The 72,089-nt window shown below is 44.0% G+C and overlaps 2 pseudogenes; both read left to right on the top strand.

Annotated features, from left to right (window-relative positions):
• Window positions 1-32,505: 32,505 nt before the first annotated feature.
• LOC138249520 (craniofacial development protein 2-like) lies at window positions 32,506-33,455 on the top strand (annotated as a pseudogene).
• A 3,969-nt stretch (window positions 33,456-37,424) lies between these two features.
• Window positions 37,425-38,537, top strand: LOC138249519 (uncharacterized; annotated as a pseudogene).
• The last annotated feature ends 33,552 nt before the right edge of the window (window positions 38,538-72,089 follow it).

Genomic DNA, 72,089 nt, shown 5'->3' with positions numbered 1-72,089 from the left:
CTTATCTTGGCCTTGTAAATATGGCCCTGCATTGTGTGCAGCTGGACCCGTGACTAAACGTGATGTTCCCGCAGCACAAAGGGCCTTGTAAATATGGCCCTACATTTACAACTATGTACAAGTAACAATGCATTCATATTGCAACAAATGATCTTTGCTTCTCAACCACCTTTGATGGGGCAACTCAGTCTCCATTTTTTTGAATGCATAGATGCATACATACTATGATGATATTATACCTCACATCACCAGGAGATTGCGATTGGGAGGGTCTGCATAAACTACATAAAGAAAGGCACAGAGAAGGTAATGCTAACGCACTGATATTACCTACTAATACTACAACTATCTTATTCTTGGTGAGAGGAAGAGACGCTGTCAGTATGGTTTCTTAGATAATCATCCCAAACACATACCAATAAGTACAATTCAGAAGAGCTGACTGAGCACCTGGCTAGCTCAAAATCTGGATCACATAATAAACATTCTTTGTAACGTAAATTTAACTTACCTCTGAGAGTCAGTACTGCTGTTAGAAACAAATGTGCATTGTGGAACACAAACACAACAAATAAATAACTATTACTCACCGAGCCCTGACACCTTGACGCCCACCAGGTCTAGCAGGTCCTGTTCGCTGTCAATTATGCATTAACTTCTGCTGGGTGCACTGGACCCCAGTGTGCCAAAAAACCAACTGGCACATCCTCCCCTACAGCAGCCGATGCTACAGAAGGGTGCTACTGATCCCAGGCCAGCTGCCTCTTGCCACCAATAAGGGGTAGTGGTGCTGCACAAAAAAGACAAGTGCTGCCACCACCAACTTAATGAAAATGGGGCAGGCTGCACCCCTTGGCGCTGCTAATGTCCACAAGGTAAGCGGCTAGCAGCCGCATTGGCCCCACCTCTCCCTCTTCTGCCCTCTGCTATGGCGCTGGGTGGGAAAAAGAAAAGGGAAGAAATAGAATGAAGGAAGAAGGAAAAAATATTCAGAAAGTAAAGAGTAAAGCAAAAAAAATAAAGTATTATAAAAAGTCACAAAAAACATCAAAAAAAATGACAGAAATGTAAAATGCACAAAGACACACTTATGAAAGGAAGGAAAATGAGGGATGGCTAACTTAGAAAAGGGCGGATTGAAAAGATTGAGGGTGGATTAAAATTAGGCTCAGCACCATGCCCAGAGAGACAGAGAAAAGAAAATGGTTGCACCCATTTGAACCACATGGTGCAGTCTGCATGATATTTGCAATGCGAGAACACAAATAACACACCCAAATGTGAAAAATGTAGCGCGAATGGGAGCCCCGAACAACTCCGCCCACTGGTGGAATTCCATGGAGGTTGTAGAGTTTTTGAACCACTTTGTGGAATTCCGCATAGTGGGAGTCCGCGAGCTCCGCCCACCTCTAATGCTAAAGAAGGACACAAAATGTGAAGTGGATTTTAATGTGTTTATTGAAGCAATCGCTTCAATATCGTATGAAAAGCATGTGCTGTGATAATTAGACAGCTATAACAAAGCAAGGTAACCAACATTAGAGTACAAAAGGTAAACAATCCCACCATGTTGTGTGTGTCAGAACAGTCTAGAGATTTCTACCAAAAACCTATGTCTAGATCTCAGAGCTAAGTGGTTGCAACCCTCTGTCTGGTCTGATCTAAAGGATTAGCTCCTGCCCCATACCTGAATCAAAGAGCGGGGTCTGCCAATTGGGTAGCTGGCAATCCTCTTGGGAAGCTGAGAAGTCTGCGTCAGCTTCAGCAAAGCTGTCTGTCGTGTAGTACGTGTCCCAGGAGGATCATGATCGGAATGCCCTCTACCCTCCTTGGGCCTATGTGTAGTTTATATAATGACCCATACATTGTTTGGCCAACAGTTCTGATGTTATGCTGTGTCTCGGAGATAGAAGCTGTCCCCTGGGCTGGCAACACATATTATTGTAGAAAATACTGTATGCACTAGCCTTGAACAAGGAGTACAGAATACAAGTGGTACAATGCTGAAAAAAGGTGCAGCATGAACTTTGCTTTCCTATAAGAAGCAGCTGATAAAATCTGAAAAAGCAATTACTGGAAGCAGTCTCGCTAAAATATAAATAAAATGTGTATAAAAGTAAACTAAGGCACAAGACGTGAAACTAAGCTAAGACAGGGGTGTCAAACACATGTAATAAAAAGGTCCTCACGACACTCTCAGAGAAAGTAAAATAAACAACCACCCTCAGAAGACAACACCTGACATTTAACCTCAGTCCTTCAATGCACTGCAAATGTGACAAGATAAGAACAAGATTTACAAGCCTGTTTACAGAAAGGGAGAACCCGGAAGGGTACTGTAAATAAGGTTTGAGCAAGGGAGGGTACGAACTCAGCCTAAAACAAATAAAGCTATCAAATGGAAAGCAACAAAATGTGAGTTACAAACCACAAAGCCAATGGTAAGCAACAGGCAGATGCATTCCTAGGTCAGCTTTCTGAATGTCCCCAAGAAGTCTTTAGCAAACCAGACAGCTGTGCTGTCCGGTAGGCTGTGACCTACAAAACATACGCAAATCATGCATGACAGGCAAGACACCTCCTCCTCATAGTTCAGGTTGTACAATTTGTGGGTGATTTTCCCCTGCAGTGTGCTTAGACTCTCAGACCAACTGTGCAAAAAGCATATACAAACTTACATGTCATTGGCAGTGAAGAGACCTCGTCCAGACTATCATGTACAGTTTGTGTATGTAGATTGTTGACAAGCAGTGCTCTGTCTGAGTGGTTGTAGGACTTGGTTTGGCTGAGTATTGGCTTGGGAGATGGAAACCAAACCTTGCAGCTCTCAAACCAATCGCAAGGCCTCACGTCACACTTATAGCGTGATTGACAGTGCACAGCCAAACAACGCCAATCAGACAGTACATGTGTCTTCAGACCTTGCAATGTGGAGACTTCAACAGTGAGGGCCTGAAGGTGTTAGAGGGTAAGTAGAATAGAAAAAATTGCTGACTATTTGTGGGTGAAAACGTGTTTGTGCATGAATGTGTGTGGGTGAGATGGAGTCTGCATGAATGAAGTGTGCATCTGTATGTGTGATACTCTCTGTGCAGATACTGCATAGCTGCAAAAAATGCACTTTCAATTTACCTTCTGCCAGCACTCCCATCACTTTCAGCGATCGCTAGCCCTTACTGACCTCCCATCTCCTTTTCAGCCTGAGCTGATTGCCAGCTCTCTGATACTGGTCCCCTGTCACCAGGTCCATGCATTCCCCACCTCAGTCAGAGCTAGTTCCCCTGGGGCAGCTTTGTTGCATCTTTCATCCTCCTTTAGAAGTCTCTAAGCATTACCACTTTCTGCAGCTACCCTTCTCCCATTACCAGCTCACACATATCCACCACACATCCACCACCTCGTCGATGTCAGCTTCCATGCAATGCAACCTTCACCCGTACCAGCCCATGATGCTACACTGTCATAACTATAAAAGTTTGCCATTTAGTGTTTGTACCAGAAATACTGTACAACAGCTTCAAGAAACAGTAGTCCATAAGGCAAAGAGCAGTTTTAGTGGTTGCATAATTGAACACTATGTAGCTTCTCATTTGCTGGAGGGAGGCAGGATCTAGTAAAAAATGATGATGATATGCACATGAAACAATAAAAAGATTTCTAGCTTACGCATCGAGAATTTTTTATTCTATTAAGGACACGGAGGCGAGGATTATGCTATCTCTTTCTTTACTGACTTAAAATAGCAGCCAATCAAATACAAGTAAACAAAAAACTATACCTCGCATGATGCTTCACATATCATCACATGGCCCAATCACTAAGCATGACCTTTGTCCATAAGTCTCTTGACCCTCGACGTCACTTCCTCTTTCTTTGGTCAAAACAGATAGTTCAAATTGAATAGAAACTTCTCACGTCAATCACGAAAATCAGGAGTCAGGAACGTCCACTCCCACCGGATAACAAGAACTTGAAGAGTCCAACACAAAGGGAAACAGTCCCAGGAAGTAGCTATGCACAAAACTTTTCATGAAGCCATGAGAATTCAGGATTTTTTCTGATCAGAACCTATAAATAATAAAACAGGTAGGTAATATCCAAAATGGATTGAATATGTTTCAATAAAATTGATATCTCTATAAATAACATTAAACTGGGTGGGTAAAAATAACAATAAATCATTCATTTCAGCACTAATTTTTTACTGAATAACATGTTGTTCCTAAGGGTGGGATAATCCTCGCCTCCGTGTCCTTAATAGAATTGAAAATTCTTGCCGCGTAAGGTAGTTTTTTATTTTTATTCTATGTCAGGACCGGAGGCTCTGATTATGCTAGTTTAAAGCTGCTCCATTACCACAGAGGCTACATCCAACAAAGGTTTGTGATAAAATTTACGAAAAGTATTTTCTGAAGACCAATCAGCCGCCTTCAAAATGTCTTCTAAGCGGGAACCCAGAGCATATGATTTAGAGGCCATAGCTCCTCTAGCAGAATGAGCTCCAAAAAGGTTGGTATTTATACCCGCTTCATTCATTAACCATCTCATCCATCTAGCTATAGTAGCTGAAGTAACTGGTTTGAAAGGTTTTTGCAAAGAAATTAACAATTGCCCTTTAACATCTTGTCTAAATTCTTCTGTAACAATTTCATACTCCTTTAAACATTGAACTACACATAATTTAGAATTGTCAGGATACATTGGATAAGATACTGACCTGTAATTCGTTTTAGTCGTTCTTGTCACGAAAAGCTAACCCCATCCGGGGAATAAACCCTACCAGCTAAGTCTAGAGCTCTGACATCCGACACTCTTTTACAAGAAATGAGACATAAAAGCATGGTCAATTTAGCCGAAAGCTGCTTGCGAGACAAATACCTGTTGGCAGGCCAAGAATCCAATAATTTAAAAATAACATTAACATCCCATAACACTGAATATCTAGCCTGAGGAGGTTTAGCGAGACGTATACCCCTGAACATTTTACAAATTAGAGGATGTTCTCCGACGGGTTTACCTTCCAAATGGGAGTGCCCCGCTGAAATGGCTGTTCTAAAATTATTGACTGTCCGGTATGCTAAACCTGAACTTGCTAGTTCTGCTAGGAAGTTAACAATCAACTCAATATGTGCTTCCACCGGATTGGCACCTCTTCCATCACACCAACTATTCCATCTGCGCCAAGCTGAGGCATATCTTGTATGTGTACTACCGGCCCAGGACTGTTTACTGTAGTCCGCAGCTTGTTGCGAAATGTCTGGGGTACTCCATCTTGACCTGAAATCAACCAGGCTAACTTTCCTGATGAGATAATTGGATGTTGAAGGCTCTCCGGACTCAAGAGAAGATTCCGACGAGGAGGGATGAGAAGAGGAGAGGCACAAGCTAAATGAAGAGCTATGGGGAACCAAGGTTGTGCTCTCCAAAAGGGTGTCACCAGAACAATCTCTGTCTTCTGTCTCCGAACCTGAGATAACACCCTGGCAATCATCAGAAATGGCGGAAAGGCATAACCCCGAAACTGAGACCAATCTTGGAGAAATGCATCCGTCTTCATTGCACACAGGTCTGGGCGCCAACTGTAAAATTTTGGTATCTGAAAGTTTAGCCGAGAGGCAAACAGATCCACTTCGCAACTGCCCCATTCCTTGACTATCTGGGAAAAAATCATTGGATCCAGTTTCCAGTCGCTGGAATCTGTCAGGTATCTGGAATTCAAGTCTGCTATAATGTTTTGATCCCCTGGAAGATATTCCGCTATCACCACTAGGAGCTGTGTCAGACAATAATGCCAAAAATCCTTGGCAATCTCTGCCAGAATTCTGGATTTCGTGCCCCCCAATTTGTTGACATACCTCACTGCTGAGACATTTTCCATCCGTAATAGTATGCAACAGTCTGTCTTCTGAGGGGATAGGCTCTTTATAGCAAAGGAACCCGCCAGAAGTTCCAGGCAATTGATATGTAAAGTTTGTTCCCAGTCTGACCATCTGCCTCCTGTTACTAGAGAGCCGCAGCGGGCTCCCCACCCCCAGCGGCTGGCATCGGATTCTATCACCACCTCTGGGTGAGACCCGAAAATCGCTCTGCCATTCCAGGCTTCCATATGATGAAGCCACCATTGAATCTCCGATCTTACCTCTGCAGTCAACGGAATCTATTCCGAGTAACTCAGACCCTGTTGGAGATGTCTGATTTTGAGTCTCTGTAGAGCACGGTAATGTAAGGGAGCCGGGAAGATTGCCTGAATAGCCGATGCTAACAAACCTATATATTCCTTAAAGAGACGGTCGGACTGGTCAGAATCGATCTCAATTCTCTCTTGATGTTGCAGATTTTTTGCGAGGGAAGAAGAAGTTGACATAGGACTAGTCTATCCGAAAACCCAGGAAATCTATCACCTGAGTCGGTTTCAACAATGACTTCTGCCCATTGATAAGGAAACCTAAATCTTGCAGAAGGCTGATGGTCCAGTTCAAATGAGACAGGAGGACTTGAGGAGACTGAGCCATCAATAAGATATCGTCTAGATATATAATCAATCGGACTCCCTTGGCTCGTAGCCATTCCATCACAGGCCTCAGTAGCTTTGTAAAGCACCAGAGGGCTGATGACAGTCAAAACGGGAGAGCAAGGAACTCCAGGCACTGGCCTTTCCACTGAAATTGAAGAAATCTCCTGTGAGGAGGAAAAATTGGAATCGACTGATAGGCATCCTTTAAGTCCAGACGAACCATCCAATCTCCTTCTAACAGAATATCTCTTAATATGTGAATGCCCTCCATCTTGAAATGCCTGTACAGAATCCATTGATTGAAATCTTTTAGGTTCAAAACTAAACGATGTCCTCCCCCTTTCTTGTCTACTACAAAAATAGGGCTGAGAAAACCGTATGGGTGAGGAGAGGAAAACTGTACGGCCCCTTTGTCTAATAAAGCCTGAACCTCTTTGTCTATAAAATCTTGATTGGCTAGGCAAAAACACATCTGGGGAGGTGGATTGAGTAGTTTGGGGGTACTGTTAAACTCTAGGCGAAATCCCATGACCATTTGGAGGATCCACGGATCTCCGGTGATCCTTTTCCAACTTCCCAAAAACAATGCCACTCTGCCCCCAAGTGTGACTTGAGAAAAATGAATAATGCTCACCTGTGAAACTTGTGTCTTGTATGGCTCCTTGTTGACCTCTACGAGAGCCTCTGCGGAAGCGAGGACGCCCTCCTCTGGGACGAGTGGGGTAGAAGGTGGTGTCCTGTTCACCATTCCAACCACCTCTGCCTCTGGGGTAATAGTTCTGAGGACTATTGAATGTTCCTCTGCCGGGCATATGTCCTCCGTAAAGACCGGCCCTGACAAAAGTGCCCCGTCTAAATACTTTTTTGAGAGACACTTGGGCTTTGTCTAAAGATGAAAAAGTGGAACAGAACTTGGCCAAATCCTTAATAAAGGAGGACCCAAAAAGAAGTCCATCAGCAGAACGACCCGCTTCCGAAGTTGCTTTGGGTCAATGCGCATCAGAATAGATTTCCTGCGCTCGGAAGAAATAGCGCAATTAGTGTTTCCTAGCTGGCAAATGGCTCTTTGGGCCCAACCGATGAGGACGTCAGTGTCTACAGGAGATCCTGATTCTTTAGACAGACACACCATCACGAGGATCTTAGTCAGAGGGCCAGAAAGGTCCAAAAGTTTGTCCTGACAATTACGCCATGATCTATCTAAACCTTTTTTAGGGTCCTTCGCAAACTTCCTCATAAACGTAACCATAGTAGGATCTATTTCTGGGGTGTCAGAAACCTTACCCTCGAAATCTGGCCTGGGACACTCGGCTCTTAGTCGAGACCGGACTTCTTTATCAAAACTTTTTCTAAGGTTAGATTGAGCATATGTGCCACCTCAGGAGGGGGAACCCAGTTAGAAGCTCTAGGGTGCATGATTTCTGTGGGATCAAAGTCCAACACCTGACAAGTCGGAACCGCTTTTTTAGCTCTCTTTCTGGAAGTCGGAGTATCTGAGTCTTCTGAATCCTCAGAAGACGAATCTTTAGTAGAGGATGAAGGGGAGAAACAGCCTTCCTTTCTTGAACTATAGTTATGTTCCCCACTACGCTTCTTGCAAAGTTTTTCGAAGGCGTCGGCGTGAAACTCACTAAGATCCGCTCGAGTCTCCTCTAGATTTTTTGCTTTAGCCTTCGCTTTTTTACCTTCGGGTTGAGGTTGTTGTCCTTGCACCCAACCCTGGGAACGTGCGTCATCAAAAAGTTGCCCTGAAAGGGGACCCAAGGCTCTCACCAGGGCATCATTCACTGATTGCTGGACCCTAGTATCAAGGGCTTCCACTAAATTAACTTCCAGCTGATTGCCCAATTCTTCTGAGTAATATTCTGTCTCTTGGCCATCTCACTGAGCTATGACCAAATTATTAATAGACAATCATTTTGAATAATATATGATTAAAATGTAAGAATAGATAACTTTTTAACAATTATCTTTAGATATCTTTAAATATCTTTAGAAAAGTCAGGGGGAGTGCAAAAACCCCAAATCAGGCAAGAAAACAAGTACCCAAATAAAGTGTGGAGGGAGCTGCCTGATAGCACTCTCCTCAGAAGCCTTATCACTATTTTACAACCCTTGCTATTATTTCTATAGCGGGGCGTCTGGGAGCACAAAAGCAGGTTAGGGAAAAACTGCAGGGAACACGCGCGCTAAGCCTCGACGAGCCGATCGATTCAAAGGACCAGAAAGGATCGGCTCGTTCCGAGGCACGTGTGCGCGCACACACACAGAAAAAATGAAAGAGAGACTGCGTGTAGCACGCAGCTCTGCTCCTGCTCCACCATAAAATACGGGAAAACAAAGAATCGGCAAAGCCGATCAAACACACACGCGGCGCAAGGCGCGTTTAAATAAACAGTAAAAGCGCGCTGAATCGCGACGCTTGAAAAACAACTAAACACTTTAAATATAATGCATTTAAACACATGAAAAAACTGAGATAAAATTTGAGAATACTTATCTGCTGCGAAGCAGCAAAGAAAGAGGAAATGACGTTGAGGGTCAAGAGACTTATGGACCAAGGTCATACTTAGTGATTGGGCCATGTGATGATATGTGAAGCATCATGGGATATATAGTTTTTTGTTTACTTGTATTTGATTGGCTGCTATTTTAAATCAGTAAAGAAAGAGATAGCATTATCGGAGCCTCCGGTCTTGACATAGAATTTATATTTTTTATCATTCTTTTAAGTAACAGAGTAAAGCATTTTCTTGAATTAGGGGGTCAGGCGCAGGAGAAATCTCCTGGAATAAGATGAGTTTATAGGGCAGTCCTGAATACTGAAAAAAACAAGCATTGACAACGCCAATAAATTTCGCCTATGCGGGATCTATTGGCTTTTTTCAATGTTTTTAGACTTGCTGGTGAATGTTTGGGGATGGCTTCGGTGGAGGATGTTTCTGCATGCCTAGGATTTTTCTGAATGGTTTGTAACTGTTTGTACGCATGCATGTGTCTTTGTGGTGTATGTGAGCATCTGCCATGTGTGTGGCCCTTTGAGTAGCTGTTAATGTTTGGGGTGTATTTCTTTGCGGGTGTGGATGTTTTAAGTGGTATGTGTATTTGTGAGGGTGCATTTGTGTTGTGTATCTGTGTGCATTTGTGTTAGTGTGTTTTTGCCTGGCTGTGTAAAGTGAAACAACCGCGCACCAGACGGGCGATGTAAAGCTTCTGCTGCCCTCCTTGAGATTAAAGAATGGAATTCTTCATCTGTTAATTGGTATAGCAGTGCACAATGGTGGAGTCAACCAAAAGTTTTTGGGCGCTCTTAAGTATATATAATCTTTCCTTAATTACTGGAAGGTTTCCATGCTTTCACTCCCACCAAAAAAGCATTATCTGATAGAAAAAATGTTTCAGCGGCCACTCTCTTTCTACAGCGAGATGACTGATGCTGCACTGACATGCAGCAGAAATGCTGATAAAGTGTAAAGGAAATAAGGATGAGCTGGAAGGGACATGAAGAGGTAGAGAGGTCTTGCACTCACTCCAATGGAGTGTGAGACTGAAAATAAAACAAGTATTCTCTATATAAAGTCAAAGGCCCAGATGTCAATAATGCTCCTATAAGAGAGAGGCAGGGTGTCACAGAAACCCAAGCATTATTCTTTATAGAGATGCAGTACGATAGTAGACGGTGAACGCAAGGATACATAAGGGGACTAATAGGGAACGGCGACAATTCAGTCTCTGGGATCGGGCGCGACTCTCACCTGGTCCTCCTCCCTCACATCGGTAAAAGCTGGGCAAAGCTTAGAAGCATGCCGCCACTGCAAAGCGGAAAAGAGAGCAGACTGGCTCTGCAGTATTTACATGCGGGTAACAACTCAAGAGCCCTACAGTGCTGTGTCTGGCACAGCATACAATACACTTTCAATCTGCACAAGGATTGACTTCGACATAAACAATGGACTAACGTTTTGAAAACGCAGAAGCCCACAGCAAGCGGTTTGCAAAGGCAACGCACCCTGTGCACTGCCAAGTAACTGCAAATAAAGCTATGTTGAACCAATCTAAGGTGGCGTCCAATAATGCACAGAAGAGAACTGATAAAGGTTGTGATAAAATATTGTACTCGCATTAAAATCTACCCGATCTGTGTAGCACATTTCAACCTTCATGGGAGCCTTCAGCCCGCTTTATAACAAGGTTATCTTAAACTGGTAAAATAAACTAAAAGAAGAAACAGGGAGAGGGGGTGTGTAACATAATACAAAGGGTGTTTGGCAAACAACTAGAAGAGGGAGGTGATAGGGAGCAGGGGAAAGACCGAAAATCCACTCATATGGAGTGCAGGCATAAAGTTTTTGGAAAGTACCTCGAAAGTACGCTGCTGGTAGAAGGACACTGGTTGCCAGCCAGTGATCACCAACCGGAAAGGGTACCTGGTCCAAGCTCCAGGGAACAGCTGAAGCCAACGAACGAACGAAGAGAGGAAGTGCATCCTGATGAGGTGAGAAGCTGCTGCTGACCAATGAGAAGCAAGAAAGCAAGAGTGGCCGGAGAATTCTGCCAATATTAAGTAATGGGAATGCTGTGACAGGCTGTCAACCCGTTTTAAGATTTTTGTTTTCAAATACAAAAGATTTCGCTACAGTGCAAGTGCCATGCAGATGAAACCTAAAAATGATGGCACTGACATCATCAAAAGGTATTCCATTGTAGAGAGCCAGGGAGGCAGAAGGATCCATATTCAGTGGCTGCAAAGTGAGGTTTGTGTAACGAATGTAGTTTTTATTGGCAGATCATGCACATTTTTAAAGCTGAATAGGGCCTCAGGATTTAAATACTTGCCTATGAAAGTTGTAAAAACTGAGTTCTCTATTCAGCGGAGACCTATTTAACCTGTGCTGGGAAAATTGAACAGAATACAGCCTCAATAGAGGACAAAATGAATTCTTGAATTCACATTTGAGTTGAAGGTCACTCCGAGGTTAATGGTGACTAGAATGATCAGAGAGTTTGAAACGGGGTCAAGTGGGGTACCATGAGAATGGGTTGGGTAGGAGTTCTAAAGGGACTGTAGCATTTGTTAGTAACTCTTTTTAAATTTGAGAAATCAGACCTTCAAGAATGAGAGGGACTGGGAAGAAGAAAGAGTCAAGGATGAGATCGGGGTCCTTGAAAACATCTGGTTTCACCAGGAGGATGGTATATTACATAGTGTGTACTTAAAAATGTGATTGAATTGTGAACGATGTATTCAACGGAGAAAAGGGGTTGGTTTAACTGTGTGCATTTGTGGTGCTGTGATGATAGCTTTGTTAATGGGGAGTGGAACACATCTACCATTGTGAACAGTGCAGGATGTATAATTGAGTGTGACCAGGGCAGTGGGGAGGGGAGCAGGAGAGGTGATGCGCTTAGTGTCTATAGAGATTTTTATATTGGCAGTGAAGTAGATGGGTTTGTAGTCAAAGGGCCCATTTTAATGGACTTCTTCATTCATTCTGATTGAGTGGTTCAAACCGAGACAGGGATGGTGTTGGGTAAATGGCTTATGGTGCTAAGTATTCTATGAGGGGGTGGACGTAAGAAACTTATTTGTGCATGGGAATGTGCAACCTCGAAAGGCAATGTGATTTGTATGTATGTTTCAAACAATCAGGTGAGAGAGTTTCTTAAATTATTTCAGAAGCTGTGGGGAATGTATTGTTCATCGGAGCTCCAGTGGGAGTGACAGCAGATGTAACTACATGAAGCAGAGTTTGTAGTAGTGGATATGGGGGAAGGTTTGTCAATGTTTCATGCAGTGAAACACAGCAAGCCACCATACTGTGCTGTGTGAAAAGGAAAGGGAAATAAATGTACTGTTTTTAACATTATATGGTGCATCCTGTCCTTTTCTAGCCCTTGCACACTTTTGGCTGCCTAGCATCATTGCAGGCAACCTTGAGTAATGCTGCAAAGGTGCCTATGTTGTAAACAGGATTGTTTTTGTGCAGAAAAGGACACCTTTTCACACAAAACAATCATGAGAGGCATTTTCCTCTTTCTGAAAAAAAACCGAGGCGAAATAAAGATATTTCTCCTTGTTATGCCTCACCTGGGAGGCATAGTATTTTGACACATTTCCAGATCTACCACTAATGGTTAATCCGGGAATGCGCCAAAATCCATGGATGGATGTGTGGGAACACCTGTGCTCCAAGCATGGAATGTCACCCTGGGGCAAAGTAACGCAAGGCAGTGATTTACGCTGCCTTGTGTTACTCTAGATTGATAAAGCCATGCTGCGCCACCGTAGCTTAATAAATCTCACTTAGGTTTTGTGTTGCCCTTGCACCCCCTTGCATCATTCTCACTGCTCCAACCCTCATGCACTTTACCTTATCATAGCTGGTTTCCTCTTCAGTTTTACCACAAAGAGTGCTCCTGTCCTGCAGTGACCATGGCCGTTTGCTCCTTACACTCTCCAAAATAGGGCAATCTCAGGGCGAGGTCTTGCCATTCAGGGCGCTTGTGTTGCATTATGTACCATGACCATGGCGCTCTAATGCACAATTCTCAGTTATATATACAAATAGCATAGATGCACAGAATATTAAGCTTATGTCAATGGGTGCCACCTTACAACTACTGCTAGTAAAAAAAGGGTGTGTCTTTCCTTTAGGTTCCTCAGGATGTTTCACAGAGTCATTTGCAAGAGTCCCCATTCAGTGGGTAAGCCAGCTACCTCCAAACCACACTGGAAAGCCTGTGCGTGTGCTGCAATGAGGTTTACATAGGCCAGACCCCAAGAGGGAGGCCTGGTGTTCAAAGGAGGATGAGCGCTCATGAGATTACATAAAAGCATCATAGAACCTGCCTTAACTCTCACGAGACAGTTTGGTAGCCCCACGAGACTTCCCACTAAATGATATGCCGCTTTTCTGTGTGCTCAAGTCTACTATTATATTGTGTTTTCTGGAGTTAGGTTTTGTTGGTAGCTGACTTTAGTCGAAGCCAGTGCTTAATTTGTAAATAATTGAGTACCAGGGCCCAAAGCTCTGCTCTGAAGCCCAGAGGGGTGCAATTAAATGGCAGCCTGCCTGAATACCAACGCTATGTAGACTTCAATTCAATTCAGGCCTCTTTAATCCACCGCCAGACCCTCACTTCCCCTTTATCTCACTCATATTATGTTCCTGCTTCCTCCCTCTTCCTCTGTCTTTCCTCGATGTGTGTTTTCCCTTTTCTTGCTCTCAGTAAATGTTCCATGCAGAAAAATAAGTGCCAGTCCCCAAAATTAAGTATTGGTTGCCCCACCAGATCAATTTAGGCACTGGTCGAAGCATGGCTCCCTGCAGACTTGTTATGAAAGTCAGTGGTTAGCAAACATGACAATTCCCCACACCATATGCCTTAATGTCACTATGTGTATACCTTAACCACAGTGATCAGCCCTGCCCTTCCTGAATGTCTTCCAGGCCGATACCAGGCTCTGCATTCCTGGAGACAAGGTCTTGATTGGGAGCCAAGCAGTATTTATTGTCCCTGCAAACAGCTGTAGGTCTTAGTTCACACCTTCAACTTCTTTCAGTCGAGCACCTGTTTCACAGTGGCAAAAGTAATTTAACGGGGGCGTGGCAAAGATGGCAGCGTGAGCGGACGCGTTTGTCCGTGCTCCGCCGCCTAGGCCTCCGACATCTCCTTGCGACCCCAGTTGGGGAGCTTTTGGGCTGCCCGGAGATCGCGCCCGGCACCTGCGGACTGCAGGGTGCCCTAGGGGGCCCGGGACGCCTGCGGCGGCGCCGAGAAGAAGAGCGGAGCCGCGTGGCTGGTGCCGGCTCCTGCGGCAGGCGGGCGCAGCTTGCGGCGGTTTGGGCTGCGAGCCGGGCCCCGGGCCTGGTGGCCAGACGGCCGTGAGGGGTGGCTCGGCGGCGGCCCAGGAGGGCGCTGCGCTGCTGGTGTTCGGCGGGGGCTGCACTGTGGTCCGGATGTGGCGTTGAGCGCCAGAGCCCTGAGGTCTGCTGGGGCCTGGGCCCCTTGGTCGAGGAGACGAGTGGGCCGGTGTAATGTTGGGTGGCCTGAACCGGGCGTGGAGAGGCCCTTGACGACGCGGGGGTCCTGGGACCACTGATCGCGGTGCAGGTGGCCCGCAGTGGGCCTAGTTGGAGACGAGGCACGTGGAGTGGTGGAAAGGTGACGTGCATTGCCTGTGAGTGGAGAGGTCAGTGGTGGCTGGTGACTTCGGTGGGCCTCGGGTGGCCCGACCCCTGGGCGTACATGTGAGGAGACTTCGATTGAGTTGGACGCACGATGCAGTTTGGGAGCTGGAGTGATGGCGGCCGCTAAAGGCAAGCGGGAACAGACTGTCAGAGACATGCTCACCAGGGCTCGCCCAGTGCCTGGAGGGGCTCCTGAGAGGCCCCCGGCTGCGAGGTCTCCGGAGGCAGGGGTGAGGTAGAGGAGGATGAGGGTCTCCGGTTACGAGGGGCTTTCTTGCCTCCCTGTTCGACTCGCTCCGGAGTGATCTGCAAGAGCTCCGAAGGGACATCTCCCACAAGGTGAAAGAGGTGAGAGCAGAGGTCACCTCCCTGGGCGAGCGAGTGGCACAGGTTGAGGATGGTGAGATCTCCCGTGGAGAGGAGGTGGCGGATCTCTAACAAGAATGCATTCGCTTGAGGGAGCAACAGGATCTCCTTTAGCTTGCGGTGGAGGACTTAGAGAACCGGTCACGCAGGCATAACATCCGTATTAGAGGAGTGCCGTCGGGGGCTGAGAAGGAGGACATCAGAGAATTTGTGGTGGAGCTGTTCCATTCAGTTCTGGGCCTGGAGGAGTCCCGAGAGATTACACTTGATAGAGTGCATCGGGTGGGTCGGGCTCGAGGTGATGGAGATCGCCCTCCGGATATCCTGGCATGCGTCCATAATTATGGGCTCAAGGACACTATACTGCAACGGGCACGCAATCTGCTGCAAATCCAATTTAGAGGGCACCAGCTCCAATTATTCCAGGACCTTTCGGCACGGACTTTGCAGCGGCGGCATGAATTCAAGCCTATTACGGAACACTTGCGAGCACAGGATGTGTCATACTCTTGGGGTCACAAGTTCCACCTTATCTTCCGCTGGGAGGCGCAGCTCCGCCAAGTGAAGTCCGTATCGGAGGCGAACCGGATCCTAGGCCTGGTGGAGGGTGGCCAGGACCCGGGTGCGAAGCTGGGCCCGAGCGGTGAGGACCGTCCGAGCTGGAGGAGAAAGGAGAAAAGGAGGAAGCGACAGCGACCTACCGCATCGGAGCAACTGTCGGAGCGGCAGTCGGCAGTGAGCAACGTGGCAGCTGGGACCAATACTTAAGAGTGGGGCGCCTGAGGGCGGCTGGTCAGCATCGGGTCGCTTATTCGCAGGCCTACGGGCTGTCGAGGAGGGGCCTGGGCGGCGGGGTGGATGGACTTGGCTGGTGAATTTGAGGGGGTTTCACGGCCCAGCTGAGACTTTTTCCTCTTTGGAGATGAGTGCAAGAGGACTTTTTTGTTGTGAGCACCTGTTGTGCGCATTTGTTGTCTGTTGCTTCCTTGGGAGTCCGGTTTATGAGTGTTACTGGCGGACCGGCCCTGTGCTCTCCTCCCCTGAGCAACTCTCTCCCTGTGATGATATGATAGTTAAATGTTTAAGTTTGAATGTTCGTGGGCTTAACAACCCAACCAAGCGGTTAGCGATTCTGTCAGGTCTAGAGAAATCAGGGAGCCACATTTGGCATGCGCTCAAGATGGTTCCCTAGGCAGCTTTGGTCCTCAGCAACTACGAAACATGCGGGGGTGGCAATATTGCTCTCGAGGACTTTTGCTGGGGAGGTAGTTGGGAAGGTAGATGAAGTCCCAGGTAGGTTCCTGGCTATTAGAATAAGGCTTGGGGCTTTCTCTTTCACCATTGCTTCCCTTTATGCTCCGAATTCCCAGCAGGAGGCTTTCCTGAGACAGTCAATTTCCCCTATACTTAGTTCACCAGAAAGCGCCATTCTGATAGGGGGAGACTTTAATCTGGTGATGGACAATGAGCTTGACCGCTCGGGCCAACGCTTTGGGCAGACTGGGGCATTGTCGGAGATGGGACGTCAATGGTTACCTGAGTGTGGGTTGGAGGATGTATGGAGGAAGTCGCATCCCACACTCCGAGATTATTCCTTCTAATCAGCCGCGACCAAGACTTACGCACGGCTCGATCTTTTCTTGGCCTCACATGAGTTTATGTCCCGGGTCAGAGAGGCTACGATCGAGCCCAGGGCCTTGACTGATCATGCCCCTATTTCTGTTGAATTGGCCATGGAGGGAGGTCACGTTGGTACTCCGAGCTGGCGCTTTAAGGACTCCTTGCTTCAGAGTGAGATAGTGGTGGAGTCGCTTTGGCGTGCGATTGCGGATTATACTGTCCTTAATGACGACGGCAGCACTTCCATGGAGACTGTCTGTGAGGCGTTGAAGGCAGTAGTGCGGGGCGAGGTGATGGCATTGTCTGCAAGGGATAATAGAGCGAGGAGAGAGGTGAGGGAGAAGTTAGAGCAGAGAATAGCTGTCCTGGAGCGTTCTCATGAATCTACTGGCGCGCCTAGAATCTGGCGAGATTTAGAGAAGGCAAGGCAGCAGCTGAAGCGACTGGACTGGGATAGGGCGGTTACGCAGTAGTACGACTTAAGCACAAATACTTTATTGGGAGCAGTAGATGCGGAAAGCTATTGGCGCACAGGTTGCGAGCGCAGCGTGCGGCGTCAGTGGTCAAGTTGATTCGTTCCCCTTCCCATGAGGTGGCCTGCACGAGTGATCAGATTGCTGAGACTTTTGTGGGGGTTTACCGGGGTTTATACGCGGCGGATGAGCAGGACGATGCGGCCCTGGACTCTCATTTAGAGGGCATAGCAATCACTCCTCTTGGTGGGAGAGAGGCGGCGTTACTAGACCAGCAGATAAGGCCAGAAGAAGTTATATCGGCGATTTCCTGCCTAAAGAGTGGGAAGTCCCCTGGCCCTGACGGGTTTACGGCGTTGTGGAGCAACTAGTTGAGTTTAGCCAAGTTTCGGGATTTAAAATGAACATGCAGAAGTCTCAGGTCCTTAGTCTGTTTTTGAGCTCTGATCATGAGGAGGACTTAAGAGCTCGATATTCTTTTATTTGGTCGTCCTCGCGTCTTTCCTACCTTGGGGTTGAGTTAGCGACGTCTGCCGCAAAAACGGCTAGCCTGAACTACACAAAGCTGGTACGCAATATACAGCGGGATCTGGAGTTGTGGGGGAGACATAAGCTGTCTTGGTTGGGTAGGGTGGCTGCAGTCAAGATGAAAGTTCTGCCGTGAATACTGTATATATTTCAGGTGCTCCCATTGACCCCACCTTCCCGGACGATTGCCACCCTACCATCGGCGGTCCTGAGATTTATATGGGCGGGTCAACCGGCGCGTCTATCACGGCAGGTTTTATACCGCCCCAAGAGCAGTGGGGGACTGGCGATTCCGTGTCTTCTCAGATATTTTCAGGCAGCACAGCTGCGCTTTCTTGTGGAGTGGAGTCGCCCACTCACATTGGTGTCCTATGGATCAGGTGGTGGCAGGCTCTCACATATGGAAGGAGCCTTGGCTCCGTCGCAGGCATAGGGCTGGGGTTCTTTATACGTCCCCGATTACCGGAACAACGCTATGCGTATGGGATACAGTGGCTTGCCGTTTAGGGCTGACTTATTTCCTGTCCCCGATGACCCCCATAGGTGCGAACCCTGACTTCGAGCCTGGACTCCGTCTGGAAGGCCTGAGACGTTGGTACGAGGGGGGTTGTAAGAGGGTGGGAAGCCTTTTCGATGAACAAGGGGGGTTGTCCTTTGACCGGAGGAGAGAGGCTTATGGCCTAGTGGAGGCGGATAGGCAGATGTATTATCAGGTTCGGCACTGGGCTCTCTTGCCAGCTAACAGTGCTCTAATAGATAGGCCTCTTACGCCATTTGAGAAATGGCTGTTCCTGAAGAAGGATGATAGGAGAATTATCTCAGAACTCTATCGCCTTCTGCAAGGGGAAAGCCACCCGCCTAAGTCAAAGGGTCAGTTGAGATGGGAGAGGGACCTGGAGAGAGAATTCTCAGATGAGGAATGGGACAGTATATTCTATAGAATACACCACACAGCATATATTGCAGCAGGGACAGAGACATCATATAAAGTCGCCTCTTACTGGTACTACACTCCAGCACGGTTGCATGCATGGGATCATGATAAGTCGGACCTTTGCTGGAGAGAGTGTGGAGCTTCAGGCACACTGGTGCATCTGCTCCGGCATTGCCCCAAGTTACATCGTTACTGGGAAAACATTCTAGATGATATTGATGCAGCGTTCCAGGTTAAGATCCCGAGATTCCCATCGTACATTTTATTGGGGCTGCCCAATCCTCTCACTTTTCCTTTAAGATCTCTAAAAGGGAGGCAGATGGCCCTAGGACTTAATGCAGCGCTGCAGCTGATTCTAGCTCTCTGGGGTACAGATAGGGTCCCGACGCATGTCTCATGGCTCCAGAAGCTGTGGTTTATCCTTGCTATGGAGAAACTTACATTAGCCTCCCAGCAGCGGGCAGGAGATCTGGGCGCCTTGTGGAAGCCGTTTCTTCGGCTTCTTTCTGCAGAATTTACTGAGCTGACATGCCCGACCTACCTGAAAGTTTTGAGGCTGATTTGAATTCTTGGTTGGAGGGCTATGGGGGAGGTTGCTGGAGGGGGAGTGGGCTTGGACGATGCAAGGGGTAGAGGAGGAGAGAGACAGAAGGATGACATGGATTCTCGGAGGGAAGCATTGTTGATGTGTTTTTATTTATATGTTTATGTGGTTCTCATCTGCGGGACTGATACCCTGGATGACTATTGGAGATTGCCAGTGGGCGCATGGCTCAGCAAGGAGAGGCCTGACTGGGTGGTTCCCCTGAGCTTGGTTCTGGGATTTACGAGAGGGACCTTTGTATGAAGATACGACATGGCTTCTGTGCTGATATATTTCATCTTGTGTCCCGCGATGAGTGGTGTTTTGTATGTTTATATTTCTATAAAACAATAAACAGATTTGATCTTAAAAGTAATTTAACATCACTTCGTGGGTGGCCACTTCATACAAAGTCTCTGGCTTCAAACATTGAGGCATATTTACAAGCTTCTACCTCTACCAGAGCGTCACTTTTTATGATTCTCCGATGGTGCTGTGCACTGCGTGCTATTTACAATGCAGCATTAAGCCACTTTGTATGGCTTAACACCACCTTGTAAATAAGGCCCCTTCACACGCAGCACTTTACACAGAAGGGGTGTGCAATGGTCGTTGCTGTGTGTACTCCACAGCAACACTCATTGAGTTTTGATGCTGCCACAGATTTAGGAGATTTCATCAATCTGAGGAAGTGCCAAAATCTAACACCACCCTGGTGTTAGCAAGGCGCAATGAGGTAAATGCTTTCATTTCTCCCTGGTTTTTGCTCTTTCTATGTGTGCTGCATTGTTCAGCACACAAAGAAAGAGCACTCGCCTATTTAAGATTGCTTTTGTGCAAAAAAGCATTCCTTACTGCACAAAAACAATCTCCCCCACAATGCAGCCATCCTTACACCATTACCATCGTGGGAAACACAGGGATGCGCTGTATTCTTTTAAATACGGCGCATCCCTGTATTTTAAAAGTGTTGCAGTGCGGCACTGCCAATTTCGGTACAGCTGGCACACTGCGCCGCTTATAGTAAATATGCCCCATTGTGTCTTAAAACATTGGGGCATATTTACAAGCCACTTGCGCCTCCTTGCACCACATTAACATCATTTTTTTAATGCAAATGTAGCATTAGGTAGGCATTTCCAACACACCATATTTACAAAGTGGCTCAATGCTTCCATTGTGCCAGTTTGTAACCCCTTGTGCCACATTATGCCTGCGTGAGGCATAATATATGCAAGGGGTGTGTTCTGGCACTGGGAGGCCCAAAAAAAATGGTGCAGTGAAATTTAGAAGATTTCACTGCCTTATTTTGTGCGTAATTTTTAATGCTTGCTCAGAGCAGGTGTTAAAATGACGCACCAATTATGTTCAATGGGTCCCTATGGTTTGCTGCACTAGAGTCAACATTTTTGAGGGATAGTGTAGCAAAGCGTCACAATCACGTCAAAAACTTTAACTCTATTGTGCTAACGACAGCCATGGTGCTCCCTATTGTAGATACGACGCAACCATGTTGTCGTTAGGTGCCGGTATGGGGGCGCAAGAAAAGTGATGCATCATCTATGATGGCTACTTTCATGTAAATATATAACATTGTGCCTTAAAAATTAGCCCACCACCCCAAAGAAAATGTGGAATCTGGCACTTGATTACATTTTCTCTAAGTGCGCTTTGTTTCCCTGCACCGTGTACGCCTGCATTTTTAAGCATCTCTCCTCTATCGTTATACATGAAAGGTTCAGCAGGACGTGCAGTGAAACCACGTGACCCACACTGAAAGCAAAGCCAGTGCCCCTGAACGGTGGCATAAAGGCTATAATTTAAATCCAAGCCTAGCAAGATATTTTCTTTTGCCTAGTTTTCAATTGCCAGCAAGCTGCCAGGGAGGAAGGCAGCGTCTCCTATTGATTCCATCTGCCGGCTGCTGGAGGGAACACATTTGTTACAGCTCATAACCTATCTAAGTGGGTTAATTCATTTGTTCTGCAGCTCACCCGACACTCGGTGAAATCACGCTCTATTTGCAATAACTATTCCTGATTTACAAAGCTAGGACGTAATTTGGGAGTCGCCAGTACCTTTGGCTTGTCCTTTGCCATCTCTGGCCTCAGAAGCTGCAGAGATGGACCAGAAATCATAATTAAAAGGAAGATACATATTTTAGAGTGTCTGTTCAACTTCTGCAGTTCCACTCCTTTGACCCTGGTCCTTTCAATAAAGTTTACATTTCTTTTGCATGTGTTAGTCTCGCTCTCTTTCGAGGTGCTGATTTTAATGAAAATGTTAACATTTCGCTGAGTATAGCAAGTTTTCAGCAAAGCTGATGCTATGCAGATTAAACACACAGGGACATTCAGGCGCGTAGCTCTCAATAATGCAGTAGGTACAGTGACACCAAGGACTAGGGTTGCAGACGCCCACTGCACCCTAAATAGTGGCTGGTTTATTGTTGCGGGGGACGCGCAATCTCCTTGCTTGCATTAGGTCCCGCAGCACACTTGCCATGCCACTGGGGACACCTGTAGACTTCTTATCAGAGAAGGGAAAACGTGCCAGTCTGCTGCAGCACGTCTTCGACTTCTTGGGGATTTTCTGTGTTTAAGTAAAATAAATGGAAGGGGCGCTGATATATGAAAGGCATTGGCATTTAAAAAGTGAAAAAGAACTCCATGTCATGTATTTAATATTTTATTCATCATAAGGCCTTTAATTCAAAGCTGTAACCCCAAACACAATGAAACATTGAGCAGAAAGAACTGTACACATTTTTATAGCAAAGACATTCTTTCTGTAGCACGGATTCACCCCACTGGGCCATAAAACAAGTATTGAAAGGACGTTTGAGATGAAACCTAAAGAAATTGTAATTGTGAATGAGCAAATATTGAATTTAGCCCAAGTTAGCCCAGGCACCCGTTTGACATTTTTAGCCAATGTAAAATACGTTTTTTATTTTATTTTTTGTGGTAGGCCTCTATCCGTCCCCTCCCCTACCACGATTAGAAGCAGGAACTCCCTAACCCTGTGCGACTCTATTACTGTAGCAGAAAAAATATATATGATTATAGTAAACGTCTTTGCAGGTAAAAATATGTTTTCTTTTCTTCTATGTTTTTTGTAGCCCTGCCGTTTGTCAGCTAAAGATGGGGGCAAGAATTGTTTTCTGTAGAAGGTGGAATCCAGAGCAGTCTTGTATAATATTGAAACATTTACACTGGTAGTTAAGGCCAAACGAGAACCGCGTTCCATGGACACTCGTCTGAAGTGCATTGGTGCCCTCTAACAAGTACCCGGGTATAAGATGCAATAGATGCAGAAAACAGAGTTAATTATAAACTGGTGTGCACGCAATCATTCAGTTTCAAAGATGAATCTTTCAATAAGTGAAATGTCTTTATTTCGTTTCATTTGTCCGAGGAACTTCTTCAGGGAGGTGAACAATGCAAACACATACAAGCTATATATTTTATTTAAATTAAAAGACAAATGCTCACTTCTTTTTATTTACATCTAAAAACAGGTATATTGAATATGAAAATGGGCACCATCAAAATTCTGGCACATTGAAAATGGAAACATCAATGTGCTCTTAATACCAAATATGGTCAAAGCAGTGAGGCCCGTTGTTTTATACTGGTGTGCATCAAGTAAAATGATCTGATTGGTGTTGTTTTTCACTGCTTTTATCATATATGTTATTGATTAGCCAAGAATAGTTTATGATGTTTCCATTTTCGATGTGCCAAAATGTAATACACCTGATAAAATCGCAAATACAAGTATATGTAGTTGTCTTAGATCAGTGACACAAAGTTGTAGGTTTGTGCTAGTATTTTTTATGGTGGCTCACGAATACTTGTGCCCATTTGGGATAACCTCTGCTCTCTTACTTCTCCAATTCCAATAAATCAGATGTGATTTTCCTTTATAAGTCCTTCTAAAGATTTTGCAAGACAGAGGATGACTGTGCAACATCAGTTGCAGCACAGGGAATAGTGAGGTGCCCTCGATCACATTTCAACTGCCTGAAATTTTTTAATTCTTTGATCATAGGATTGGTGTAAAAATGGGGTAATGAATGAATGAATGAATTGTAGACTTACACAGCACAACGTTCATCCTGCATGGCATTTTGGAGCTAAAGGGTACTAACGGTAACACTAGGCAACAGAGATATGTGACCAGACTTTAGCAGAATAAAAAGGTTTTATAAACTATCTTGAAAGCATTGTTTGATGGAATACCTTTAAATCTAATGTTAAAGCTATTCAATAGCTGTTGTCCACGTATCCTCAGTGATCTGCCTCCAATCCCAGATTTCTGACATCTTGGGATGACAAACATCAGAGTATTTTTTTTTCCAAAGGTTTAATTTAGGCCTGTAATGTAAACAATAAGTAGCCAGAGGGGTAACTTTCAGATCATAAAAAACCCAACGCATAAAACTAATATAGAGATTGCTGAGTGGATTACTCTGTCTCATAATGGATATCCTGGCCACTTTATACAAGTGCATTATATCCTATGCCACTTTAATGTCATATTTGTGAAAGAGTGACGTATACAATGTAAAGATGTATACAATTCTTTCCAGGGGTGTGACGAGACTCCAATAATTGCAGTGATGTAACAATATTATGTGAAAGAGATTCCTTGTTTATAGATTTTTAGTTGTTTTTTTGTATGCTTTAAGACCACTTTCTGCACATTGTAATCAAGCCCAAAGTCTTAAATTCAATTTTCTAATTGGTATGGAAGCTCCTACGTGCTGCTGAAATACAGCCCCTTTTCCTGAGTTCAAAATAACTCTTAATGCATAGTTTCCAATCAGTTGCAATTGTTTTAGAGTTGAATCTAGGATCCCTGTATACAAAAGGTTACAACAATTAATTTTTGAATGAATACACGAGGTGTTAACCAGTTTATGTAGACTTGGTTGAAAGAATCCCAAAACTATTCTTAAAAATCTTTAATTAGTAAAAACAGGAGAAACTGAGTGCATTTATCTGAGGATGAAAGAATAATTGGGAGTCCAAGGGCATCTCTAGGGAATTTATAGTTTGTTTAAGAAAGGTTGTCTGACCAAGCTCATTTGGGCAGAGATCTTTGACATATCTTTCTGGTCTTCAGTTTACTAATATGAACTTGATCTTATTAGCATTCAACTTAAGAACATTTGATACATCCAAATCTATGTAGCTAGCTGGCACCTTGCAGTAGCTTTGCCAGGTCTGTAGGACCTTTCTTGAGATGAATTATTACTTGTGTGTTGTGAGCATACAAAAGCCCAGCACAGCCATGTGCCCTAATCAGGTCCATCAGTTGAATGTTGACATTAGAAAGGGTAGGCGATAAGGTCGAGCCATGGGGTACCCCACATTTGTTCCTGGTGAATGATGAGGGGACAGGAGAACTATCATAGCCCAGTACTTCAAAAAGGACTTGAACCATAATGACACCTGATCTGATATCCGGCAGCCTTTGGTGTGGGACAAAAGAGTATTGTGATCCACTGTGTCGAAGGCTGCGGAGAGTAACGCCACTGTGTCTCCCTTATCAGGTATTGAATGGATTTCCTCTATGGCAAGGAAAGTTTCCGTGCCTCTGTATGTTATAAATCCACATTTCCATGGGCTTAAAAGATTTTTAACTTCTAGATAGGCTACCAGTTGTCTAGACACTAATGCCCATATCAATACTTTTTGATGCAAAACTGCGTTTGTACAGTTTTGCGTCAAAAAGTATAGTGCCGGCTTGCACCATTCCAGGACGCCAGCCAGGGACTATATTAATGGAATGGTGCAATCTGGCGCAAAGGGTGGGCTAGCGTAAAAATAAAATGATGGTAGCCCGGTGTGGGTATGGGGGAAGGAGGTTTTGCACCAAAAAATAATGTTAGGCTGGTTAGAGTAAAAAAAGATGACTCTAACCAGCCTAGCGTCATTTCTTGGCACAAAACCATCCATACCACATGACTCCTGCCTTATAAAAGACAGGAGTCATGCCCACCACCCCAATTGCCAGCACAGGAGACAAGGGTCCCCTAGGCATGGCCATTGCACCTAGTGCCATGTGGGGGGTGGCATTTCAGGGCCCCCAATGGCACCTTAAAAACAAATCTAAAATACTTACCTATACTTACCTGGTATGGGCTCCCCCATCCCCTGGTGTCCCTCTAGTGTAGGTGGGGGTGATCCTGGGGTTTGGGGAGGGCGCCTGTGGGCTCTTTCCATGGTGTTTGACCATGGAAATGGGTCCACATGTCCCCTAATGCCTGCCCAGACCCAGGTGTTAAATAATGATGCTAAGCAGGCTTAGCACCATTATTTAGGCCCGCCTCCCTCCCGTGCACCATTTTTTGCACTGGAGGATAAATAAGGCGCTATGGCCTTAGAGTAATTTTTGGGACGAAAGGTAGGTTCATGTTTGCAGGGGTTAAAACGGAATGGCAGTTACAAATTAATTTGGGAATACACAAATCCTCTGGAGAGCCTGATTTAGTTCTTAGCAGCAAGGTTTCTTCTTTGGCCAACTCAGGGATGTCAAACTCAGACCACTGTGCAGAAGTTATGAAGTTATTTGAAAAACAGTCTGAGGAGAAAAGCTACGGGGTGAAAAAAACAAATAAAGAGAGATGAATACAATTCTTTTCAGGGGTTTGATGAGACTCCAATAATTGCAGTGATGTAACAAGATTATGCGAAAGAGATTCCTTGCTCCTAGATTTTTATTTGTTGTTTTGTATGCTTTAAGACCACTTTCTGCATAGAAAGCTCGCCATTTATGTTCACATTGGTGGAGTGTTAGCTGTCTGTTTTTCAAAGACAGTGAAGATTAGAGTCCGGGCCTGACCACTAATGGGGCTGATAGGTTTCTACAAAGATTTCCAGTGCCAGTTTACTGGGTGAGATTTAATTGAGTTTGGCAATTTCGTAGGTTTTTGACTGCCATAAGCACCACAGTCTTCTGCCAAGTTTGTAATATATTATTTCACAGGAAATCAGTTTCGAGGCCTCTAATCCTTTGAAAGTATGAAGGAAGCTTTTGGATTTGAGGATTTTACATCACCATGATTCCTATGCTGCGTTAGAGGCACCCTTAGGAACATAGGCCCATATTTATGAAAAGTTTTGAAAATCCTAAAGCATCGCTAGCTTAACTCCATATTTATATTTTGGCGCTAGACCTGTCTAGTGTCAAAATATTGGAGTTAGCGCCATTTTTAGGGAGCACCAACCCACCCTGCGCCTCATTGCGATAATGAGATGCAAGATAGGCGTTCCTGTCCTAAAAATGACGCCATCCCCCTACCATGATATTTACCTCCTGACGCTGCAATGACGCTCACCTAGATAGAAGATCCAGAAAATGATGCTAAGCCCATTTAGAGTCAGAATTTAATGCCTGGTCAAACCAGGCGTAAAAGTGCAGTCAGGCACATTTTCAAAGTGAAACACCATGGATTTCACCATGGTGTCCCTATTTTGGGCACATAGATACCCACACCAAGCCCAGCATCACCCCCACCCACACCACAGGTACACTACTGGAGGAGGGAGCCCATCCCAGGTAAGTTTAGGTAAGTATATGTGTTTTACTGTTAAGTGCCACTGGGGGCCACTTACATATGGCACCTTGCTGGCACTGGGTCTGTTGGGGTGGTCCTGGGAACACTGGTCCCCAGTGGCGGGTATTGGTTTTGTAGCAATGACTCCTGTCTATACTTAGACAGGAGTCATTTTTTGGCTGCTTGTGTGTCAAACAATGACGCTAGGCTGATAGGCGGCATATATTTTGCTGCTAACCTGCCTAGTGCCATTTTTTCTACCACCATCCAGCCCCGGCTAGTATAATTTTTCATGACACTAGCCATTCCTTAGCACCAATGTGTGCCATTTAATAAATATGGCGCACAGATGGCTCTAAGGAATGGCGTTAGCTTGTGCTAAAAATATTTACGCACAACTGCGCAAGCACAGCCAGAGGGGTAACTTTCAGATCATAAAAAACCCAGCTAGCACAGTTGTGCGTCATTTTTCATAAATATGGGCTATATTTTCTACAAATGTCTTTTCAGCCTTCCTTTTTTAATTGTATGTATTTACCTTGTTAAACACTTTACTATAACAAAAAACTAGAACCTGCACTTACAGCGTTATTGCAGATGATATCAGTGTGGGTATATGGCCCTCATGTTGTCAGCATGGTGGCGCCGAAGTGGATACTCACCACATTGGAGAATCAGCGCCGCAACATTGTTATCCCCACTGTTCATTAGGTACAGGATGGATGAATGCATGGGTGGGTGGATGCATTTGGATGACCTTCCAGTGCTACCTTTCCATTATCTGTGGACTACCTCCTTCTAGGTCCTCATTATGAGTAGCCTCTTAATTCCAATGAGGTCTGGAACAAAAGAATTCTACTTTCACAAGGAGACTTATGGGGTCATTCTGGACCCGCCGGACCCGGTTTTCTGACCGCGGCTTTACCACCGCGGTCAGAATGGGCAGGGAAGCACCGCCAGCCTGTTGGCGGTGCTTCCGTCATTCGCGGCCCTGGCGGTCTTTGACCGCCAGGGTCGGAATGACCCCCTTAATATGCTGAATACAGCTGAAATCTCTGCTTGAAAGTCGGGGGGAAATGAAGAATTACCCCAGATATTCCTCATTTCTTAGTGGGCCCAAATACATAATGGCCTGGATATTCCACACCTGAGGAGTTACTGATATACCTGGTGGGAAATCCCTGGCCCATTTTCTGGCCCACTCATTATAAGGGTCTGGCCCTCTCATTACAAGGGCTTGAGGGCCTTCTCTTGCACTCCAGATACAACAATAACTGCTAATCCTGAAATGACAGTTAACATCTGACCCAATCATAAGGTCAGCAATTTTCTGGGTGCTGAAAACACACAGCATTTTTCTGGATCCCTGGAAACCTTTATATGGACCTTGAGATCTTCTGATCTCTGTGGCAGATGTAGGCTTTATATATACACCAGTTGAATTTGAACTTACAAAGGAGTTATGCAAATGTTTTCAGATTTGGGGAGGGATCTATCGCCTAGCAAAAAACAACGAAGTCCAGATAATGACATTGTTTGAGGTGGCCACATGATTACCGCAGTGATAAGATGCCTGGTTTGGCAAAAGATGCATTCATTCCTCACTGTGAAAACGGCTATTTTTCCTCATTCATGATTTACCTAGATAGGTTGTGCATCAGCATTAATGAACAGAGAGTATTATGCTTTCCACAGCATTTGTGTTTTTATTTCCCATTACGCTTTTTGAACAAATGAGCATGTTTTTTCTTTCTGCACTCTTCATCAAGGTAACAGAATCCTGTAATAGTGCCATAGAAAACGGCCGCCGAAAACTTCAAAGGCATTTGCCTTGCATCATTGTAGCATATTATTTTCAGTCAGTTTGATAAAAAGTATCAATATCTGGAGTGTTTAGACTGGTGTGTTAGGCCGTGTATCCATTAAAATTGTGTTTTATTGGGGCATTTTCAGTACGTCATCTTGACGGACTTACACACACTGTCATGGTTGTGGTTAAAAATCCACCAACTGTTTGCTTCTTCTCCAGAGTATTCTCTACCACAGTGCTCTGTATTCTTAATGATTTGATGCAGAATTCCTTCAGAACTTGGAAACTTCTGGCAGTAAATTTGGGCACCATGAATGTCCACCAAAGATGAAATTGTCTTTCCGTGTCTACATTAAGGGGCATATTTATACCCTGTTTGCACTGGATTTGTGTCATTTTTTTACGCAAATCCGGGGCAAACTTAACTCCATATTTATATTTTGGTGCTAGACATGTCTAGCGCCAAAATATTGGAGTTAAATTCATTTTTTGCCAGCGGAAAACTACCCTGCGTCAATGAGATGCAAGGTAGGAGTTCCCGGGCAAAAAATGGCCCTAAGGCCCTAGCGCCTTATTTATCCTCTCATGCTAAAATCCACGCACTATTTTTTAACGCCTGGGTCAGGGCAGGCATTAGGGGAGCTTTGGGGCCTATTTCACACCATGGAATAAGCCCACAGGTGCCCTCCCCTAGCCCCAGCGACACCCCCACCCATACCAGAGGGACAGCGGAGGATGGGGGACCCCATCCCAGGTAAGTATAGGTAAGTACAGAAAAGAATATTATTTATTTTTTTAAAGTGCCATTGGGGACCCTGAAATGCGCCCTCCTACATGGCACTGGGTGCAATGGCCATGCATGCCCAGGGGACCCTGGTCCCCTGTGCTGGCCATTGGGGTGGTGGGCATGACTCCTGTCTTTTCTAAGACAGGAGTCATGTGGTATGGATGGTTTTGCGTCAGAAAATGATGCTAGGCAGGTTAAAGTCATTTTTTTTTACTCTAACCTGCCTAACGTCATTTTTTGGCGAAAACCCCCTTCTCCATACCATCAGCCCTACCCGGCTAACGTCATTTAAACGCTAGCTTACCCTTTGCACCGGCTTGCACCATTCCATAAATATGGCGCCCGGCTGGTGCACAGAAATGGTGCAAGCTGGTGCTAAACTTTTTGGTGCAAAACTGCGTTGGTGTAGTTTTTCACCAAAAAGTATAAATCAGGGCCTAAGTGTCATTAACATGCTGAGCATTATTTCCCAATCAAGAACACAAAAAAGTGATGAATAGAAAGCTTGAATTAGGCTCAGCCACTGGCATGTACTCGGGCTGCTTCCCAGTCCTCTTTTCCCATTATATTGGACACACATACTTCAGGATGGGTGTTACTAACATGATCTAAATTACATAAAGGAAGCTGTAGATGTCATAGGGCAAGGAGTATCGGTCCACAGGTTGGGGGTTAATACAAGTCACCTCTATATGGTATTTCCTGAGTCTAAATTCATAGGATCTCCCAAGTTGAGGCTGTGGGGATGGCAGAGGGGCTCTGGATGTAAAGATTCCATTTGTGTGAAGCTTCAAGCAAGTCTCTGATAACATTCAGTTACAGTCCACCGCATCTGTTGTATCACAAACGAGAACAGGCATGTAAGTGGATACCAAAGCTCCCTCTGCTTGACTCTAAGGGGCACCTTTAGTGATGCTCTAGTGGCGCAATGCCCTGCAGCATATTTACAAGGTGCCGTTAAGCCACTTTTTGTGGCTTAACGCCCCCTTGTAAATACGCCCCCTCTACATGCAACACTTACCGTGAATGGGGTGTGCAATGGGTGTTGCTGTGAGTGTTCCACCGCAACACCCATTGCAATTTTACACTTCCCCAGATTTACGAGAAATTGTAAAGCTGAGGCAGCACCAAAAACTAATGTCACCCCAGGGGTGGTATTAGAGTGGTGCAATGAGGATAAATACTTTTTTTTCTCCTCGTTTTTGCTTTTCCTGTGTGTGCTGCGTTCTACAGCACACATAGAAAGAGCATAGAAAGAGCAAAACACCATTAATGATTGTTTATGTGGAGGAAGGCTTCCCTTCCAGCACATAAACAATCATTAAATAATGACGATTTGCTACTTCTATGTGTGCTACATTCTGCAGCTCACATAGAAGTAACAAATTGCCATTACTGATTATTTATGTGCAGGAAGGGACACCTTCCTGCACATAAACAATCATTCCCTGCAATTCAGGCACCTTTGCACTAAGGTGCAAAGATGCCTGTGTTGGTGCTAGACAGCTAAATTTAGCACCAGCGCTAGGGAAAACACAGGGGTGCACCATATTGCCATAAATACTGTGCAACCCTGCGTTTCTGAAGTGACGCAGTGATGCCAAATTTGGTGCAGCATCGCGCTGCAACACTTTGCAGTGAATGAGGCCCAATGTGTCTAGTCAGAGAGCTCTCGGTTTGACAAGCGATACATTCTGGAAACCAGTTCAGGTTATGAGAGCGGAACAGTTTATAGTGCCTTCCCTAACCAACACTATCCCAATTCCCCAAGTTCAGATACATTCCCATTCACAGGTGTCTGACCTCTATGAACCAGTTCCCATATCTGTGCAAAAATGCACGATTGGCCCTCAAGTGTGTAAACTATCCTTTCACACAGAGCAACACCTGAAAGCTCAAGTAGCCATTTCTCTACTGTGAGTACAGAACTGTGGCACCAGAGTCGAAGTATACAGGTCTTAGCTAGCTCAAGGATAGTCGCCAACTATCAGTGTGTATGGTTTGACATTCAAATAATGTTGTCTACTACATGCAGTATCGCAAAATGTGCAGGTGGGATAATGCCAGTTTCATCCACTATCAACAGTTTTATCTATATCGCTCTGCAGTATGGCTTCCTCACAGTACAGTACATGTAGATCATTTAGTAGGTTGCAGTCCATCCTAAAACACCTCCAGCAAGTGCAGTGCGAGCATAACGTCTGGGAACCAATACCAGTATTGTAAGATTTTGAAATAAGGGAATTTCATTGTGCCTGTTATTACCACCCTATTATGCTATCTATCTCTCTCACCACCCTATCATTTCAGTAAGTCAGCCAATGCAGCCTTGATACACACTTTGTAAGTTTTGTGAAAACCCCAGTGCTGAATACACTATAAAGTTTGGATATAACCCTGCAAAAGGAACCCCAAACTATAAGGAAATGTCTGACAGGTTAAGACTGTAATATTAGGAGACATGGTCCCGGGCGACTTTGGAGACAACATGTGAGCTGTCTATAGTTTCATATCTTCACATCCTCCTTTCTGAAGTACGGCCTTTAATAGGTCAATGGTTTTGAGGCATCCATCTGGATCAGGTGGTTCAGGATAAGTATCCCCTTATGCGACCAAGAAGGCCATTGTATCAGTGTGCTGCCTAGCTGGATTCCTAGGTATGCCACAGGGTGCTAAACAATGCAACAGTAGTTTTCATTCCAGTCATTCATGTGTCATATTCCAAGCAGTGAACATCATTGTTATGGTTGAATTGACCCAAGATGTATGGGCGGTACCTTTTGAATCAACTGGCAACTCTGATTCTGGACAATTCAACAATGCTTGCCCTATTATTAGGCATTGTGGTGCTTCTTGAAGCAAGACTAAAAAATAAGGAGAGTTGTGACACATGGTGCAGCAGACAGTATTCTGTGAAGTTGGTAAGGTGCAGCACATCTGCTGTGGCTTATGTCCATCATTTCGAGGCTTTAAGCCTAGGTTTCTTCCTGGCCCAGATGTAAGATTTGAGGTCAGAGTCTATTCATCAATCATGTCTCATTTATCATCAAAGGCTAGCTACAGAAATGTCAACCAAAAGACCAAAAGATATTCTGGCTTTGGGAAGAAAGGAATCTCTTTCACTGAGAGCTATGACACCTTGTGGTGAAAGCCAAAGATCCCTGAAAGCAACAAAGCAAATGTACCTATTTTCAACCAAGACCATTATATTCAGGGCATGGAATGTGAGGACCATGTACGAGACAGGAAATACAGCCCAAGCAGCAGTGGAGATGAAAAAATACAATCTTGCCCTGCTTGGCATCAGTGAGAACAGATGAACACAGTCCGGACAGAAAAGACCGTCTCCAAGAGGAATGCTGCTGATTCTGGACACAAGGAAAGGAATACCCCACACACTCAGTGAGTAGCTCTAATGCTACCACCAGCAGCCAAAAGAGCTGGGGAGTGCAGAATCTGCACAGAGACCTTTCACAAAAAGAAAATGAGGATCAACATGCATGTTATCCAGTACTATGCACCTACAAATGACAGCAATAAAGAGGAAAAATAACAGTTTTACAGTAGACTCCAGACCACCCTCAAGAAATGCCACCAGAGAGACATCACAATAATGATGGGTGACCTCACTGACATGAATGGAAGCAACAACACTGGGTACAAAGAAGTCATGGGCAAACACAGCCCTGGCAACATAACTGAGAACAGTGAAAGACCTGGAGATCTCTGCAACCAGAACAGTCTGGTTATAGACGGTAGGGCATTCTCTTACAAAATAATCCACAAGGCAAAGTGGGTGTCACCAGCCCATTCAACAGGGAATCAGATCTACCATGTATGCATTGCCAAGACATTCCAGAGGTCCCTGCAGAGTGTGAAAGTGATAACAAGAGCAGACGTGATGTCAGACCATCACCTTGTATAGGCCAGGCTAAAATTAATGCTGAAGAAAGCATGGATGGAACTGACAAACCAACACCAGTGATATAACACCATCCTCCTGAAAGATGCACAGAAACGGAGTGAATACTCAGTAAACCTCAGTACAGAGTTTCAGGCCCTGCAAGAACTAGAGTGTTAGAAATGGGGTCTCTAGTTGGCAGTCGGTTTGCACCCTGTCCAAGTAGGGACCCTCACTCTAGTCAGGATAAGGGAGATACCCAGCTCAGATAACCCCTGCTCACCCCCTTGGTAGCTTGGCACAAGCGGTCAGGCTTATCTGAGAAGCAATGTGTAAAACATTTGCACATAACACACAGTAATACAGTGAAAACACTGCAAAAGGATACCACAACAATTTTAACAAAATAGCCAATATGTGTAAAACAAGAGGAAAACAAGAAAAATCCAACATACAGTTGTAAAGATATGAATTTTGCAAGAATTAACTTAAAAATACAGTTACTTGAAGTCGATACCTCCGCCTGTGGCTATCACAGCGTCATGAACAACAAATCCAACAGTTCAGGCCAGCCGCATCGTCGCAGGCCAGCTACGGTGTCGTGAAGACCCGCAAACAGTACCTTGGAAATGCAGGGCGTCGTGATCCTCGCAATGAGATCTGGAGTGCGACGTCGCAGGCTTCGGTTCTGGAGGCCTGTGCGGGGTTCGTCATGCCCTGGAAGTCACACGCGTTGTAGATCGAAATCCGGGCTGATGACAAAGTCAGGAGTGCTGGCGTGGATGGCATCGGAGCTGCAGTGCAAAGCGGGACGATGCGACGTGCGGTGCCCACAGTTCATGGTGCAAGCAATGGCTCGGTGACAGTCTCCTGCAGCATCGGTGAGACCAGGGCTGTGGTGTGAAGCGGGGGTGTGACATGCGGTGTCTCCAGGTCACAGTGCAGGCAGCAGCATCGTCATCGCTGAAGCTCTGTCATCGGTAGGCCCAAGCTGGTGGTGCGGCACAGGGTGGGCCCCGTGCGGCACCCATGTCGCATTGCAGACAGGGGCATCTGTTGATGACCCTGGAATAAATGGCGCTGGTGTTGGTGGACCGGGTCTGCTGTGCGGGATGGGACTGTGCTTTGTGTGCCTCGAGAGCGGTGTCCACAGGCCACACTGCAGGCAGCGGCATCGGTGTCAGTGTGGAATGGTATCGTCGGGGATGCCAAGGCTGCGGTTGAGCAAGGCTATGCAGAGTGTGGTCCACAGGTCATGATGCAAGCAGCAGCTGGGTGACGGCGTCATGTGGTGGCATTGGTGAGACCAGGGTTGTGGTGCGAGGTGGGGCACAGCTCTATGTGGCATCATCAGGTCACGGTGCAGGCAGTGGCGTCGCTAACAGCGTTGGGGTGGGTTTTCTTCTGTTGCAGCACAAAACACACAGTTCCCAGTGCTGTATGCAGAAGAAGCTGAAGTCTTTGATATCCCTGAGACTTCCAACAGGAGGCAAGCTCTACTCCAAGCCCTTGGAGAAACTTCACAAGCAGGATACACAGCAAAGTTCAGTCTTTGTCCTCTTTAAGGCAGAAGCAGCAACTGCAGGCCAAACCAGCAAAGCACACACAGCAAAGGGGCAGTACTCCTTCTCCAGCTCTTCTCCTTCGCAGAGGTTCCTCTTGATCCAGAAGTGTTCTAAAGGTCTGGGGTTTTGGGTCCACTACTTACACCCCTTTCTGCCTTTGAAGTAGGGAAACCTCAAAGAAAAGTCTCTGTTGTTGACAAGATCCTGCCTTGCCCGGGATTGGCTCCAGACATGCACCAGGGGGTCAGAGACTGCATTGTGTGAGGGCAGGCACACCCCTTTCAGGTGTAAGTGACCACCTATCCCTCCACTCTAGCCCAGATGGCCCATCAGGATATGCAGGCTCCCTTTGTGTCACTGTCTGAAGTGGAATACACAAGCAGGCAGACACACAGAGTGGTTTAAGCAAGAAAACACCCACTTTCTAAAAGTAGCATTTTCAACTGACAATATCAAAAACAACTTTACAAAAAGATGAGTTTTTAAATTGTGAGTTAAAGGACCCAAACTCTAAATCTCTATCTGCTCCCAAAGGGAAACTGCACTTAAAAGTTATTTAAAGGCAGCCCCCCTGTTAACCTATGAGAGAGATAGGCCTTTCAACAGTGAAAAACAAATTTGGCAGTATTTCACTGTTGGGACATGTAAAACACACTAGTATATGTCCTACCTTCTAAATACACTGCACCCTGCCCATGGGGCTACACAGAGCCTACCTTAGGGGTGACTTACATGTAGTAAAAGGAAAGGGTTGGGCCTGGCAAGTGGGTACACTTGCCAGATTGAATTGGCAGTGCAAGACTGAACACACTGACACTGAAGTGGGAGGTATGAGGCATGTTTACAGGGCTACTTATGTGGGTGGCACAATCAGTGCTGCAGGTCCACTAGTAGCATTTAATTTAGAGGCCCTGAGCACACTTGGTGCACTTTAGTAGGGACTTACCAGTAAATCAAATATGCCAATCAGGGATAAACCAATCACCAATACAATTTACACAGAGAGCATATGCACATTAGCACTGGTTAGCAGTGGTAAAGTGCCCAGAGTCCTAAAGCCAACTAAAACAGGTCAGAAACAAATAGGAGGAAGGAGGCAAAAAGTTTGGGGATGACCCTGCAAAAAGGGCCAGGTCCAAATAGTAAGTCAGTGGGAGAAGATCAAAGAAACAGTGACATCAAATCGGCAGGTAAAACTGGGACCTAGGAAACAACAGCATAAAGAATGGATCTCCACTGAGACTTCCTGCTAAATCTAAGAGAGAAAGAAAACAGAGAGCTGCAGTTAACACCAGCCAAACAAGAACAGAAAAAGAGAAAGCTCAGGATGAATGCACCAAAACCAATAGGGAAGCAAAGAGTAACTTAATAACAGAAAAGGGAAGATTCATCAGTGACCTTGTCACAGACGCCCAGGGAGTAGCAAGCCATGGAAACCTGAAAAAATTATATGACATAACAAGGAAACTCTCCAAAAGAAACAGCAAGCCAAAAAAACCTGTTAAAGACAAAGCTGGTAAGACAATCATGGGTAACGAAGGCCAACTAAGAAGATGGGTTGAGCACGTTGAAGAACTGCCGAACCAGCCCATGCCATAGTCTTCACCGGACATACAGCTAAATGACAAGGACTTTCCAATTGACAGCAGCAGACCAACCAATGAAGAAATATGGCAAGCCATCAAACATCTGAGAAATGGGAAGGCAGCAGGACCTGCCAACATTCCTGCAGAGGCACTGCAGGCATACATTGAAACATCAGTAGACATGCTCTTCCCCATGTTTGGAAGAATCTGTGAAGAGAAAAAGGTGCCATCAGATTGGAAGGAGGGACATCGCATCAAAGCCCCAAGAAGGGTGACCTTAGTAACTGTGCAGACTGCAGAGGGATAACTCTTCTATCAACCCCAAGCAAAGTGTTCAACAGACTCATCCAGAACAGAATGAAGGAACAAGTCAGTCCTCATTTGCGAGACCAGGAAGCTAGGTTGTGCAAAGATAGCAACACAAAAGGATGATGGACAGCATGGCAGTTCGGGCTGGACTGCTCCCATGGGGAGCAGGGTCAAGACTGATTTGCAAATGGCTGGATCCGAACTGGAATGGCATGGGTAGCAGAAGAATGATGGATTTAGGCCCAGATCTCTGTACTGGGGTGAATGTTTGACTTTGTTCGGCATTCCGTCCATCACTTGTTCTTTTTGCATTTCTCGCCCTAAGTGGTAAAGGTATGCTCAGACATGGGTCACTGGAGTCAAGCTAGTCTGGCTGATGAAGGGTGGTACCCTGAGTTGGTCTAAGGATGCTTGTTTCCAGTCCAGGGAAGACCTGGCTTGGCAGTTCGGGCTGGACTGTTCCCATGGGAAACAGGGTCAAGACTGGTTTGTACATGGCTAGGTCCAAACTGGAATGGCATAGGTAGGAAATAAAGGATGGATTTGGGCCCAGATCTCTGTAATGGGGGTGAACGTTTGACACTGTTCAGCATTTAGTCCATCACTTGTTCTTTTTGCATTTTTACAAAGATAGATTTTATACAGACCAATTTGCAAGACTGCATTCATTATCAGTGAGCGAGCAGTTGATGGAATGGAACTTCCCCTTCTGTGAGCAGTTCATGGAATGGAACTTCCCCTTCTATGTCAACTTCATCGACTATGAGGAGGCATTCAACAGCCTGGACAGAGAGACCCTTTGGAAACTCTTCCACCACTACAGTGTGCCAGATAAACTTGTACAAATCATCAGGACTCTTAGGAGGCAATGACCTGCAAGATAGCATAAGGAATACAACTCACAGAAGTCTTTCAAATGACGACCGGGGTCTGCCAGGGTTGTTTGCTCTTGTTTTTTTTTTTTTTGGGGCTCGCCATAGACTGGATCATGAAGACATCCACACCAAGGAAAAGAAATGGTATCCAGTGGATACTTTGGATGCAGCTCGATGACCTGGAGTTTGCAGACAACCCGGCCCTACTTTCCCATACCCTTCTGCAGATGCAAGAGAAGACCGACAATGTGGCACCAACATCAGCACAATTTGGCTCAAGATCCACAGGGGAAAAACCAAGATCCTGAAGGCTAGCACGGCCAGCACAACTGCAGTTACTCTTGCAGGCGATGCACTGGAAGGCCTTCACCTACCTGGGCAGTGTCATACACAAGAAGAGAGGCACAGACACTGACGTCAAGGTAAGACTCGGCATAGCAAGGGCTGCCTTCATTCAGCTAAGGAGACCTGGATGGCCAAGGACCTAATGCTGCAAACCAAGATCAAGTTGTTAATACCAGTGCAAATTCAGTCCTTCTGTATGGAGCGGAAACTTGGAGGACAGTCCAAACTTTTAGCAACACCTGTCTGAGGAAAATCCTCCAAATCTGCTGGTCAAACAACATCAGCAACAACCACCTATGGCAGCAGATTTTCCAACTCAGTGCTCATAAAGAAATTATGAAAAGATGATAGGGCTGGATTGATAACATCCTCTGCAAGGCCTCATCAAATACCACATGTCAAGCCTGGACCTGGAACTATCAAGGGAAAAGGAAAGAAGGAAGGCCAAGAAACACCTGGCACCAAGTCCTTGAGCCGGATTACAAGGAAATGGACTACACCTGGAGTCAGATTGAAAGAAAAGCCCAGGAAAGAGATGGCTGTAGAGTCCTGGTTGATGGCCCATATCCCAGGAGGGGGTAGTAGGCATACATAAGTAAGCTACCACTATTTTGAATTCTGCCCCACATCAACAGTTTGAGATGATCCCATGTTTAGAATGCTTTCTTGGTTCTGGTCAGTAAGGGCAATAGATTTCTTCCACCATTCCTTCTAGCCCCCTATTAACACACACACACCCAAGTAATTTAGCCACTTGGGAAAACCATCTCATCTTAGACTAGCTCTGGTTGCGTAGCTCTGGTTGTGTAGCATGACATGGATAGAATTTTGCATTTCTTCCAGTTTAGTTTGTGTCCTTAGTACTAAGAACAGGACTCTATCAAGGACATCAATGACAGTAAAAGTTTGCTGGTCTTCTAAGGTTGATTATAACATCATCCCATGTGAGAAGGCCTTAATCTAACCTGATCCCCAAATGTCTTCAGGTTGTCATAAGATTGCAGCTAGAAGTTACAACACTAGGAGGAATAAAAGTAGGCATAATGGGCATCCTTGGCTGATGCCACAGGTGGCCCTTATTTGTCATGACAGAAAGCCTCCATAGTTGATCCTCGCTCAGGGAGATTCATATAACCTTCATTGTTTACTTTAAATTCTTGCCCTTTCTTTCTCCTTCCAATGTTTGAAAGAGGTAGCCCACTCTACCCATTAAAAGCCCTTGTCAGCATCAAGCGAAATGGTGTTGGGCTCAACTCAATTGTTCTTTGATTGCCAAAGCAGGTGTGAACAGGTTTGCAAATGGCTCCTGGATGATCACCCAGGAACACATCTGACTTGTGAACTCATAATGGTATGACACTTCAGATATGTGTCACTGAGATTTTTGCCAGTATTTTTACATTCATGTTAATTAAAGCAATTGGTCATTAACTGGCACATCTAAGGGAGTCTTTTGCCGTCTTTATTTATGAGGGATATGGTGTTTACATTGGAGAGCAAAAGACCCTTACTTTTCAGCTTTCTTCAAGCTCCCATTGAATATGGGTGCTAAAAGAGATTTTGAATGTTTAGGAAAATTTGGCCACAATCAAATTTCCTCAGGGGATGTGCAAGCAGGAGCAATGAGATGGACTCCTTTACCTTCTATAAGAAGATCTCCTTCTCTCATAAAGCTCATCCTTCCTTGGGCAGGACAGTGAGCTTAAGGTTCGTACAAAGGTGTTTTCAGATGCCAGAGTGGCTGTACCCTCCAGAATCTGCAATTTCTTATACTAGGCAACAAATATTCTAGTGATGTTGAGGGAATTAGTTTTGAGGTGTCACTGATTCCGGCTACAGACATTTAGGATTCTCTTTGTCACAGTATAATCACAAGCAGTCTACCAGCTTTCTAACTGAATTCATAATGGCTTTATTTAGTTTGACAAGGGCACATTCTACAACCTGTGTGAGAAGCAGTAATGTCTTTGTTAGATTGTTGAGTCAGGGTCTTGACTGGGTGCTCTACTGCCTGATGTTCTTCTGTGGCCTTATGCTTGAAAACTGTTTAATACCTCATCATGAGCCCTCAGCAGGTGGCTTTTCCCGCTGCCCACAAGATCTGCGATGATGAGTTAGATCCCTGGTTCTCCTCTATGTGTGTCTGAATATGGCATTGAATAGTATTTTTGTCATTTGGGTGTCTGTAGGCAGTGGCACGCACCCACCGTTGAGTGGGTGGAGGCGAGGAAAGGTCTGGATCTAAATTGAGTTCTACCAGAAAATGATCCATAGTGCCCTCTTCAAATATTTGACAGTCCAGTGCTTCTGATAATCATCATCCTTACAAGAAGAAATAATATAGGTGGACAGACGTGGCATAGAGGCAAGAGAAAAAAGTATTTTCTCTATACATCAGTGTAACAGTCACCTATTGTCCAACAAGCTATGGTTTCCCATCAGGTACTCAATACTGCCGTATTTATTATATTTTTCAAGATGGACATACTTATCCTGTAGCAGTTCATTCTGTTTAAAATATTTGTGCATGACATTTAACAAGGGATCTTTGGGGATTTGGGTTAAAAGTAGGTATTAATGCGACAGGTGTTCTGTGAGGCAATTCGAGGGAGGTTTGAGTACAGAGACAAAACTTCCAATCCTGAGAGACAGGAAGTCTATATCTTACTACTAACTGTAGTATCTTGACAGGTCACATGTTGTGTCAGTAGTACTTTTGTAAGGGGGATAATAAGGGAGAAGGGGCTGCAGGGGGGGAAGTGGAGGATGATCTGGGTAGCTCATGAGAGTAGGCTTTAACCTAAACTGGGTCTAACACCCTCTAACACACAGGCCAAGATATCTAGTTGAATGTTGCCAGATGAAGGGAAGGACAAATTGTCTTCCAAAATAATACTAACTATGAGTATGTGGCCACACGGCAATGGGAGAGGTAGGTTCATATGCTGAAATTGAGCAAGGTACCCAGGACTGGTTCCTGCAAGGGTGTGCCATGGAGTAGAAAAAAGGGACTTTGGTCCTGGTAACCATTATTGTTTCTGTTGATGCGGTGGGAGAGATCTTTATATCAAACATCTCATGACAGGTTGTGTAGCTTAGTGACAGTCCTATCCAGTAATACCTAATGTCTTCCCACAGGGTGTATGAGAGAATACTTTGGAGATACGGATAAGAAATTCACAATTGAGTAATGGAGGAGAGTGATCTTGGTGGACGAATCTATTCAGTTCATTTGACTAAGCTTCAGAGGGAACCAGGACTTGTCTCTGTCCCTGGATAATGATCTGGTACCAAGTATTCAGTGGTCATCATATAAAAGAGAGGATCATGATCACAGAATCTAATATGGCATACTTAGGCCCATATTTATACTTTTCACACCATTCCAACGCGCCAGGTGGGCGCCTTATTTATGGATTGACGTTAGCCGGCGCTGCGGCCTGGTTAGAGTAAAACAACATTACTCTAACTGGGTAACGCAGGCGTAGGGAAGAATGGGGGTTGTGCGTCACAAAATGGTGCAAGTCAGGTTAGAGTAAAAAATCATGGCTCTACCCGGACTTGCACCATTTTTTGACGCACAACCCCCATTGAAATGACTCCTGTCTTAGGAAAGACAGGAGTCATGCCCCCCTGCCCAGTGGCCATGCCCAGGGGACTTCTTTCCCCTGGGCATGGTCATTGGGCACAGTGGCATGTAGGGGGGCCCCAGTTAGGCCCCCCCATGCCACTTTAAAAAATTTTGTTTTACTTACCTCTACTTACCTGTACTTACCTGGAATGGGTCCTCCCATCCATGGGTGTCCTCCAGGGGTGGGCGAGGGTGGAAGGGGGTGTCCCTGGGGGCAGGGAAGGGCACCTGCGGACTGCTTCCATGGTCAGAGACTATTGAAATGAGCTCACAGGTCCCTTAACGCCTGCCCTCACCCAGGCGTTAAAAAAAGGCGCAAATCAGGCTGTGCGACATTTTTTAAGGCCCGCCCCTTTCTGTGCGTCAAAATGACGCAGGAGTATAAATAAGGCGCTCATGCCTTAAAGTCATTTTTTGGACGGGAACGCATACCTTGCATGTCATTAACGCAAGGCGGTTTCACGCATCCAGAAAATGACGCACACTGCTGAATTTTGACGTTTGCGGGTCGGGCGTCAAAATATAAATATGGTGTTAGGTTTTGAAGAACCAGAACCTTATGGGCCTGGCGGCGCAGGGTACGCCTGAAATCTCCTTGGAGTCACCTGCCTCAACTAACAGAGACACGGGACACTCTGTCAGGCGTAAAAGATCAGATTTTATTAGCTGCAGCTAGTACAGTTGTCCAAGAAGTACACAAGGTATGTTCTCAGGAGACTGCCACTTTACTTTGTGGCGCACAATCTTATATACCGTATAAAAACCATTTATTAACTACATACACTCCCAGAACACATAGAAAGGAGCCAGTAAGAATAATGTGAAGATAGAACAGAGCCAATAGAAATGTCGGAAAACAAGACAGAACAAAGTATCAAGTGACTTAAGGTTGCCTCCCCTCCAGCTGTGTTTGTCACCCCTCCCTTGAACTAATTCATTAACCGATCCACAACGAAGTTGCATGTGGTGCGATAAGTTTGTGTGCGTTTGGAGGACAGTTGTGAAATGAGAGAATACTAGCAAAGGACAGCGAAGGCCAGACGATAAGATAAGATCGGCGGAGAATAGTGTGAGCCTACAGATAGTTGAAACAAGGATTAGAAAACCAGACAGGGATTAGTGTACTCGGTCAGACCTTAATACCAGTCTTGTAAAGATAGAGGCAGAAGGCTGTTTTGAACACCATGTTGCAGAATAAGCAGAAAAGGCAGAATGGACTTCGTTCGCTGTGCTGCCTGAGTGAAGGCAACATAAAATGGCGGCGGGCCACAAAATGGCGGGTCGATACGATCGTATTAAAAATCGAATTTCCTCAGACCCTCCTTTTGCCAGAACTCAGGCAAGATACACAAACTCATGTTAATCTGAGTCGATGTCTATGGCCATGAGGTCATCAAGCTGTTGCTGTACCATCATTTTGATATTCTCTGCTCTTTGTGACTTGGGTTTGGGAATACATGCAGTAGCACATAGGTTGCAGACGGCAGGACCGCAGTGCATACAAAGACAACAAGAGAATATAAAAGCTAAAATTACTCCAAAGAATGTCAATACCTTCCAACCCCATTTGGACAGTAATCCCCAAAACCACTCTGAAAAGGACCAATCTCCTTCGTCCTGATGAATCGACTCGGAGATTATGTGTAACTTAGAGATAGCTTGGTATACTGTCGGAGCGTCATTAGGTATGAAAATACAGCAACTTGATCCGATCAATTTGCATACTCCACCACGGTCCGCAAGAACAAAGTCTAAGGCAACACGGTTCTGCAAGGTCATAAGACGATCAGCCTGTAGTTCAGCTGTAATGTTACTTAAAGCTCCTACAGTGATGTCTATGGTGGTTTCTACGACACAAACCAATTGCCTTATATTTCTGCTGTTGGCCATTGGACCCCAGAAGGGAAGAAATCCTTTGAGGAAATCTCCTCCCTCTTGTCCTGCTGTGTCTTTCGAATCCACAATCCCTCTGCCATATCTATTTTTATGATGGTTCGCAGGAGCGGTGTATGTAGGGGGAAGAAGAAAGGCTATATAACAAGTACCAGAGAAATCAGCTGGCAACCATGTATAAGCCCTATCGTGGCAAACGAAGTATGTACCTTGAGATGGTACTAACGGCAGTGAATTCAGGGCTGAATAAACATATGTATGGGAACATAAACTTTCTCTTTGTCCGGTGTTTGGAGTTCTACCATTTATTTGCAGACAGAAATTTCCTTGTTGGGGTATGACCCGTATCGGAGGAGATTTTCCTTGCTTAACCTTATCATTGAGGCTGGAAATGTAATTAGTTATGTTCCAATTGGTATATGCTTTTCTTTCATCTATGGAAGCTTCACTTTTTTCCATGATTTTAGCCATAGCTACCATTCCCTTTATCAATAAACTATGACTGAAATCTGAACCAACACTATGTGAACTGACAGGTTGTTTAATTTTACTTTGATATGCATTATTGAAAATGACAAAATAAGCCCAAGCGGAACCTTCATAGGAGAATGGAAGAACTAAATATGGCATTCCTTTTTCTACTGTATGTGGTATGAGTCCACACACCCAACAGTCAGTTGTATTGATCACTAACTGATGTTGATGTAACAACTGGACGAAGGAATTGTTAAAGTATTCAGTTCTTCTGATGAGTTCATGCTGGGGAAGAGTGTGAAATAGGTGCGGAGAGATAGTAGAAGAAGATGTAGAGGTAGGAGAAGAGACAACTTTTTGCTGCAGAGTAATAATGATCCAGTTTACAGATGCCAAAAGAATACACGACAATATAATGACGCATAGAGCAATACTACAACGACTACATATTTCTTTACAATTATTCTTTACATTTTTACTTTCTCTTTTATCTAATGTAGCCTCCATCTTTCTAAGTGGATGCTCACGGCAATCTTCCTCAATCACTGTAGTCACGATTATCTACCGTCCTATGACACTGTGAGGTCCTGCAGGCCTATTGCCACTTACTCAGGTCGTAACTAAGACTCCTACCGTGACCCTGCAACCGGGATAGAGTACTACATAGGAGAGAAAGTTACAAGTTCTTTGGTCTTGGTCTCAAATTATAGCGTTCCTGTCCAGAGGCAGTCTGGTTTTGAAACAATGTTCCTGGATTTGTCGTGTTCAAGCGACGATGCGATGGTATTGCTTCTTGAAGGATGTCGTCGTCCTCTTTCTCAGAAAGTGTTCCAATTAGACGTGCATCACTGAATGGTACAAATTGCGGAACTTTCTCACTTTCAGAGTCACTGATGCCTCTACGGACCCACTGATCGAAAGGCAAGGGCAAAGGCACTTTCTTGCAGTGCACGGCATGCACCCAGTTTTTCTTTCCTTCGACTTTAACTGCTGTTCTTGTGGTCAAAAGAACCAGGCGTGGCTCTCTCCATCTGGGCTCCAAATTTCTCTGTCGTTGGAAATTTTTCGTGCAGACCCAGTCACCTGGTCGGATGGAATGACCTGGGTCTGTGGAAGCCTCTGGTAGAGCACTCTGAACCTGTTGATGAAGAACACGCAATTTAGTTGTAAGGTCATGCAAGTAGTCAATCAACATCGGGTATGGCAAGTCTGAGTATTTCTTAGGGCGAGGAACTCCCCATACATTAGCTGGGCGACCAAATATCACTTCGTAAGGGCTAAGCCCCAAACGAGAGTGTACTGCTGTTCTGGTGGACAGAAGAGCCAATGGTAAAGCATCAGGCCAATTAAGTCCTGTGCTAGCTTGCACCTTAGCAATTTTAAGCTTCAAGGTTCCATTGTAGCATTCTACTAAACCAGCCGACTGTGGGTGATTCGCCGCATGGAACTTCTGTTTTATGCCAAGACCTGCACAAACTTTTTGCATGACTTGACCCACAAATTCGCTCCCATTGTCACTCCAGACAATGCGCGGCAAACCAAACCTAGGGAAGAATTCTTTCAAAAGTATTTTGGCAGTTGATAAAGCAGTATTGTCCTTCAGAGGGTAGGCTTCTACCCATCTAGAAAAAGCACATACTACCACCAGAACATATTTGAGGTTGTTGCATCGTTCCATGTGAATATAATCGATCTGCAACACCTCAAATGGATATGTTGGAGGAGCAAAATGACCTGCTGGAGTTGGGGTTCCCTTTCCCGGATTGTACATCAAGCAAACAATACAATGTTTTACTACATTATTTGCACACTTTGGGATCCCCTCATTTTGCCACACTGGAGCCAGAAGTCTACATATTCCTTTTGCACTTAGGTGAGCTGGACCATGTGCCATAGTAACTACAGGTAGTACATAAGCATCTGGTAACAGCCAACGTTGATGTTCTGATAATTCAACCCAACATCCCATCTCATCTAACATTCCTGTACTTTCTTTCCACTTTCTCAACTCATTCTCCGTAGCCTCTCCTTGAATTGATTTCACACTCTCTACTGTATCTTCACACATTCCCTTTTCTCTTACGCAGTTTGCGGGACCTGCAACATACATTCGACTTGTGTTGTCTCTGGCTGTCTTTTTCGCTACCTCATCTGCAAATGCATTTCCTCGACCAACATCGTCCACAATCTTTTTGTGTGCACTACACTTCATGATCGCTATCTGAGTAGGCATTGTAAGTGACTCAAGAAGTTCAGTCACTAATTGACCATGTTGTATCTTAGTACCATGGGAAGTAAAGAATCCTCTTTCCTTCCATAAACGCCCAAAGTTAAACGCTACACCAAAAGCGTATTGGCTATCAGTGTACACGTTTACTCTTTTTCCTTTGGATAACACACACGCTCTAGTTAAGGCTATCAATTCAGCTGCCTGAGCTGAATTATGTCTAATGCGTGCTGTCTCCACAATCGTATGCAAAGTAGTAATAGCGTAGGCTGAAACTGTATCTCCATTCGGGAGCTTGAAACAAGAACCATCTACCCATAGTGTTCCATCTGGATTCACTAATGGCGTGTCTTTTAGGTCAATTCTACCCTTAGTCTCTTCTTCAGTACGGAGAAAACAATCATGCTGTTCAGAAACATCTCTCTCTTCTGGAAGAGGCAACAAAGTAGCTGGATTCAGGGTATTACATCGTTTGATGTGTATGTGACTAGCCAAAAGCGTCAGCTCATATCCGGACAACCGAGCACTCGTAAGATGCTGCGTTTTTGTCCTATTTAGTTTCAGGCTTTTGATACAACCTCTGAAACTGCGGAGGCTGTTGAAACTGAGGCTGAACATAACGAGGAGGATAAGCCTGTTGCAAGAGAACTTTAGTTTTTAATTCTTTCGTCTTTTTCTCTTGTTTTTCCCTTTCTTCTTTGTCTCTATTTTCATAATATTGTGCAGTAGCCAATATCTGGGCGGAAGAAGAAACTGCCCATGAACTCTCGGAGTCTTTTAGCTTGTGTGATAGTTCAGGAAGCAAGTTATATACGAACTTATCCACAAATAATCGCTGTCCCCCTTCTGTAGCCATATCTTGACCACTGTGATCAATGAATGTCTCCTCAAATCGGGTAAAGAAATCGGAAACACTTTCATCTTTCTTTTGTTTACATGCTGCTAGCTTATCCCAATTAACTCTCAAAGCAGGCATCATTGTTTTCATTAATGTAATAATCCTACCAGGGAGTTCTGAGATCAAAGCATCGGGCTTTGCACCACCTACTTGACCTCTATCTGCGGCAATAATAGCGTTCCAATCGCCGCCTAATTCTTGAGCGTGATCCTCTCTACGAATTTTAGCCCATATTGTCTGTGGAACTACATTTCCCATCAACATGTCAATATCTGCTAGATTCATAGTACATGCATCAACTGTTTGCGACAACTCTTTATAGTAACCAGCAGGATTTTTGCGTGGATCTGGTAGTGACTGTTTAAGTGCTAAAACTTCAGACCTTTTCCAGGGGACATGTATCCATATGCGCTGAAAATGCGCAGGAATAGCTGGATTAGCACCTGCTGCTGCAACTTCTTCCTTCCATATTGGAGAAACCTCTCTCATGGGATAGTTTTTCAGTGTTGTCCTAACTGAAGGATCAGAATCAGGAAAAGTCTGTGAGAACAATAGGGATCTGAAAGAAATAAGTGTTCTGACAGCGTTTTCAACCTTAGGACCCACAATAAGTCCTTTGTCAAAGTCAGCCTGAACATCTAACAGATCCTGTGGGACCGAGCCCAAATTCATATCCTCCCATTCTTTAGCGAGAGTATCGCACATAACTTTAAAAACATATCTCTGCGTAGGTGCATTCCATTGCAGAAAGGTGGACATAATATCAGACGTACTATATTGGGGACCCTTCTTGATCCATCTACAAGCAAGTGAGTCCAATTTTTCTCGCTCTTCGGAGTCTGGGAATTGACTACGAGACTGTCTTCGAGAAAAAGCTGGAGACACATTTAAAGCTTCAAAGAAAGGTGATAAGAGACCAGAGACAGTATCGGTAAATCGCTTACGCATAGATGGAGAATTTGACATAAGGATAGGGGACAAGGTATTAGGTGAATTAACTAAAGGAGCATTAGGAATTGCCAAAGGAGCAGAAGGCAAAGGAGTTAAAGGCAAAGCTGGCATAGGCAATACTTGAGGAGGCAAATGTGGAAAAGCTGGAGCAGGCGGAAGCACAACTGGCGGCTGAACAGGCTGTAACATCGGGGGTGCATTAGCACCTTGTACATAGGGCGGAGGCAATTTCAATAAGTGGGACATTAAGGAATCTTCCTCAAAATCTTTTCTCTTATCAAGGGAAGAGATAGGCAACATCGGATAGCATTTATCTATTGCCATTCGATGCTGTCTGTCTGAAATTTCCATTGCATTATCTATTTCATCATCTTTGAATTGCTGAGCAGCCTGTATAATCGTCATTCCCTGTGTTTTCCTATCTCGTTTCGCTTGTTTAATTTCTCTCTGTTTGGCTTCCTTACGCCAAAGGCGAAAAGAGTCAAACATTGCCGGCCGGGCTTTTCTTTTAAATAACGTTGCTTCTAAATTATCTAGCACATCAGTTTCGAAACTACCATTTTCTGGCCATTTTAAAACACCATCTTTCTTTGTATATCGGGTCCATGTCTTATTAAAGGCAATAGGACCAACACCATGTTTAGAATAGAGCTCATATGTGGGAGTTCCAACCGAAGGAATCGGACAGGAGTCCTCAAGCTGGGAGTCCCTATTACAACCAAAGCAACAAAGTTTTCCAAACTTAGTCAGACCAGACATCTCACGATTTTTACTGGCTGTTCACAAACATCAAGGGGGTAAAACTTTCAGTTTACACAGCACAAATGCACTTACCCCTCGGCTTTGGCCACTGCAATGGCCAAATCTAAGGACCTAAGGACAAAACAAAGACCAAAATTTGTGGGCGCGACCCACCAAATACTTAACTAAGGATGTCTTCTTACACCAACAGAGGCCCGTCTATCGTCTCGCTTTACCATACATCATCAAAGAAAGGGCCAAGGCAGGACGGCAGTCAGGGCAGCAGTCGTCAGTAGCCGTCAGGAAGGAGTAACCGCGCTGAAAAAGACCTTCGGACCACTTCGACATACAGGGGTCGCTTGACGTGGCTCGCGATTCCTCCAGAATTTTCTTGCGGGGTTCCTCACGACCTTCAGGCAGAACCGGTACCGCTGAAGCCGCCCCACGTTGGGCGCCAGTTGAAGAACCAGAACCTTATGGGCCTGGCGGCGCAGGGTACGCCTGAAATCTCCTTGGATTCACCTGCCTCAACTAACAGAGACACGGGACACTCTGTCAGGCGTAAAAGATCAGATTTTATTAGCTGCAGCTAGTACAGTTGTCCAAGAAGTACACAAGGTATGTTCTCAGGAGACTGCCACTTTACTTTGTGGCGCACAATCTTATATACCGTATAAAAACCATTTATTAACTACATACACTCCCAGAACACATAGAAAGGAGCCAGTAAGAATAATGTGAAGATAGAACAGAGCCAATAGAAATGTCGGAAAACAAGACAGAACAAAGTATCAAGTGACTTAAGGTTGCCTCCCCTCCAGCTGTGTTTGTCACCCCTCCCTTGAACTAATTCATTAACCGATCCACAACGAAGTTGCATGTGGTGCGATAAGTTTGTGTGCGTTTGGAGGACAGTTGTGAAATGAGAGAATACTAGCAAAGGACAGCGAAGGCCAGACGATAAGATAAGATCGGCGGAGAATAGTGTGAGCCTACAGATAGTTGAAACAAGGATTAGAAAACCAGACAGGGATTAGTGTACTCGGTCAGACCTTAATACCAGTCTTGTAAAGATAGAGGCAGAAGGCTGTTTTGAACACCATGTTGCAGAATAAGCAGAAAAGGCAGAATGGACTTCGTTCGCTGTGCTGCCTGAGTGAAGGCAACATAAAATGGCGGCGGGCCACAAAATGGCGGGTCGATACGATCGTATTAAAAATCGAATTTCCTCAGTTTGCGCCAAATTTGCGTCAAAAATTTTGACGCAAATTTGGCACAAACAGAGTATAAATATGGGCCTTAATGTTCCATTAGCACAGTCTCATGTAGAGTGCCAGAAACCTTTTTTAGTTTCTCTAGACATTTGTCTCTGCAGAGAAGTCCACAGAAACATGTATTGGATATCATTCCTTTCAGAAGGTGTACAATTTTTTTGGGGACGTCCTGGGGAATCATCCTGACATGCTCATGTCTCAAAAGGCCAGCAATAACAGGTTATGGTCCGCCACCATTCCCCAGACTTCAGCATCATATCAGATGAGCTCTCTTGATGTCCAGTGGGACCGTAATGAGACGTTTATGGTGTGGTGGAGCCATTCCATTTGGAATGTGATCAAGTTGTCCTTCTCCATTCTTTTTGTGTACATTATTGCATCTTGATCTATCTTCCATCTCAATGTCTTTGTGGGTAAATGATCATACTTCCTGAGCCCAAATGGCCTCACAGTCTTGAACCTTCTCTAGATATACTACCCTTTTGTCAAGTTAGTCAACACAATGTGAGGTCAATTCATATCTATGTCATTTCGACGGACATGACTGACAGTTTGGAGTCCAGCTTCATCATGGTTGTACTAACTGTTGAGAGTTCTATCATGATGGTGTCCAGCATTACTTCAGTCAAGCTCGTAGTGTTCTGTTTCAGTTTCCTGCTGCCTTCAGTAAGTGACTCAGAGAAAAGAAGTTGGTGTGCTTGATAGAATGAATTGTCTGGAATGAGGACAGAAACGATTGACAACATAAAAAGCAGCTTTCACAGCTCTTCCTTTGAGGTGGAGGTCACAAATAGGGCTGTCAGGAACAAAATCAATTGATTCCAAGAGCCACCCAAGGCTTTCTGTGTACCCTCAGGAGGGAGAACATTCTAGCACTGGAGGAGGGGAGGGCACTTCACCTCTGTAGGATGTGTCTAGAATGAGAGACTATGCTCCTGTGGAAGGCAGAAGGCTAGAGCCATTTTGGTTGAGGGATCCTGGCACATTACAGTAAACAGTGAGGAAGTGCTGTACAAAAAGTGGGGATTCTCTGAAAAAGAAGCCTGCACTGGGTGCAGGGAATTCTCCAGCCACTGACTAGCGCACAGGATAAGAATGGCACCTTACTGCCACATCTGAAGAACATTACAGCAAATGAGGAGAAACATCCTGAAGGAAGAAGACTCTACCTGGATGCTGAACGAAAGAATATACAAAGACTTCTGACTGCTGTTGGCACCTGGAGCCTGAAACCGTTCTCCGTGGTTCACATGTCTGGCCTCCTGTTAGCTGCTTCAGGGGTACAATTGCACAAGAATTCCTGACTTCAAGAAGGCCTAGCTGAATACTGAGGACTCTCAGGGTCGGTGTCAGAAAGGAGTAACCTTGAATTTTAATCCAGCATAAGCGATAAACTATCACCTCATGCCCTGTCTTAAGACCTTGTCACTTTAAAATCATGGGAAGGTCAAGCAGTAAGCCCAGGGAAAAGGGGAATGTCGGTAAAAGAGAGAAATTGGGACACTGAGTTCCACACACTTAGGCCTGTCAACCATATAGCTTTTTCCAGTGTCACTTGGCTTTCATAGATTTTCCTTAATACAAAAATATTATCATTATTATCATAAGATAATATTATTATGACAGCTGAATTTCAATAATGTCAATCAATTCATATAACCTGAAGGATACACCATCTACTCCAATGGTATTGGTAGTATTCCAGTTGAGATGATTATAAGTAGTAATTGGGAGGAATTGAACAAATCTAGGCGAAGGGGGAGGTGAGGGAACTGCTGGAATCATGAGATTCTGCTTGGTGGGACGTGCCTGGGTTTAGTGTTCAATCCTGCAACTGAGAGAACATCATTATTAGGAGATATGTCTGAGTCATTCTGTAGCTGAATAGGGCAAGGTTCACGTTGTTCGGGTAAATGGTAAATTTCTGGGACCTAGAAGACTGATGTGTTTGGTTCAGCAGGAGAAAAATATGTGTGGATTGTATTTATTTCAGCACATCCATTTTCGAACATGTCAGGTGGAGTCAACCCACAGTGGTCACCTTCCTGGACGTTGGGGCAATTTCTCTACAGGGGTCAGTTGGACTTGGGCGGTCTGCAGCTGTCACCTTCCCCAATTGACAGTCAAAACGTTGCCACGGGGATTGACGAGAGGGAGGATCACTGCCGATGTGACCTTTTAGGGTCTTGCTGAAATTGAGGACCCATGATTAAGGCTGTATATGAGTGGTCACAGCTGCCTAATCCAGTAACATATTTTATTCACAGTAGGGGAGGCCTCTATTGCCAAGACTTTATAGGAGCTTCAATGACTTCGAGGTGTTGTCTTGTGCTAAGTGACCCCATGAATGAATGAGGCCTTTGGGGGACTGGGGGCAGTGATCCCTTTCTTTTAGCAATTTGCCAGCTCGATTCTAAAGGAATGCTCTCCATTCAATATCTCAGGCTCTCAGCACCTGAGTGTGTCCCATCAGCCAGAGCAATCCATTACTCACCAACTCATTCTGTATGGTATGGAATGGGCAAATCATGTGCTGGGCACTGTAGAGTAGGGTATCTACCCTTGGATAGTGCTGGTATGTAGAAGGATCATGGAGAGCAATGGACAGGCCAGAAGATGGATTCCCACAGTGTCCCATTCGTGGAAGAGTCAGGCAATAAGAGTAAGGTCTGCACAGGGACTCTCTATCACAGGCCCAGTATCTGGTGAGGAGGCTGACGAAGAGTGCCAGATATTTACCCAGAGTCATGTCCCCTGCCCTGAAATCACATGGAACTGGCAGAGGTGAGCAGTTATCTAGGAGAGAGGACGGGCCCTTTTCTGTCTGCGACACAGTTGCGTAGGACTGAAGTGAGGCAAGTCAAAGCCAGGTCACAATTGAGCAAGGCGGGCATCACTAGTCTCTAGAGAACTGGCGTTCCAAGTGTGGATCGGTTCTACATATCGCCATAGAGTTATGCACAGTGGGTGCCTTCCACGACTGTAGAATTGGCCCCTGGATGTTGTCGACCCCCTAGAGCTTGTGCAAAGGGTGTCCATAATAGGTGCGTCCTGATTTCGCTTCTCGTTTAGATACATGTTTTCATAAAGATTTAGAACTAACCAAGGCCTGAACTGCTTCAACATTTTTGCACTTAGTGGTTGACTGTATCGCTGTGGTGCTTCAAAAAGCATGGAGTAGGAATCAACAATCGTGCTAGATGAAGCTCTTTCTATTTACAGGTACCACCAACATGGTTGCCTCGCCAATGATCTCTGTGTACCATTAACGTAACCAGCTCCTTCAGCACTACCAGACACCAGTGTAAAGTAGCAAACCACTCTTCTGAGGTATTTTTTCCATTCTGAAAAAATAGAAACGTAAGCACGATCGACTGTCATCCATTTTGAAGCCTCTTTACATATTCGCCAACAGATTGCATTCCTCCATAAGAGTAATAGTGACATACTACTGGGCCAGGAGGACCCAAAGGTGTAGACCCAGTGCATCAACCAATAGAAGACCTTGAAACACTAACAATTTGGACTGTAATTAATTAAGGCCCCTGTAGGCTACCAAGCCAAGCGTGTACCTTTGGAAGTGGGAAGGTGAAAGTGAGATAGATGAGTTTTTGTGAAAGAAAACGAATGTTTCATAGTTTTGTGAGTCTGTTCTCAAAATCCTACCTATTTACCGCCTTATCGTGTTTTTTTCAAGTGCCGTTTCTTAGATGTGTGCTAGGGTAGGATACGGTTCAAACGTGTATCAATTGAGATTAAATCATTATCGCCTCGATGTTCTCATCAAATATCTTTGATTGTAGCCCTGAAATGTCGCCAAGTGAGAAGCTTAAAGGTCTCAATATAATTCAAGGAGAATACAAATAAAGCTAAAAAATCGATGATGCTGACAATTACTTTTCAGCTGCTAAAAGTTCTGGGTGAGTGTGCTTACTTCCTGTTTTATTTTCATCTTTATGATTAATGGGAGGCAGGAGAGTGCATACATTGCCATTGCATGCAAATTCAAACGTCTCCAAGAGACAATTTAAGACACCAAGTGGGAACTAACGCTCATAAAAGAAAGTTGCCAATTAGCCTTTATTGCACGTGCATGCAGGGAAACGCATGCTTAGGAGCCTGGTGTGAGAGTAATAACTATCTTCAACTGGTGCCTCAGCAAACCTAAAATTCAATGTTTTGTTCTTACCACCTATTTTGCAATCGAGGGGTCTTCGCTGTTTCGAAATAAAGCAATTTAGCTTCCTGTCGTTGGACTCTGAAAAGATACGAGACTCTTTGGCGCATACAGCATGTGAGATTTATGCGTGTCTGATCTATTGCACACGAGGCAATTCTGCTGGATAGACGAGTGATTGAAGTGATTTTTGCAGAAATGCTCGTGATGAGAATCCCAGAAGTAAAGTTTATTTCTTAAGGACTCTTTTATTGTTCGGTGAAGCAGGATCTCTGCCAGAAACAGGTAAAGCAACAACCCCTCCAAACTCACAGCCCCCCCACAAACACGCACTGTAGCAGCTAGAGCAGTAGGGGGCGGCGCAGGTGGCACTGGGAAGGTGTGTTCTGCTTAAAACCTTTAAAATGCTGTTTAAGGCTCATTTGATCGGAGACACTGGCATGAAAACAGAAGCTCATTAATTCCATTGCAAGTGAATAGTATGATGGAGCTGTGGGTGAGAGTAGCAGATGGATCAAGAGAGCACAGAAGCGAGGGCGAAATAAAGAGAATCGTATGATGGATGGCTATGCAGAGAAGGATAGATGGATGGAAGCAAAGATGAAGAGATGGAAATTGGCAGAAGGAATGACTGATAGTGAGAAAGGAGGAATGGTTCAGTTCAGTTTATTAGTCATGTTCTAGTTAATTAAAACCTTTGCATGATATAAAAACAGTGTTAATTGATGCAGTATCAGATAAAAGAGCAAGGGCATATTAATAGATGAAGACACTTCAGTGGACTTCCAGCTTAAAACAAATCTACACAAGAGAAAATGCTAGTGCATGAACTCTTCAGTAATTTTCATGATGCTACTTAAAAAAACTACTGAACAGGAGATAAACTGAAGAATAGAATGCCATTTACTAGGATAAAACTGTTAAAAGTGCAATTGCATGTTAAATACTAAGGGCCTTATTTATACTTTTTGGTGCAAAACTGCACTAACGCAGTTTTGCACCAAAAAGTTTAGCACCGGCTTGCACCATTGTTTAGCACCAGCTGGGCACCATATTTATGGAATGGTGCAAGCCGGTGCAAAGGGTAGGTTAGCTTAAAAAAAAATTACGTTAGGCAGGTTTGAGTCAAAATAAATGATTCTGACCAGATTAGCATAATTTTTTGACGCTAAGGGTCATATTTATACTCTGTTTGCACTGAATTAGAGTCTTTTTTTTTTTTTACTCTAATTCAGTGCAAAACTAACTCCATATTTATACTTTGGTGCTAGACCCGTCTAGCGCCAAATTTATGGAGTTAAAGTCATTTTTTGGAAGTGGAAACCTACCTTCCCTTAATGAGATGCAAGGAAGGCATTCTCGTGCAAAAAATTACTCTATGGCCTTAACGCCATATTTATACTTTCATGCAAAAATGGTGCAAGGGAGGGAGGAGAGGTCAAAAAATGGGGCAAAGCTTGCTTTGCCCCATTTTTTAAGACCTGGGTCAGGGCAGGCGTTAGGGGACCTGTAGGCCTATAAGCCCACAGGTGCCCTCCCCAGGCCCCAGGGGCACCCCCACCCACACTAGAGGGACTGCGAGGATGGGGGACCCCATCCCAGGTAAGTACAGGTAAGATTGCATTTTATTTTTGAAAGTGCCATGGGGGGGGCCTGAAATGGGCCCCCATACATGGCACAGGGTGCAATGGGCATGCCCATGGGACCCCTGTCTTCTGTGCTGGCCATTGGGGTGGTGGGCATGACTCCTGCCTTTTCTAAGGCAGGAGTCATGTGGCATGGTAGGTTAGCACCATAAAATGACGCTAATCTGGTTAGTGTCATTTTTTTTTACTCTAACCTGCCTAAAGCCATTTTTTGGTGCTAAACCCTCTTCTTCTATACTGCCAGCCCCACCCGACTAAAGTCATTTTTTTTAACTCTAGCCTACCATTTGCACCGGCTTGCACCATTCCATAAATATGGTGCCTGGCTGGTGCACAGAAATGGTGCAAGCCGGTGCTAAACTTTTTGGTGCAAAACTGAGTTAGTGCAGTTTTGCAGCAAAAAGTATAAATAAGTGCCAATATTTTGTAAGTTTGCACCACTTTTGCGTAAAAAAATGACGTTAATGCGGCGCAAAAAAAGTATAAATCAGGGCCTTGGTGCTAGACGGGTCTAGCACCAAAGTATAAATATGGAGTTAGATTTGCACCGAATTAGAGTAAAAAAAATGACGCTAATTCGGTGCAAACAGAGTATAAATATGCCGCAGAGTATAAATATGCCCCTAAATATGGCGTTAAGGCCATAGAGTCATTTTTTGCACGGGAACGCCTACCTTGCATCTCATTAAGGCAAGGTAGGTCTCCACTTTCAAAAAATGACTTTATAACTCCATAACTTTGGGGCTAGAGGGGTCTAGCACTAAAGTATAAATATGGAGTTAGTTTTGCACCGAATTAGAGTAAAAAAAAAAATGACACTAATTCGGTGCAAACAGAGTATAAATATGCCCCTAAGAGACTCTTCATTAGGTCTTCCTTGTGGGGACAGATGGACACACAGTAAAGTGCCTGTGCACAGAAAGCACAGATGAGAAGGGGAACGCCTTTAGGGCATAATTCCTCCATTTGGTTGTATGGCCACTTTGAGTTCTTGTTCCATATGGATAGTCAGTTTTACCAGGCAAGCTATTATATGGGGGCTTCGGCATTGCAAGCAGAACAACAAGGATTGACTGCATGTTCTTACTCTATTAACATTGAAGAGGCTGCGTAAAAGCTTTCTTTTAGGGAATATGCATAATATGTGCAAAAAAGATTTGGTCGACCCCTGACACAGCCTGCAGGACATTGAAGATGGTTCTGGGGCCCATGGAGGCATTGCGTCCTTTGTTGGTAACAGGGCAAATCTTAATGCCAAAAATCTAGATTTGTAAAAGCCTTTAATGGTTTTGAAGAAAATAGCCCTGCGGTGTTGGAGAATTGTGTGCCTTAATACATAGCAACAAGTGTTTACGCGTGTGAAAGCATTCTTTGTCTTGTACCCAGGATAGAAGCCTTGTTTGTTTGTTCACTGCAAGTTTAAAGGTGTGATTTGGTAAGTGTGCTTCCCACAAATATTGTGAGACCGGTGTTTCTAAAGCCTCACTTCTCCCCTGAGCCCAGCAGTTCATTTGACTATTGTCCTGAATCTCTTTCCAGATTAATGCTCTCAGAGTGTTTGGAGGGCTCGATGTTAAGGCTGAGAGGTACTTAAAGAGGGTGCTTTGCTGTGCTAGACCTTGCTTGTAAAGCCCAAATTCCCGCCATATCTGTGCAGCTGACGTGTATTGTGGGAGCTGGAATAGCAGCTGGTAGCCTTTATTCTGGGCATTGTTCAGAAATAGGCTTAGTTTTCCCAGGAAGGCTACTGATCCGTAAGACAACATTGGGATCAGTTTTGCTTTGGTAGCTGCCAGAGTTGGTTTCCAAGTTGGTGCAGGAAATTATCTGTGCAGCTTTTAAAAGGCAGCAATTACTGAGGCAAGACAAGGCTTTAATGAGGTTAGATGAAGCCTGGTAAAATGGTACTCGTGTAGCCAAACCCCTAGGTATTTATTGCTGTCCTTCTTTTTTGCAGCCCTTCCCAAAGATGACTATTTTAGTTTTGTCTAAGTTAACTGTCGTCTGGTTTGTTGTGCAGTAAAGAGCTAGGGTGTTAAGCAAATTTTGCAGGCCAGTGGGTGTTAAATTCATAAGGACTATATCTGCATATTGAAGTGACGTCAGCGGTCGCTATCCTATTTTTGAGGTATGTGAGTGTGCCTCATTCAGAGCTGTACTCACAGCAGGAATGAAAAGATTAAATAGTATTGGGCAAGATCACAGTCTTGTTTTAGGCCATGACCTGCTGGTATTGTTGTAGTTAGGCCCCTATTTGTGCCAAGTCTAATCTTTGCTGACGTTCCAGAGTACAGAAGCTATATTGACCCCAAAAGGTTGGCTGAGATGTTCCATGATGCCAGTTTATGCCAGAGCAAGTTCCTGTCAACATAGTTGAAAGCGTTTGAAAAATCAATAAACCACGTGTAAAGCAATTGTTTTTTCTGAATGTGATTCAATATTAGCATACAAAGGGCGACAAGATTTTCTGTCGTGCTTGAGTTCAGCCGAAAACCTATTTGATTGGTGAGAGCTGATCTGAGAAAGGAATGGTGATGAATAGAGAGATTAATGTAACAAAGGAAAGAAAAAAGATGGCAGAAAGAAAGATGAAGCACAGGAAAGGATGAGGAAAAAAGAAGGATGAGAGAAAGAAGGAGAGAAAGATGGAAACAGATCAATGATGGAGAAGGAAAAAAGAAAGAACGATGGAAAAGGCAAGAAAAGAGACAAAAATGAAAAAAGGGAAGAAAAGGATTAAGAGAACGAAAGGATGAGGAACACAGTGAAGGAAATGAAAAAAGAGTGTAGTAGGAATGAAGATAAGGTGTAAACAGAGAAAAAACATGAAAAGGTAGGTACAAATGTTGGAATGGATGATGGCAAGATGCAAAAAGGTGAAATAAACAAAGAAGGAAATGAACAGGCGAGCGACATGCAGGCTTGCCTAATCTCTCAGTCTGTACTATTGCGATATGGTGCAAGCGGAGAGTATTTCATTTTTCTAGGTACTTCTTTTTCCCTAATTTACCTCATTCCACCACTGGGTTTCTCACAGTGGAGCCTCAGCTGGTTCTGATGTTGAAACCCTTGATCAGGAGATCAATCCGTCAAATGGCCACCACGTTGCTATGGTGATAGCCTCACCCTATGTAGGGGAGGACTACCACCACTAATTTCCTGAGACAGAGAAACAAACAATGGACCTCATGCACAACAGGGACATTGTATTTTCCTTTTTCGGAAAGACACTCCCACTTTGAAAGTTTGTTTAAAAAAAATAAAATAGATGCTGAATGGGCCAAACAAATATGAAGCCCACTCAGCATTTTCTGTGTCTTCAATGCACCTGCCTCACTTGCAAATGCACTGAAAATAATGAGATTCCTATTAGGCAGCAGGGGGTCTCTAACTCTGGATGGTATTCTCTTGACAGAGAAGTGGAATGGAAGGCAGTGCTCCAGAGAGCGCTCAAAGGACTGCTGTGTGATCAGGGCTATTGCCTGCATGACATCCATTCTTCTAGAGGTGAGGGGATATTGCTTTGTTTGGGGGACACAAGAGTCTGCCTAGAGCCTGGAATCCTGCATGACTGATTAGAGAAGGGAGTAGTGCGCCTTGTCCTGCAGAAGAGAGTGTCTAGGAGGAGACACACTGTGTGTTCCTGGCATGACTAAACCCCACAGGAAGCAGACGCCTAAAAGGGAGCAACTTCAGGAGTCATCTGTGTGTGAAGGGGTCCCCGGCCTCACTGCATGGCTCTCCCTGTGAACTGTGCTGAGAATTGTCAAACATCCTTGTGCTATTGGCATCCTGCTGAATGACAGAGAGACTAGCGATGCTCCTGCCGATATCAAGATGGAATTCCTCGTCACTGCCGATAACACGTCCCTTCCTAGGTAATTTACTTATTCTGGGACTCGTTTTAGGCCAATGAATCTTTTGACCCTGATTGGAGACACCTTAAGACGAGATAACTAATTAGCATGTAAATCAATAGATTAATAACCTCATCAATATTCACAATAACAAACCAATCAAATTAGTTAATGACATTAAGAAACCCAAAACACCCCATGACCTTTCAGTCATGAATAACCACACAAAAGTTTGTAAGATTTATGATATTTTTTCCCTATTGGTTACACTCTACTAGCAAGTTTATTAGTCTCAATACCATAAAACACATCAACAATGTCACAATATGGCAACTCGAATAAGATTTCATCAAGGCAAAGATCATAAACATTAGAACAAAACACAACGTCAACATGGATTAACTTTAGCAGAGTATCATTTGTGCATTATTCAACAAAGCATAGATTCAGTCGTTTGTCTATTTGCGTTCGTTTTTGTGAACCCCTTAACTAACCTCAAATTAGCATTGGCATGTTGGGCTTCATGCAAAATAATTTAGCAACACAAATTTAGAAAATATCTAACTATGGTCTCTATCAAAAGAAAGCAGTTGGTACCTAGAAAGGAAAGGCAAACAGACAATTACAATCTCATCATCATATAGTTACCCTCCGTAACGGGTCAGCATACAGAGTCAGTCTTCGTCCTCAGGACATCAGATGATTCGCCATCAGCCAGGAAATGCAGCAAAGTTCAGCAAGACAGGCAATACGGGACACTTCCCTCATAAGGAGGAAAAGTATAGAACGGGCAAGGCAAGGGTAAGGACGGTTTGAAGAATCAAACAGCAAAAGTCTTTAAGGCAGAGTGACAAAGTGGTTAGGTAATAGCAAAGAATGGCACGTAATGGCAATGGCAAAAGTGGCTAGGAATGGCTGCTTTCTCCTTGTGACACGGGATTATATCAATTATGTTGTACAGTCTCTTAATTTCCAATTGGGCAAACTTTGGTGCATCATTATCTCCAACCAATAATCAGGTAGTCACCTCATTAGGATTGTCACTTTAGAACAGTTCTCAAGTAGTTTATTGGCTCCTGTAATTGACGTCTCCAACGGGTAGAATGTCAGGTACAAACTTTTATTGCAGAACCTGGCGCAGGTTTACCGGCAGTGCCCGTGTACATTGAAAATCAGAATTGATTTTCCTAGCCTGGCCTCCTCCGACGTGGCCCTACCATTAATTTTTGGAGGGTTTTTTGACTTTCATATGTGACAATTTCACAATTTAAAGGATTAGGTATGTTACTAGGTCCTGACGAATCGCATAAGGTAATTCCTTGGTAATAAGCGAGAAACATGTTGACCAACTATATAGAGTGACACAGGGGACCCTGTGTGCTCCGTCTTTTGACGTTTATACCTACCTAGCTTTCATGGGAATTATGGACATTATTCCACTAATTCCCAGCTTTATTTGATTTTAATCTTGTCAGATGTAGAGTCATGAGTATTAAAATTATTAATTTTTACCTCTAGACATTTTTAATTTTTTCCTGTTTACCAATCCTTCACTTCACTTCTTTCTCGACCGGCCACAATCGATTCTTAAAAGATCTCCGGCAAAGAGCCCCCTTGCGGGGCCCGTCAGGCATTGCAGTGCCGGCCTGACGAGGAGCTGGCCCTATGATGAAGCATGTCACCGGATGGTGAGTGAGGGCTCTTGCTTCGATAAAGTTCGCTTTTCATTGACTTGCTGAACTATTTTCTTGAAAGAAACCCTCAGTATTAGGTGGAACCGTGTGTAATCTTTTTTGATTTCTTGTCTATTGGGAACCTTACACACGGGACCAGGAGTCACTCTCCGAATATCCCATTTTTCATGCCCCTCCTTTGTTGCTTTTTTGAAAACCTTGTACCTGTCGCAAGTTTACACTGTTGCATTCGGCAAGAATGTCTCCTTGAGCAAGTCGAGTCTCATGAGAAAGAATTTAAACATCTTTTAGCTTCTGGAAAAGTACAACTACATGTCCTTCAGCAAGTCAGCATATTGCACGTTAGAGAAACACATTTAATATGAGACCGGCAGCTAGGCCCCGACTCATGCTAACTAAGGCCCAGTAATTAATTTTAGCAACCTCTTAACATATAACTCTTAACACTAATACAAAATCATACATTAGTACATCAATAATTCATTATTATTCAATTTAATCTAATCATCGTATACATTGGTGGCCACTCCCCGTGGGTACATTTCAAACATGCGTTTAGTAAAAGCACAGCAATACATTTTCTATACGGCATCATTAGTCATTAATTTGCAAACATCATGTTCATTTTGATTATAATAACTACACTCCAACACTGCTAATGTGGAAGCCCTGATTGGCCTTGAGACCTCAACTGCGGAAGGCACCCACCTACTAATGACTGGTCCAGAAGCCACACCTTTCGATCCAAGTGACTCGACTACATCTGTCTTGGGAGGCCACTACTGCCAAAGACGAATGCCACTGTGTGAATGAGGTTGCTACTGTCACCAGCACACTACAAGAACCGCCACAGGAGCGAGATCGCTGGACGTGCCCTTTGCACATCACCAGAAGTACATCTACTCCAATGTGAGTGAAACAAGAGGCTGAGGAAGCAAAATAATTATGCCGTATGAATTTAAGACTTTTACAAGTTCGATTCGAATTGGTTAAAGCAAATTGAACAGTTGTTCTGATTTAAATATTGTGTACATATTAAGTTTAAAGTACTTTTTTGGGAAAATGATTTGAAAATTATGTGGAATTACGCAAAATGCAAATCAGGCGCTTAGAGTTATATTTTAGTGGGAAATGCATACCTTTTGGAAACAAGCACGCATTTTACTCTGATAAATATAGTGTGAAAACACAAGTGCTGCGAACAATAGCAGATTATATTCTCTCATTCTTGTTATTCATATGCTTACACGCTATAATTTTGCCACAGGCACACCATAATTACATGACATGATGTAATTCAGAAATTTTGCTTAACAAAGGTACTTTGAAATTCCCACAATTATGCGAATTATGCAAGCATAATTTATATGCCCCATAAGCCTACCTTTGAGTGACCCAAACCTATAACGAATGTCTGACCAGACACCTGCTTTACACTTAGGGTTGTAGATTCTAGGAAACTTCAATAGCACAGAGAGGGGCCTGACGGGGTGTAGCGCCTCATTAAAAATCACAAATAGGATTACAACTCCATAACTGAGACCCGTAATTGAACTGTGTTGAATTTTTTTTTGCTGTGTGACTTAAATACTTATTATTATAACAAAAATGCACTTCGTTGGACAATGCATTATTTTGCAAGCTCGCTGACTTTTGAGCTCTGAGCTCTTGCCCCCCTCACTACCTTTATCAGAAACCATTGACTGCACGCCCTTACTACCCTGAGATACAAGTGAGTAAAGGGTTACTTGACCCTCTTTGCAGAAACGTAGAAGGATAAATTCCACAATGCCTGTGGCAAGCAATCTAAACCTCTAGGGTTTAGGCCCTGTGCCCCTGTCTGCCCTGGGGCCCTTACAAACAGTGGCTGACAATACTCATGATATGTATTGTGTCCCAACTCAACCCCTTCAAGGCCTATGATCAAGTATTTCTCAGAACTGTGCAATCTGGATCCTCTGTGTCTACCCATAGTGTTTCACCTCACATGCTGCAAAGAATGAAAATAAATGTTTAATTCTGTTTCACGGTTGTGAGATACAGCATAATGTATAGCCAAGTTCTATACCATAACATAATAGTACATACCATGCCATAGTTTGCTATAACATAACATGACATAACATAACAACATGACCTATAACGTAACATAGAATAACATAACATAATATAGCATAACATAAAAGAAGCATCTGTAAACCACACGTTCATCCCTTGGGCCAACGTGGCGCTAAATAACAGGTGCTTATCTCTATCCAACTCAAAGGTACTAATGTTTACATTTTCTCTCTACGATATGCACAATGTAAATGTTCAGCAAACCCTTGCAAGTGTTGATCTCTTCCAGCTCAAAGCTATGTAAAATAATGATTCCTTTAAGTGTGTAAAATATTTTGATCATTTAAAAGAAGTATCTACCTTATGCTAACATGCTTCAGGCAGATGTTGTGTTGAACATATAACACATTTTCTCACTAATGATCAATTGAAAGACACCACAATTGGCTCTGAGAGAGGAAAGTTTGAGTATTCAGCTCCATCGGAGAAAGGACCCTCAGCTAATATGGTAGGGTAGGCACACACATTGGTACTGGGACAATTTTCAGACTGTCGGTGGTAGTCAGTGGTGCAGGCTCTGTAAACCTATGGGGCGTTAAATCATAATACAACAGAAAGAGTGTTTCTTGTATCTTTCAGGTGGCAGTGTATGCTTCTGTGTGTCTTGAAAAGGGGAGTTTCTGAGATGGTTCCCCCAAGACCATCTTTTGGTCCAAATGGGTGGGGGTATTAGTGCATTTTGAAAATCATGCTGATAAATATATTGCTACATTTTGCTGTGGTAGTGTATGGCAATTTGGTAATTTATGGATGAGCAAAGACTCTAACTAGGTGTTTTGGAGATGACAATGAATCACCTAAAACACTATAGAAGAGAAGCGTGAGACTCTGACTTGGGGAAGAGCCAGATCTAAAAAATGATGCTAGGAGAAACAGGTCAAACAAACATAATGAGAAATATTGAGCCCGGAAAACTGTCAGTAGAATTAATGCCAATAGTACTACTGTGTAGCCAGAAAATGCACCTCAGAATATAGTGTCATGGAGCAATAGAACACATAATATTGGGCCAAGATCTTGCTTATATAGTACTGAATATAACCATGCACTCCTTCACAGTAAAATAAAATCCTCCTCGTTTCAGCTGAAATACAGCTGTATATCGTAACTTGCAACACAAATTAAGTAATTTATAACAATATGCACTTTGGGCCTGATTTAGATCTTGACGGTATTACCGCCATTGCACTGCGGCGGTGGACCCAAGGAAGCTGTCAAGTGGACCGTGTTCCAACTGCTGTATTTAGATATATTCTGGTGGCTCAGACCCAGTACTTCTAAATACAGCGGTCGGAACACTATCACGACAGAATGCTCCTCTGAGCCTTCAGGCTGGCGGGTTCCCACTGGCTATATTCAGATGTCACACTCCTGCAGGCAGTGTAATGGCAGCAAATTGCTGATGGACGGAGGCCGTCCCGGACCAAATGGACATTGTATAATGGCAGTGACCATGGAAGAGAGGTAAGTCTCACACACACACTGTACCTTAGCCATATGTGTCTCCCTGCACTGCACACTACACAACACACCACATACACACTGTTATGCAGTGCCATTCCACCACAATACAACACATACATGCAGAGAACACACATTGCCATACATCCATGACACAATATACACAGACTATTGACACTACACACACACACATGACACACCCATGATGACCAACACAACTACACACCCATCTACACAAACACACGTACACAAAAGCGCATTTACACACATCACAACAACGTCCTTGTCCACCACACAACAACAACTCTCACCTGAATGCTACACATGGCAACACAACACACAACCAAACATACACAAACTCAGACTCAAATGCAAGTGCCACGCAATCTGACACAACCACATCACACACTCCCGCTCCCTCCACCTCAACCAGCCAACACAATTGCACATACACAACTAGAAGTGCAACATCACAGATACAGGTCTCTTTGCCATGTGCACACATAGACATAGTTGACAAATGTGAATGTTACATCATTGTGGTGCCAGCATTCATTTGGCAATAAATACTGACACCAAAATGACATTTGAGTATGTGTGCGATATGTACCTTGTACCAGTGTGTCCTCATCCATGTACGAAACAATTATGTCCCAGACATATGTATGTCACAGTAATTTTAGAAAATTACTGTGACAATTTTATGACTGCAGTGGTCCCAAGCTCATGTGCAGTGACGACACAGCATACACTGGCAATGTGTATTCCCTACCTTATAGTTTGATGATGGGGGTGTTGTGTTTTCTCCGTGGTCCAGTGGCAACAGCAATGGAAGGTCTTCTCCAGTTATGTCCAGTTGAAAACAAAAATGGAATCAGGAAAAAAGTAGGCTTTTGCCTCATCCCCCTCCCATCCTCCAACTCTGGTGCGGAGGTAGCACCACCACAGTTGGCCTGTTGGGACAACACATTCAAATCTGCTCTGTGGGAAGAGTGGCTGGTGCCCCGCCATCAGCTGCACTCTCCTATTGCGCTGTCAATGCGGTTGGGAAGCTCTGGTGGAGATGGGGGATCTTGGGCGGGTTATCGGCTACGGGCTGCCAACATCTAAATCGGGTGGGCGGACTGCCTAGAAGGTGGACAGGTTTTCTGTCGAGAAATCAAAAGGGGACCGTTGTGGCCAAGACTGAAATCATGTTCTCACTCATAGATAGTACCCAGTATATGTAGAATATGTGTTATGCAGTATATATAGAATGCAGAACCCCACTCTTGATATTCTCACTAGTCACTCAGAACCCTGCTTCGGTAATAGCATGGCTCACTTAAACATCTGCTTTCAATCATACCAAAATAAGTGAGACCAGTGAGATCTGATATTTAATAATTACACATTGTGTGAGAGCTTGATACTTAATACCCAGTCTTGTTCAGATATTTAGGGCCTGATTTATGAAAAGTTAGTGCCGCCTTTATGTCAATTTTTGATGCAAAAGTATATATAATGATATTTTGTAAGTTGGTGCCGCTTTTGCATTAAAAAATGACGTAATGGCGGCGCTAACTTTTCATAAATCAGGCCCTTAGTTTTCATAACACTGAGAACCATTCAAGCTCTGCTCCTGATAAGTATGTGCTCAAGCTCCATACTTACTCCTACATGGGTATTGCAGAGATCTTCTCTTGATACCCAGAAATGATAATACCCAAATGCCATTCCTTATCATACCCTTGATTACTCAGAAATCTGCACTTGAAAACACACATAATCAATGAAGTCTGTTCCTGATAATACCCCTAACTCACTCATATGACTATAAGTACAGAATTTAGGGATTGTAATTTTTGGGAATTGCAATTAGGAAGTTGCAACAATTAAAGAACAAAAATCTAGAAGTTGGATATAGCGAGTCCTAATGTGGTCGCAATAGACCTACCTCTGAGTATTAATGAGGTAGGTTGCAGTTTGCGACCCATTAGAAATTGCAGCCATCAAAGTGATGGTGGCCTGCTGGAGTCAGCATACTACCATGTCTGCGACTGCTTTTTAATAAAGCAATCTTTTTTTTTAATGCAGCCCGTTTTCTTTCAAGGGAAACGGGATGCATTTAAAAAGAAAAAATGAAACAATTAAGTTTCATTTTTCAAAAGTTGGCAACGGTCCGTGGTACCACTGTGTGGTCTCAAAAATATTTCTATCAACATTCACAAGGGCAAGGGGTCCAAATGGGGCCCCTTCCCATTTGTGAATGGTTACCCTCATTCATGAGGTGTCAGTTAAAAACGAACGTGTTGCAACCATAATTTGGTCGCAAAACATTCATAATACCACTGTGAATCAGAATAGGAAGGGGCGCTCTAAATACGCCCCTTTCAAATACCGAGTCCCAAACCCAAATTGTGATTCTGTAACATTCAGTACCCAATTGCAATTTGGCTTTTGTACATTTTAAAAGCCTTTTTTCTGTGAAGAGGGCCGTTTGCCACCTCAAAAAAGATTTTGCACATATGTTGCATAGTCCTGATCTTGCTAATACCAGACTCTTTCACAAGTGAGCTCAGCTCTGCTTATTACAATACACAGACCTACTCAGCTATCTACTACTGTAATTCGGATGCTAATTTATTCATAGCTCTGCTTTTGAAGATGGCTCAATTGCAACTCTGCCTTTTCAGAGCTCTTAAAATATCCAGGCTCAAACACAGCACTGCTTTACATAATGTACAGACTTACTGACAGCTCTGCTTTTAATGTGCCGTGCTCACTTGGAACTGAACTCTGCTAATACCACGGCTCGCTCGTCGCTCTGCTCTGATTCTGGTAAAAGTCGGGCTCATGCAAAGCTCTATCCGTGATAAGAAACCTTTAATAATAAACAGACGTACTAGGAGCTCTGCTTGGGAAAGTACCCAGACCTACTCGGGGTTCTTTTGCTAATAATGCTCCAAAGTACTCTGAGTGCCTGCTAGCGTCACACTTGCCTGAGATAGTTTCTGCCAAAGCCTGTGTAAGCCTATAGAAGCAGTGGACAATTTTCTGTTTCGGATATTAGAGCTAAAACACAGCTTGTCCAATATTAAAGCAAGCAATCCTCCCATTCCCCCTGCTCACCCGACGCATTCTAATTCACGTGGGTTGTTCAAAATATATATCGATATTTATATAACTATATGTGAGATAGATACATTTGAGCTCATGCTATCCGTTATTTACAATAACATTGAGAACTTGTAGTTATATTACTCCACCAAGTTGCCTTTTGAAGATTGTTTTCAAAATCTTCATTTCTTTAATATTGTTTTCATAGTCCCTAAAATTGTGTTTTGTTTGATAAGTACAATGGGCTGATTTAAATTTCAGCCTTTTCTCTGCCTGTCAGAGTGGCTGAGAATATTATGTCTGCCACCCTTGCAGAAGGAAGCCTGCCATATGTGGAGATGCCTGCCAGCCAGCGGTGATCTATGTGTCTTCAGAGGAACTGCCATCATGTCAGCTCCACTAAGGGCACTGCAGGCTTAGTGCAGGCTAAGTGCTCGGCTGCCATCTTTCAGCCAGATCTGCACCAAACTTTTTTTGTTTAAAAAACAAAACCTACCCCAAAGCAGGAGTTTGTTATTGAAAAACACAATAATTAATGACCCCAACACCCTGAGAGCTCCTCCCAGCTGTGGGGAATACTTTTCTATTTTTTCTGTTTGAGACTAAGAGGTGTTTCCTGGCAGTGATTGACAAGAAAAAGTACATCAAATCATCTGCTCTAAACAGGTAGGTGGTCTGATGTCCTTAATTCAATGTTACTTTGTCTGTCTGTCGGAGTAAGCATTTCAGTAGCAAAGCCAGCAGGGGCACAGCTGTCGGAAAGATGAAGGCCTACTCAACTTGTAATAATAGAGTGGGTGGAATGAGGGTTTCACAGACAGTGTACTCCACCATGTCTGTGGCACAGTTCCCTTTCTATCATACTCTAAGTCATGCCTTTTATTCCTTACATTATACGCAGATCCAATAGGCTTTGGCAAAACAATAAATATGCTGGTGAAATTCTTAAAACTCCCAAAATTATATGACTCAATTTCACATAACTGTTTTTTACCCAAGCAGTAACCTCATATAACAGAATCTCATCTGATACCAGTAGAAAACTGGTTTACATAAAAAAATGTCTCACTGGGAGACGCTTTATGCTTCAACAATTCTCCTGCAGGTATCTTCCTCGACGTCTTTATGCAGGAGGTCTACTCGTTTGAAAAAAAGTAACTCACATTTCACTATCAAAGACGTCTTCCATGAAAAGTTCACAAAATTAGTAAAGAAATCATCTATCTGTAGTGTGTGTTTTTGGAGGTGAGGTAGGATAGAAGGAATTCTACTGATGTCCTAACCAGTGCAAGAAGTACCAGGCCATTGTCTGGTAATGCAGCAGTTTCATGTGCTTTTGCACAATTCCAAAATACTTGGAATTCAGGCAAAATTCCAATACCACAGATGAAAACAAGTGGTAATAATGAAACACTGAAAGGAATGCAGAAATTTAAAAATCATATTGTTGAAAGAAACAATATAAGAACAGCTATCATTATACCTGTGTGTTGATAATGATAAAGAACTTGTTTTTGTATAGAGTTTCATACCACAGTGTAAGAAATTGAGTTATTGGTTGAGGGGGTTGGAAGCCCCACTCAGGCAACAACCACAATCCTTATCAGGGTGACCCACAAAAGTCATTAAATTAACCTGTGTTTAACCCTCTGGTAGCTTGGTACAGAGTAGTCCGGCTTAACTTAGAGGAAATGTGTAAAGTATTGAAGCAGCACACAAACAGTAATAAACTGAAAAAACTACATCAGAAAAATCCCATACCAATTTAGAAAAATTGAATATTTTTCGAAATGTATTAAATCAAGTAACACCAAAATGACAGTAGAACCAGAGTTAGAAATGTTGAAAGTTTTTAGTGAAATCTAGCACCTAAAATATCAATGCACCAACCGCAGGTATCTAGTCACACGAGACATGGTCAAAGTCAAAGGTTAAGACAGATCACGATGGAGTGCAGGTCTCAGCTTACATTTGGACTTGGAAAAATGTAATCTAATAGTCTTGGGGAAAGTATTCTTCAACAGGTCAAGGCAGCAGGTGGTGCCCAAAGATGAGGCGTCATCGTCAAGGAGCCATTGCAGGAGGTCATGGTGAAGATTTTTATCTTCAGGTGTAAATGATTTTTTGGAAGATGAAAAACTCTACTGGGACAAAGCTGCAGGCTGTAGTCAAAGATGGTGCCACAAGGCCAGATACGGTTGCCAAGAGGTCCTGCTGAAAGGGATTTCCTGCGGAGAAGAACGTAGTGAGAGCTACCATGAAGGCAAGGGGACAGTAGATGCACCTTGGGCAATTTGGCTGGCAGGTAGGTCCCAGTCTTTTGTCAGTTCCACATGAAGTGTTGCTTGAAAAATGTTCTTAAGTCACAGCTTTTAGGGTTAGGCAGGAGCAGTATCATCAACACCACTTCCAACACCACTTGCATGTGTGCATGTGTGTTCAAGTATGAATGATCACTAGATAACCAGCCACCCCTTCAGAAAGGATACTAAAAGGGACTCCCAGAGCCTGATGAAAGTCACAGTAATGGGGTATGTGGCTGACACTAGTTGATCGTATGTAGGGCTAATGAGTGATAGTACCTCTAATTAACCCATCTTCCCCAGTTTTTAATTTTGCCAGAGAACCCTGGAATAAACACTGATATGGGCACTGCCTAGTCAACTTTAATCCTCACTCACTGCATGTAGATCCCACACCCATTTCCTTAAAAAGTGCTCTCTTGTAGAGACATGGTCATAGCATGCCCAGATCCTCATAAGGTCGGGAAGAACTTGATGATGAACCATGTCACTGAATATTATTCAGTGAGTGAGAGTCCCTTTTAAGAAAAAGGATTTCTCCATAATGAGTGGGCTCATTTCACATGATCCAAGGCAGACTCTTTTCTTTGCTATGTTGTTTACAGGGGGATGCGTTTCAGCCTCCTTTTTCCCTATTTCCTCCCTCTCTTGATCTTTATACCACTGTTAGTAAATAGGGTTTTGTATCAAAAACCATGGGTGGTAGCACATGCCCAGGTACCACAAATGGATCACCAACTTGATGCAGATTGATGCAAAGCAACACTTCACAATGGTTTTAATTACTTTTTCTCATAAACCAATGCAAATCTCAACTTGATTTGGTTTGTAAATTCCCAAAAAGATTTTAAATAGGTTCTGCAGTAAAAAAGTAAAGCAAACACGTCACAAAACATCTGGGCCTCAGTCTTATAAGGGCATGTGAGCTTTTTGTTGACAAAAATGAATCAGTTCTTGTCACAGGTGCTGCTTAGTGTAGGGGCAAAGATGAAATATACCAATACCTTTACGTGCACTTTCCAAGCATTGGCCTCCCCAGGAGATTTGGGGTTTACCCTGCCCATGAAAGCCTGGAAAATACAGCAGGCAACCAGCGGAGAGCTTGGCAAAATGTTCTCATGTTTCATTAAAATGCTACAGGCATTATAGGCATTTCAAAATATCTATTTAAGTTACTTCAGTACTTTTTTTCCATCCTTTACCTTCCAAGCAGATTCTCAGTCCTTTCGTATGACAGAATAGTTAGCTTGGAAAGAGCATGGTGGAAAATTGTAGTTATACAAATTTCACAATTATAAACGATAAGAGACAGACTGAATAAATCTTCCAAGCTCATACACAAAAGCTACTGATTAATTATATAGAAGTAACAAGGACAGACAGCAGATAGATTAAACAAGTTTTATATGTTAGGGCTCAGTAGGCAGTAAAGATAATATCATAAAAACTCCCTTTCAGTATATCATGAAACGCCTCCATGGAGTCAAGAAATAAAAGTCAAAGCCAGGGTCCTTTGGCATCAGTCAACTTAGATCAACAATCAACTGTCCTGAACTCAGAATAAGTTATTATGCGAATACCAACTTAACAATATTTCTAAAATATTATTTTGTTAAAAATACTACATCCTACCGTATAATACGTGTTCACTTTGCATAAGTAAACTCAATCCCTCAAACATTTTCAATGA

The sequence above is a fragment of the Pleurodeles waltl genome, chromosome 8 (genome assembly GCF_031143425.1).
Source record: "Pleurodeles waltl isolate 20211129_DDA chromosome 8, aPleWal1.hap1.20221129, whole genome shotgun sequence".
Lineage (NCBI taxonomy): Eukaryota > Metazoa > Chordata > Amphibia > Caudata > Salamandridae > Pleurodeles > Pleurodeles waltl.
This window is presented reverse-complemented; position numbering and strand designations above follow the sequence as displayed.